Source organism: Alnus glutinosa, chromosome 7, assembly GCF_958979055.1.
Source record: "Alnus glutinosa chromosome 7, dhAlnGlut1.1, whole genome shotgun sequence".
NCBI lineage: Eukaryota > Viridiplantae > Streptophyta > Magnoliopsida > Fagales > Betulaceae > Alnus > Alnus glutinosa.
In genome coordinates, this window is record NC_084892.1 from 18,258,543 (window position 1) to 18,330,631 (window position 72,089).

General features: G+C 36.1%; 4 protein-coding genes and 1 pseudogene across 8 annotated transcripts; 2 read left to right on the plus strand and 3 right to left on the minus strand.

The window, feature by feature from the left end:
* The first annotated feature begins 3,890 nt into the window (after positions 1 to 3,890).
* Positions 3,891 to 4,772, plus strand: LOC133873287 (putative receptor-like protein kinase At3g47110). Its single transcript, XM_062311009.1, has one exon. It carries the CDS (start codon positions 3,891 to 3,893, stop codon positions 4,770 to 4,772), a length of 882 nt encoding a protein of 293 aa, XP_062166993.1.
* A 219-nt stretch (positions 4,773 to 4,991) lies between these two features.
* On the plus strand, positions 4,992 to 6,117 carry LOC133873288 (probable LRR receptor-like serine/threonine-protein kinase At3g47570; annotated as a pseudogene).
* Positions 6,118 to 9,454: 3,337 nt separating this feature from the next.
* On the minus strand, positions 9,455 to 21,879 carry LOC133872452 (cationic amino acid transporter 2, vacuolar). Its single transcript, XM_062309956.1, has 14 exons — positions 21,319 to 21,879; positions 20,366 to 20,567; positions 19,959 to 20,043; positions 18,938 to 19,078; positions 18,693 to 18,811; positions 18,459 to 18,555; positions 17,442 to 17,614; positions 17,264 to 17,330; positions 15,501 to 15,659; positions 14,176 to 14,449; positions 13,521 to 13,629; positions 12,851 to 12,963; positions 10,585 to 10,660; positions 9,455 to 9,997 (listed from the first exon to the last, which is right to left on the minus strand). The coding sequence occupies exons 1-14, from the start codon at positions 21,476 to 21,478 to the stop codon at positions 9,841 to 9,843; spliced, it is 1,932 nt and encodes a 643-aa protein (XP_062165940.1). The 5' UTR covers positions 21,479 to 21,879; the 3' UTR covers positions 9,455 to 9,840.
* A 15,962-nt stretch (positions 21,880 to 37,841) lies between these two features.
* Positions 37,842 to 42,267, minus strand: LOC133872441 (uncharacterized). Its single transcript, XM_062309946.1, has 2 exons — positions 41,989 to 42,267; positions 37,842 to 38,151 (listed from the first exon to the last, which is right to left on the minus strand). Exons 1-2 carry the CDS (start codon positions 42,155 to 42,157, stop codon positions 38,060 to 38,062), a joined length of 261 nt encoding a protein of 86 aa, XP_062165930.1. The 5' UTR covers positions 42,158 to 42,267; the 3' UTR covers positions 37,842 to 38,059.
* A 3,884-nt stretch (positions 42,268 to 46,151) lies between these two features.
* LOC133873499 (uncharacterized) lies at positions 46,152 to 55,718 on the minus strand. Of its 5 annotated transcripts, none has more exons than XM_062311204.1 (10): positions 55,558 to 55,718; positions 49,602 to 49,695; positions 49,422 to 49,487; positions 49,237 to 49,342; positions 48,973 to 49,015; positions 48,570 to 48,642; positions 48,055 to 48,142; positions 46,796 to 46,852; positions 46,637 to 46,715; positions 46,152 to 46,434 (listed from the first exon to the last, which is right to left on the minus strand). In XM_062311204.1, exons 2-10 carry the CDS (start codon positions 49,670 to 49,672, stop codon positions 46,421 to 46,423), a joined length of 597 nt encoding a protein of 198 aa, XP_062167188.1. In that variant the 5' UTR covers positions 49,673 to 49,695; positions 55,558 to 55,718; the 3' UTR covers positions 46,152 to 46,420. The 5 variants fall into 5 exon arrangements, with proteins under 5 accessions (XP_062167188.1, XP_062167187.1, XP_062167186.1 ...); XM_062311203.1 differs by having other exon boundaries at positions 55,554 to 55,718; XM_062311202.1 differs by having other exon boundaries at positions 49,602 to 49,717; positions 55,554 to 55,718.
* Between the last annotated feature and the right edge of the window lie 16,371 nt (positions 55,719 to 72,089).

The window sequence follows — 72,089 nt, forward strand, 5'->3', positions numbered from 1 at the left end:
GTGTCAACAGAAAAAAAAAAAATAAATAAATAATAAAAATAAATAAATGCAATCCTAATGCACAAAGACATAACACGTACAATTTTATTTTTTATTTTTTATTTTTTATTTATGAATCGCATCAACAAGCATGCATGGATCATTACATAATGTCCTATCCGGACAATTTTCTTGTAATTGGCCGAAATTTTTATTGTATTATTTGGTGAATTAAGTTGAGTTTAACAATTTTCTTTTATTACCTTGTAAAAAAAAAAAAAAAAACTAATCAAGCCTTAATCGGGCCAAGTTGTCCAAATAAGGCTCGAATGGGTTTTTTAACGGAGCTCGGGCTCGGATAAGACATTATAAAATTAAATAGTTTAGTTTGAGCTCAAGTCAAGCTGAGCCTGTCGAGTACTTGGCTCGACTTGAGTAATTGTTTTCAACGAGCTTGAGCTCGAGTTTGGCCAAGTGTCTAGTGAGCCAAGCTCGGACAAGCATTTGCTAGCTCGACTCGATTATGAGACTTCATAAACGAGCTAGTCTTATAATCCCAAATCTTGGCCCGACTCGGGTTGATTACTGCCCTATTGTAGACTGTAAAATAAGGTTTACATACGATTCGGATAGAAGGTATTTCAAAAAAAAAAAAAAGAACTTGAGTCAAAAGACAACTAATAGTGCATGACCACTGGTCCACTGTAAAGGGAATGAAATTATATAGGCCCTATTTGGTAAGCCTTGTAGAGAGAATTTTTATTTTTATTTTTTTTAATAGGAAATTTATGTGATATAAAGTATAAAGAAGTTTGAAATTTTTTTATGGAAAAGTGAAAAAGTTTTGTTTTGTAGTGAGTTTTTTTGATTAAATAGTAATAAAAAATAATTAATGTGATATAAAAAGTGAAAAAAAATAAATAAATTTGATGTTAATTTTTTATTTTTTTTTTAAAGAAGTTAAGAAAATAATAATAAATAAATAGAGGAAGGAAAGGGTGTTTATCAAACTGGGCTTTAATTTCTTCTATACTAGCCTTTTGTTGTTAGACCATCTTGACAGTAGTTAAGCTAAGAATCAGACGAGGGCACTTTCAATTGCAGACGTGGGCTATAAAGCTCGGCTACATCTAGATAGTTTGTTTTTCTTTTCATGGCATCAAACCATCAACTCCAACAGTACAGAGCGTTTTGCCATTTTAAAAATAATAATAATAATAAAAGCAAGCACCACAAGTTTAAATCAGCAACTCAAGTTCAATTTTTAAATGAAAAAGAGTGTTTTTGTCGTGTAATAAAAATAAAGGTATAATAAAGGCAAATAAATTTTAAAACATTTTTTTTACTCATTTTGTACACACTCATATTTATATATATATATATATATATATATATATATATATATATATATATATATATATATATATAGATCTCCCATTAAATATAAGTGTGTGTATAAAGTCTGTACAAATAACATATATCTATAATAAAAGTATGAGTTGTGTTATTTGCACACACATATTTTGTACACATACTCACAATAGATATGAAATTAATGCATGTAAAACCCATCATAGTACAAGGTACGGACAAATATCATTTTTTTTTTTTAAAAGCATAATGTAAACGGCACCGTTTGTATCTTAGTCTTTGTGAGTCTAAATTAACTTAATCTCTAAATCTCTAAAATATCTGAAACTAAAAGTTTTGAGTTTGAGAGTGTGAAACATCTATTGTCTATTGCCTTTGCTCATAATGTCAAGAAGTCAATACCCCTAATGGATGGTTGAGGGTGGGCATTCAGAACATGGAGATAAATTTATCAAGAGGTAAGAAATTTTTTTCAATATGGGCCTCTCCGGTCTCCACCCCCTAGTGTACAGTCAGGGGCGGAGCCAGCCTCCCCAAGTTGAAGGGGCCAAATTGAAAAAAAAAAAAAAAAAAATTGAGGGGATCAAAATTAGAAAAAATAACAAAATTTGAGGTAAAATTTTAATTTTTTTTTTTTTTTTTTTTTGGGGAGGAGAACCTTGGCCCCCCCCCTCTCCCCCCCCCCCCCCCCCCCCCCCAGCCCTTAGTGGCTTCGCCCTGTGTACAGTATAAAAGCACAACTTAGTCAAGCCCATTTTTTGTTCCTTGCGCAACTTGGTCTCCTTTTCCTTGGAATTCCGAGACATGCATGCGTGACTTTAGACTTCCAAGTCGTATTTATCAACATACGTGGCTTAACCAAGTCACTGTGTACAGTATAAAAGCACAACTTAGTCAAGCCCATTTTTTGTTCCTTCCACAACTTGGTCTCCTTTTCCTTGGAATTCCGAGACATGCATGCGTGACTTTAGACTTCCAAGTCGTATTTATCAACATACGTGGCTTAACCAAGTCACTCTTACCAATTATTCAAGAGAGAATACTTTTTTAAAATAAAAAATAAAAAATAAAATAAAATTATTTTTATTAGGCTCCATCGATAGTCAGGAAAAAGAAAGGGGACTAATTAACTGCTACCCTTTACACACGTCTTTACATCTAGAAATGGATCCGAAGACTCGGTTAGTTTATTTTAGAAATGTAAAATGCTCATTTTATTTTTTAAATTATTTTATTTCTCTTGAAATCACTAACCGGCTCTTTTCCGATATGGAAAGTCTAGCTAACAGTAACGTGGGACATATTCTTTTCATATGGGATTTGTGTCAACAGAAGAAGTAAAATATATATATATATATATAATATAAATGCAACCCTGATGCACAATTGATATAACACGTTTTTTAATTTCTTATTTTTATTTATGAATCGCATCAACAAGCATGCATGCCTTCATGGATCATTACATAAATGATAAATGTTCGTGAGGAATCATAATATTGTAAATATATCAAATGAGAAAGTACCATAGCTTACGGTGTGAAGTGACTGTGAACCACGTCCACCTTATCAAATGAAACCCTGCCTTCACGGCAAGACCAGGCTATAGGTTTCGGCCAACTAAATCCCAATTAATATTGTTAGTCAATTATGTATTTGGCCATTTTTTCCTTTTGTCTAGCGAGTCGTTTTCTTCCATTTATGTCGGCATGAGATGAGATAAAAAGATGCAATGCTTAACACCCATTTTTGCCTCCACAACTACAAGCCTTCTTCTCTTTTCTTTTCTTTTTTCATAAACCTCGCCCTCCTCTCATTATGCTAACAAAAAGGCCCACCATGCTCCTGCTATTGGGTTTCCTGTTAGTACTGCAGTCATGTATGTTTCAGTTTGCCCAATCTTCCACCAACTTTACCGACCAAGCTGCTCTCATTGCCTTCAATTCTAGCATCAGTTCCGGCCCAAACGCAACGGTCTTGGCTGGTAACTGGTCAACATTTACAAACATGTGCGGTTGGATCGGGGTCTCATGTAGCCGACGCAGGCAAAGAGTGACCGCTTTGAACCTTTCCTACATGGGCCTCCAAGGCGCCATTTCTCCGCATATTGGTAACCTCTCTTTCCTCGCCTCACTTGATCTTTCTAACAACTGATTCTTTGGTTTTCTGCCAAATGAGATCAGCCGTCTACATCACTTGAGAATACTCTGGTTGTCATACAACCAATTGGAAGGCAGTATTCCTCCAACTATAAATAATTGTTGGAAGCTTCGATCAATAGCTCTTAGTAGGAACCATCTTGTGGGTGCAGTTCCATCGTCCCTCGGCAATATGTCGTCATTAGAGTCCTTGGATTTGCAATTCAACAACCTCACTGGCCCATTTCCTTTGGTAATCTTTAACATATCCTCTCTAATCATAATTGGTCTTACAAAAAATCACATCTCAGGAACTCTTCCAATGGATCTCTGCAGCCACTGTCCTAATCTTCAAGAGCTTGGCATTTTGTACAACGAATTCAGCGGTCCACTCCCTTCACAATGAATTACTGTGGAGAGCTTCTACTCTTATCCCTATCATCCAATCAATTTGATGGGAGTGTTCCACAAAATTTTGGGAGGTTAGAAAATGTTGAAAAGGTATATCTTGGAGGTAACAATTTGATCGGTAGTATACCTCCGACCATAAGTAACTTGTCGAGGTTGATTTTGTTCGACATTAGCCACAACAACATTACAGGAAGCATTCCGAGTGATTTGTGGCGGCTTCCAAATCTGTCAATATTGAATTTTGAACACAATTATCTCACAGGGTCAATCCCCCAAAACCTTTTCAACATGTCCTCTCTACAAGTTGTTGCCTTGACAAATAATTCCCTATCTGGAAATCTTCCTTCAGATTCTGGATTTTCCTGCCCCACTCTTGAATCTCTATATTTTGGTAGCAACAAATTTAGTGGTCCTATCCCATCCTATCTTTCAAATTGTTCCAGGCTCGTCCTACTAGATTTTAGTTCAAACATACTATCTGGACCAATACCAAAAAGTCTTGGACACTTGAAGTACCTCCAAAATCTTAGTTTGAATAACAATAAGCTAACAGGAGAGCCTGGAGAGCTTAATTTCCTTTCATCTTTATCTAATTGCAGATTTTTGAAAACACTGTCCATAGTCAACAATCCCTTGGATATTACTCTTCCAGATTCTATTGAAAACTTTTCGACCACCCTTAACACCATTTATCTGCTCCAAAGCAAAATAAATGGTCATATTCCTATCAGTATTGGTTCCTTAAAAGGCTTGACCTTCCTTGTCCTGGCCGCTAATAATTTGTCTGGAAACATACCATCCACGATTGGGGGATTGGAGAGGTTACAAAGATTATTTCTTGGTGACAATAAACTTGAAGGGTTCATTCCATAAGACATATGTCAGCTAAAGAACTTAGGCGAGTTAGATCTCTCGAATAACCAAATCTCTGGATCTATCCCAAATTGCATTTCAAATCTTAGTTTTCTGCAAAAGCTATACCTAAGTTCTAATAGGTTGGAATCACCAATACCATTCAATTTATGGAGCATTGAGAATCTATTATTTTTGGATCTATCATCGAATTTCCTTGGTGGATATTTGTCTCCAAACATGCAAAAATTGGATGCTATTGAACGCATGGATTTATCTCAGAACCAAATTACTGGAAATATTCCAAAAATTATTGGAACTTTTCAAAGTCTAAATTATCTTAACTTGTCAGAGAACTCATTTCAAGGAGAAATCCCACAATCTTTTAGAGACTTGAAAGGATTGGATATCTTAGATCTCTCTTATAATGATCTATTTGGTGCAATTCCTCAGTCTCTTGAGGCACTTTCACATCTCAAGTATTTGAATGTGTCTTTCAACAAGCTACGGGGAGAGATTCCATCTAGTGGCCCTTTTACAAACTTCACAGCTAAATCATTTTTAGGAAACAAAGCACTATGTGGGAATCCGATTTTTGGAGTTCAACCTTGTCCAAGCCCAAGCTCCAAAGGATCAAATGTGAAACAGAGTCTGCTCAAATATTTTCTTCCTGCCATTGCTTCAATTATAATTTGTCTAGCATTGGTTTATATTCTGAGAAGACATCGAGAAATTAAAATGCGGGTTCCAAGTTTATTTAATACATTGCCTCTACTGGAGCATAGAATGATATCTTATCAAGAGCTTTGCCAAGGGACAAACAACTTTTGTGAAAGCAACTTGCTTGGAGCTGGAGGTTTTGGTTCTGTGTACAAAGGGATGCTGTTTGATGGGACAATTGTTGCTGTTAAAGTTCTAAATTTGCAATTGCCGAGTGCTTTCAAAATTTTTGATGCAGAATGCAAGGTGTTACGGACAGTCCGGCATAGAAATCTTGTGAAGGTCATAAGTACATGCTCCAACCCCGAGTTTAGAGCTTTAGTACTGCAATACATGTCGAAGGGTAGCCTTGAAAGGTGGTTATACTCATATAACTATTGCTTGAATCTTCTTGAAAGAGTAAACATTATGGTTGATGTTGCATCAGCGTTGGACTATCTCCACCACGGTCTATCAGAATCTGTGGTGGCATTGTGATTTGAAGCCAACCAATATCCTTGTAGATGAGGACATGGTTGCACACGTGAGTGACTTTGGCATTGCCAAGATTTTGATCGAAAACAAGGATTCTACACAAACCAAAACTCTTGGTACACTTGGCTACATCGCACCAGGTACATGAATTCACCTTTACTTATTTTATTGCTAAGAGGCTATCTACTAGTGGCTAATATCAAGAACAACAATAGTTGCTTTCCAAGAATACCAATGTATATGTAATTTTTCTATAATTCACTTTTATATAGGCCTTATATTCATATGATATGTATTAACAATAAATTACCTATTTATTCCTCTTATGCTTCAGTTGCTAATTATTCTAAAATATGTTATAAGAAATATTTGTATAAAAGACAATTACGTTCTATGCTTCTTGTTCACTCCACACCCATTTTATGGCCACTGAGAATACACAACGTACGTATTGGAACAATTGCTCTAAAATTGACAAGAAAAAGTTTGGTTTTGTTGATAAGTTTCGTAGGCCATACCAAATTAATTCAAAGTCAATCAAACACACAAATGTATATGCAAGTATGAAGATCTATTTAAGTTTGGGTTGAGACAACCTATTTTGACCATGCAAAGCCATATTTATTTGTGAAAATAATTACCAAAAAAAAAAAAAAAAAAAAACAATGAACATTGATCTTGTTATGTATTACGCGTAACAACTATTCCAAACAACAAAGGTCAGCAGATAAACTATATGGACTTATCAAATGTGGTTTCTAGCATAATTATATTTACTTTTTATGGAGTCTAGTACAAACATATATCATTAAATGGTAGAATATATGGATATAATGAATGCATGTATAGATATATATGTAATATATTTCTATATGTAAGTACGTACTTTTGACTTTTTTGACGAGAGATGTGAACAACTTAATTCCTTCTTATTATTATTATTATTTCTAAATTGAGTTACTAACTTAAGGCCTTTTTCACAATTGCGAGCATCGGATAGAGTATGGTTTTGAAGGAAAAGTGTCCATCAAAGGCGACATTTATAGCTACGGTATAATATTGTTGGAGATGATCACAAGGAAGAAACCTACTGACGACATGTTTGTAAGAGAATTAACTTTGAGGCAATGGATAAACGCATCACTTCCTGACAGAATGATGGAAGTTGTGGATGACGGTTTATTGAAAACAGAAAATGGAAGAGATGTCACTATCACACAAGGTGTTCTTTCATCCATCATGGAATTAGGCTTAAGGTGTTCTGAAGAGTTACCACATGATAGAGTCGATATCAAAGATGTGCTTACCAAGCTTAAAAAAATCAAATTGACAATTTTTGAAAACAAAAACAAGGGTGTATGATATCTTTGATATAGATTTTATATGATTTGTTCTTTTGATTTCTTAAAGTACTTACAAGTGGTACGTTTTTTGTTTGTATGACTTTTAATGTTTAAATAAATGGCTTGGGATTTTCTAACATCTTCCTCTTTGGCCTTTTATTGTCTTTTTTGAGATCAATGTATACATATACCATACCACATGGAACTAAGAAGCTTCATATTTAACATTATTTTGCTTTAGACATATTTGATTGGATATGATGACTTAAAGTCGGCCACCACGTGGACTTTTTAGGTCTTGATGTCCCCCATCCTTGCTTATTATTCCCTCTCACTCAATATATTTATGCACTTTGTCACACTCGAGAAATAACAATACCAAAGTTTTAGAATTATACGTAGGGATCAAATTAGAATAAGAAATGTTAAAGGTACAAAATCTTTTACCAAGAAATTAGTACAAAGATGATGTGAAACTTATTCATTGGAGATGATCAAAATAATTAATAAAAAGAAATGCTACGGATACTAATGAATAAGTTTTACATCATCTTGATACTCATTTCTAATGAGGCAAGTGAAAATGATATTTCATAATTTCATAGATAGCTTTAAATAGAGGCTAACAGGGAAGAGAATTAGAGCGTTTAAAAATCACATAGAAGACTATTGAAATTTTAAACGCAACATTTTACTATTGCACCTTTTAAGCACAACGTTTCATTATAGTACTGATATGCGTGCGTGTATTTTTATTTTTTTTTTTTTTTTTTTTGGGTTATTAGAGTGAGTCTTGAAATGTGAGAGTAGGGTAAGGTGACTTTTGTCTTTTTTCATTATATTTGTCAAGTAAATTAAATATAGTTTTTGTTACCTATTTTAAATATATTAAATATATAATTGTAGTTGGCTGAGATTAAAAAGAACAACAATAATTCCATTGAACTTCAATCAAATTCGAAACGAGCTCATTTCGAGATAAATTTAGCAAATTTGTTAGTAGATCTTTGCTTCAGAACAAAAAATTTTAATTACCATCCCGATGATAGAAACTAAATTCAAAAATCATATTTAGGAGTGAAATTAGCATTTGAAGTTTCGAGGATAACATTGAAAAAAAAAAAATAATAATTAAAAATTTGGGGGGGTAAAATGTAAATTTTAAGGATTATATGGGCATTTAAAAAAAGAAAATGGGAAAACATGGTGTTTTGGGCCCCAAGCCATCATGTTGTTATACTCTGATCATATCAACAAAATGACCTAATCACTAGTTAACCATAAATTTTTTTTTTTTTTAAAAAAAAAAAAACAAATTGAAAAGCATGGTGTGGTTTTAATCTAGAATGGTTATTGGATGTTTATTTATTTCGTTACTTTCATTTTTTTTTTTTTTTAATAAATTTTTGTTTACTTTTTTTTTTTTTTTTTTTTTATCATAACCCTCATAACTAAAAGTCTAAAACTCTAGCTTGGCCGCTGGTCGTATCAAAAACCGAAAAATAAAAAACCAACCTCAAACAAAAACATTTTGCATCCAAACAAACGGAGCAATGTCTGTTGTATGCAGTTTTCTCCTTCTTTCTAATCTCGTCCTTCGGTTTGCACTGCCCATATTGACACTTGTTTTAAAAAATGATCCTCTCCCGTCTAGGGTCTGCACAGCACTTTCTTCTCTCTTTTTTTTCTTTTTTTTTTTTCTTTTTTTTTTCTTTTTTTTTTTTTATTATTATTTTATTTTGTTTGTTCTTCTTGGTCTGCACAGGCCACAGCACACACAACCTTCCATTTCGGCAAGGCAAAACTACAAGGAAATTTGTTTTCAGGCAATGAGATTTTTGTCAAGCCCAGATTGTATTTTTCTTCTTTTAGAGTTATTATTGAAAAATTATCTATATTTATTTCTATTCTAAACATCGCTTAATCCCATTGTGATATTAAATTTATGAATTTTGTGTTTGTTAACAAGTATATATCTATAACCAAGTTAGACAGGATATACTTCTGTACACCCCCTTTAGTTTTAAGACAATATTAATATATAAAGAATCTTGCTTGAATATATATAGCGTTTAGGGTTTTATTATTTTATTATTTATTAGTCCGACCCTCCCAAGGACAAAACCCTAGCTTGGCCACTATTTAGAACTATAAAAAATTGTTCACTTCATACAAAGTAGAGCCCATAAATGTATTGACAATAATATCAAATTAGAAGTATTCATTATTCCATAAGAATTATTCTAACCACCCCACCCCCATCTCTTTTTACCCTTCCATCTTTTTCATCTTTTGGAGAGAGGGTGTTTTGGGGGGGTGGCTTTCCATGCAATGTAAATCCTATCAAGGGGGCTTCATTTGCAAACTATTTACAATGTTCGAACAAGCCTATTATACAAACCGAGGACTGATAATATTACAAACAATGAACAATGAGAAGGAAAAGAATAGAGGCCTAAGACTTTTAAAAGGATAGGACATATAACAAAGAGGTTTTTCTATAACATAAGATAAATGATACATGGGCAGAAGATGCATTCTCTTCACAGAGGTTAAACCAAAACGCTCACCGGGCCACGATAGATTTCATCAGCGTGAGCTGCTGGCACATAGATTGCATCCTTCAGCGAGCTGTGTTTTCGGCCGTAAAATGCATAAACAAGCACTCCAATTATCAACCACACAGAAACACGGGCCCAGGTCGCAGCTCTGACAAAAAATAATCATAATAAACATTAGAAAAACCAAACACAATACGATGGTTCAGTCATTAGACTATAAACAAAATGTGCAAACACAAATGAGCCTTTCATTTACTTCTTGCTCTTGTTTTCCTTATCGCTTTTCTTTATTTACTTATTTAGACCGACTCATATGCAATATAGCGTTTGAACTAACACTTTCCTCATAAAACTTAATCTAATGCTTTACTTGTAATGTTTCCACTCATTCTACACTAATCTGCTATAGGTCATAAAAAGATAAATCCTATCAACACATATGGCACATGGGGTTTCACTTGTTTCAATACAGAATTATATACTGCCAAAAAGAGAGAACATCGTTGCTGTTGTGAAGATCAGTTAGACTAAGAGAGCAATTTGTCCCTGGGAAGTGGCCTCCCAATCTGAAAAAGTGAATCAGCTTTCTTCAATTTGGTTGATTTTGCTACCAATAAAATCTTTAAAACAGTTTCAGGATGAATTCAACTTATTCTCAATAGGGTCAAAATAAATCCACAATAAAGAAAACCTACTACAAGAGAACTTGAAGGTGTAAGTTGACCAGCTACTCACCCAAGATTAAGCAGTAAGTAGACATTGATGAGAATGCAAGCAATAGGTAGCAGCGGCACAAATGGACAGAGAAAACCTGAAAAGAGATCATTATATCATCACCGAAGTAAAAGAGGAAAAATTGACTCTATATCAAGTTATATGCAATGTATAGGCAACTTATTTAAGCTAACAAATAATAAATAATTAAACGACATTTTACATTTGGTACAACTTATTGAATGACAATATATATAAAATTAAAAATTCTATGGGTGGCCAGCCACCCTCACAGAACACCGGTGGTGGCCGTGAAAACCCTCAATGCTATCGGGGGTGGCCGTACCACCAGCCACCCATATAATTCATTCATTTGGGTTTTAAAAAAAATGATAATACGGGTTTTTTTTTTTTTTTTTTTTTTGTGGAAAACACAATCTATTCTTTCAGGAATAACTATTCCTTTCATTTTTTAGAGGAATAACTATTCCTTTATTTAGGAGAATAACCATTTCAGGGGTCTATTCCACATATCAAACATGCCCTTAACGTAGATTACATTCTCCCACCCCCCCTTTTTCTTAAAAAAAAAAAAAAAAACCACCCCATTCTCAAGTTGAGCTCTAAACTGCACTCAATGCAACTCGGGTCTATAAACTACCACAACATTTCAAGTTACCTCGTGTCAAAATTCACCATTATTTGGAATAAAAGACGTTAACACGTGCTTTGCAAGTGCGTCTAAGTTACCAAATTGCCTTGACTTAGGACAAAACTCACACAACATTATTCAGAGGGGCGGCAGTGGCACGTTAGCACATGCTTTGCATATTTGCCTTCAATTCCAAAAAAAAAAATCTCTAACACAACATTTGTTCACAGGGGCAACCTCCCCTTTGAATAGACATGTTCGTATGAGTTACCAAATTGCCCTCACTTAAAAACAAGTGACACGTCTGTTCAGAGGAACAACCGCGATGTCACCCCACTTGTTATGAGGGGTGATTATGCAGCCTGTAACGACCCACACCCAATGACACAATATTGTCCGCTTTTGGATCCCCTGAACCAGACTTCCCAAGAGGTCACTCATCCCGGAACTACTCTCGCAGAAGCACGCTTAACTGCGGAATTCTGATAGGTTCATGGTCATCACGGCTTTAAAACACGTTGTATCAAGAAAGGTGCGTTTATACATATAAGCACATCCCCCATTCCCAGGCGATGTGGGACGTCACACGGCCAACCCTCTCCTACCTTTTTAGAAAGGTGGTTGCACGACCACCCCTCACCTATTCAAAGGGGGTGGTCACGCGGCCACAGTCATCTTTTCAAAGGGGTCGCCGAGCCATAATAGAGTAAGTGATCGTATAGTCACCATTATCTATTCAGAGGGGTGGCCGCACCATTACAGGGGGAATGGCCATGCAGTCACCTCCATCTGTTCAAAGGGGTGGCTACTTGTTCGGAGGGGGTGGTTGCATAGCCACCCCCAAACATAACAAATGGCCACCCTCACCTATTTAGATAGGGTGGTCGCCGGCCACCCTACTTGTTTAGAGGGGTGGCCACGCAACCACCCCTACCAATTCAGAGTGTTGGTCGTGTGGCCACCCCCATCTATTAAAAGGGATGGCCGCGCAGCCACCCCTATCTATTCAAAGGGGGTGCCGCACGGCCACCTTGTGTTATCTATGTCAATTTATTTTTAAGGACAATTTGGTGAAAGCGCATGTGCAAGGCACGTACTAACGATTTCCATCCCAAATAACGGCCAATTTTTACACAAGGGGCAAGTTTAGAGGTCATTTGAGAATGGGTTGTTTGGGGGTGGGGGGTGAGGGGAGAAATTGTAACTTACCCAAAAGCTTAACATATCAGTCCCACGTATATGCTTGGTAAATCAATAGTAAACCAAATCAAAGAATTAATTTCAAATAAAACTCGGCATCTCAGAGTAGGCGTTGCTTTAAAGCCTGAAGGGTGTATTCCAATGTGTATTAGTGTGTGTCTTTCCATGACATCCAACACAGGATCATAGCTAAAGTTCTTCAATTTGTCCCATTTCCTACTATATTGGGGATAAATGTCTAATAGACTAAGAGAAGTCATATTTGAGACATGTTATCTATAGATGGATACTATTTTAAGTCCCTAAGGGATAGCTCAATTGACTAGGAACCATGCCTCACAAAGTATACAAGAGAAGCCACATATCTAGTAGGAGCAAAAAGACAAGAAAATCATGATAGATAATCAACTGCACAAGTTATAGTGGTGAGCATACCTCCTGCATGCCCAAAGCTGTGCCTCGCATCATCCTGCTCTATACAGGTCAGCACAACCAGCCCAGATAGAAGAAGAGTACCACCAACTCCACATAATGTGAACCGAAGAAATCTGCTATTCAAATAAACAATGCTGTAAATGACTAAAAAAATAAAAATAAAACCCAGACCACATACAAGATGTTTATGAAGAAAAGTGGGGATGGAGATGGGGAAGTGAATCGTCATTGGCATAAATGCAAAACAATTCTTATCTTTTTTTATTTGTATGAGTCAGACTTAAACTTCATTGATCTCCCTCCCTCTCTCCCTCTCTCTCTCAAAATCATTGAGAAACATTAAAATTGATCAAATTTACCATTTCCTAGTAATTTAAGCTTTCTGGACACCTGCTATCTTATTATCATGAACCAGGAGATTAGGAGATCATGCATTAAAATCCAAAGACGTTCCCATGATTAAAAGCCTCATGTCTTTGGCCCATGAATGAAAGAAGTGCTGGAGCCCAATAGCTTAAACATCTAGTACAAATGGTATCAACCCGACAGAAAGTAAACCATTTTCTCTAGATTTCACATCTACAGGAAGCATTGGGAATTCGATACTGTACCCACAAAATTCCGTTGTCAGTGAAGCTAATGTACTAAGATAATATGCAGTTAAACCCACCTGGGAAGACCCAAATTTGAAGCTGCATATGTAAGAAGAAGAACCCCAACACACGTGAACATTATGGTCCAACCAGCAATTTTCCGCCTACTTTCATCGTTTAACATATCTGCAACAATTGATGCACAGGAGAAAAAAATAAGCACTAAAGCAGCTTGATGACAGAAAGTAACGCAATAACGTTATGTGGGTTCTACTACAGGTATGCCTCTACTAGTCAGGCTTCCCCAGTCCCCAGATATCAGTAGTAATTTAATTAACAGAAGTGTTTTCCTATTCATTTAATATGAATTGAGTTCATGAAGCCATATGGAATTTTTATCACATAAAAGTACTTGTGATAGAAAACAAGAGAGAAGAAATTTTGCTTCCAAATGCAAGAGAAGTGAATTCAAAATGTTAATTAGACACCAGGTGCATAAACTTTCATTAACCCAACAAAAAATGGTATTCTGATTGTTTAAATAAAAACAGATGCAGGAATATTCAAACTTGAAAAGATTAAAAATGTATTTTTCAGACTAAAGGATTTCAGGTTGACTCCAATAGATGCCAAAGATTGATACAGGGGATGACAGGGTGTCAACTTAATGAAAATATGCATTGCATATGACAAAAACCATGCTTAAGTAAGAACTGAGAGCAGGTAACGTACAGTTGCCTTGAAACAGCTGTTTTGCAATAAGCGGATATTCAGCAGACTTATCCTCTTTGCCAAGTAAAGGTTTAGCACTATCCTTAGAAGTGGCAACATTAACCTTAGAGTCTTCTCCATTAACATCCCGGGTACTCTTACCATATTGCAATGACACTGAATCAATTGAATCCCGAAGAGAGGAAGGCAATGGCACCTCATCTGGTGGGACATATCTGAGTATCAATACGGATATTGCTACCATGGTGAATGCAAGAAGTGTACCCACGCTGACCTGCATATCAAAGACAGCTATCAACAACTCAGCATAGAATGGAATCATTATTATCATGCTTTAGAATGGTAAGCATTTCCAGATTTTACATTCTTCGACTAATCACAGGAGCCCAGCAAGTCCAGTCAATGGGGCCAGCCTAGGAAAGGGTGCTCTAGATTATGCCTTTTTAAAATAGGCAAAGATTATTGGCTGCAAAACCCCAATTTGAATTAGGGCATTGTGCGGGCATGTACCAAGTCCCACATCATGAAGTTCTAGTTGTATTAGATTGATCTAGGCAGTATAAGTGATTTTTGGAAATTCTAATTGTCAATTGTCCTTTTAAAGTATTGAGCATATGTCGTTAGTACATCCAACTTGGTAAGGCCATGTAACTCAAGCACTGCGTCACAACAAGGTCATTGAAAAGAATTTAGGGATTTGAGTAGGGAGATTGTAATACTCTGACTTGTATAGATTGTATTGTGTGAGGGCATTGTAGGCATGTATTGAACCTCACATTAGGTATGTACTAGGTCAATCTAGGCGATCTAAACAATACAGGGGAGCATTAATTATGAATAGTCCTTTTAGGGTATCACACAAATGTGACTAATAAATACACCCCCCCAAAAAAAAAAAAAAAATTTTTTGTAAGCAATCAAGATATCATTAAAAGCGTAAGGCATCTCTAGACACACAAGAAATATACATGAGAGAACACCTAGCTAGAAGGAGAAAAGAGAACAAGAAAATCATGGTAACTAATCACCACACACACACAAGATGTTGTTTGGACCATCACCATTGGTTTGGCCCCTCCAAGAAATGTAATATTTGGTTTCAACAAGAAGATGATCCATATTCTAGAGATGGCCAGTAATATGTGTAATAAATGTCATGCACTTATGATCAGTGAGTGGTTCCACCCTGATGCACATAGAACCGATTGAGTAAACCACAAGGACAAAGCACTTATTAGACTTTCATCAATATTTTGAAGTTCATATTAGGATAAGAGGTCATCAGCCCCACCATGCAACAGCATTAGATCCTAGTTACTACTCACCATCCCTGCCAGCTGTGAAACATCCATCAAGAATGCCAAGATTGCAGAACCAATCCCAGTCACTATTGTCCCCTTCAGAGGAACTTGGGTGTGTTTGTTCACATCTGAGAAAAATTTCGGCAACAATCCATCTCTAGCCATAGCCATCAGAATCCGTGGCTGAAAACACAGAAAGATGAAAGACATATCTCAGCAGGCTGGAGGAAAAAGAAATCCTCATTTGTGAGAAGCACCAAAATGTATAGGAACATAAACCAGCAGAAAGGAGCAGAACCCTAGTAGGTGCGACTTAAGAGTAAAATACACAAGAAATACAAGAAATAAAAAGAAAGGGATGGGATAAAAGTAAATGCAACAATTACAATGACAATATTCCCTCACCTCAAGCCATCAATTAATCCATTATGGCCAGCCTTAAAACTCTTGATATGCTTTCAAGAAATTCCTACAACATTTCTTAACTATTCTTGAAATTTTTGCCTCCAAAATCCCATCAGATTCTAACCATATTCAGACTTAAAACCTATAACCCTTTCCTCTAAAATGCCATATCCTAAAGTCATAATTCTCCCTTAACACTTGCCACTTCTAAATAAACGAACCCAGACAGGTTCCTATATTGTCCTAAATCAATTGCTCATGTGCATAGCTTTTAAATCAAGCACACTGCACCTTGGCAATCCTAAATGGAAACAAAGACAACTGCCAAAGTCATAACACTATTCTTCTAAACATCAATAGCAAAGTGTGTCAGAGACATAATACAAACTTATAGTAAAAAAATTCGTTGATTTTGTGCCAATTGTTTCTACAAAATAGGAATATAAATATGAAGCGGCTTTATCAGGCTTATGCAGCTGCAATCACGATCACAATTAGAAATACTATGAAGAAATTTACTGATCCTGTAATAACCATAGGATATGATTCTGGAATTAATCAACCCTTCAGGACCACATCATCCAGAATAGGCGGAAGAAATAAATCATAGCAGGTAGTTTAGCCCCCTCACATTCTTGCTTATGATGTAAGAAAAAAAGATTATTTATTGCATGTAATACACGTGATTGCTTCATTGTCACCGAAGTTCCACACAACCATGCACCTATATATTGGTAACAATCTGTCAGTTGGCTACATAATGAGCTCCAACTCAAATGCACTCATATAGGTAGAGAATGAGGTTGTGGGCTCAAGTGAGTGCACGTGCAACTTACAAGTCAAAAAAAGAAAAAGAAGGAAACAAAATCTTGGTTACTTGATCGGCACTATGATTGATATCTTCGCACCTTTTGGTAACTAACGATTCATTGGTATCGGTGCACATCATTAATATCATAAAATTTCTTCCTAAATCAGGTTTAAATTTGTTGGCGTTTTTCTTCTTAAACCTCAAGTTGTAAGTGGAAGTGGAAACAATAAAACGTATGTCCGTCCTTTTTCAAGCGTGCAATATTGCTGATTTGACAGTAAGAATGTCTAACACATCCATAACCATGTTGTGTTACATATTCTGATCACAGAAACCATGTTTACAAGTTTTCAATTACTTGTACTAGGGATCTAGAATGTAAAGAATCCAGAACATGGATAAAAAGTACATTAAATACTTAACAATTCACCCAAAACAAGTTATAGATCTTAATTCCAACTATAATGTTGCCGCATTCAACCATGTCAATTATAAATGCATTCAATTATAAATACAGTCAATTGAAAATCTCTGATACTATATAGACACCAAGACGATCTCATTTACATACCTGAGGAAGAATGGAACCCATCAATGTTGAGCAGAGAGCAGTGACAGCTCCAATAGTTATTATGTAACTGCAATCACAAGCAAAAATAATGATTTTTCAAGCTGCAACAAACAATTTACTAGACAAACTTTATTATGAATTGAATGCACCAAGAAATTTAACAAAATTGTACACTTACACTGCCCATTGCATCCCATGACTAGCAAAAGCGGAGGAGATGGGGGTGTCAGGATTCATCGCATAATAAGGTACTAAACCAACAATTATGACAGAGACCATCATATATAACGTACAACAAAGAAACAATGCAGCACCTATCCCAAGTGGCAAATCTCGTTGAGGATTCTTCACCTGTTGAGTCAACGATGAGTTGATTGTAAAGCTCAAATTTTCCCTTAAGTTATTAAATCCCTATACAGATGACATTTCTATAATCACATAGACCTAAGCAGATTGACAGGGAACATCACAGACAGCCCCTGTAAAGACTTACAAGCAGCAAGGCAAAGCTGGTTCCAATGTTCAAGCCTTAATTTACAAATTCAGTTGTTGGAGAGCTCTCTTGGACCTTGCTTAGGTAGTCCTAGTTGAATCAAATCTTATTTTGTTGTTTGTCTAGGATATGTTGCTCCTAATTCAGTTTTATGTAAGTTTTACTAAAGTAGTAATGATCTAGTGATTCCTAGATTTCTGGAAAGGGCTGTAAAAGAGGCCCATAAGTCTTCTTTTATGCTTTGGAGTCATTTTCTATATTGCTTTAGTCGTTTCTTACTTGGTTTAATTGATCCTTCACTTTCATACTTAATAAACCCTGCCTCATTGTAAAAAATAAAAAAATAAATAAAGGGATTAGGAATAACCTATACTAAGGTTTTTATTTAATCTGTTAAAATTCAGAGATTGAAAATTCTAGCAATTTTCTTAAGCTGAGGATGTGATTGCCTTCTCCTTCCTATGTGTGATCTCCCAGGTTGTTGCTTCTCTTTTTATCCTTCAATTCATTGTTTTTATGCCAAATGGCCCTTAAATTCCTTCAAAATAGAATCTTTTTTGGTAACACAACAATCCCTAAATCCTTAAACATGAAATATAGTGCTGAATCTCTAGAGATCTGACATTAATTTGCTATCAAAGCATTCTATGTCTGCATCACAAATGGCACAACAAATAACAAAAAACAGCAACCCATGTCTACCTCCTCGGCAGTGCTGGCAACTGAATCAAAACCTATATATGCAAAGAAGACCGTCGCAGAACCAGCAAGCATCCCATCGACCCCAAAGGGAAAATACCTATCACAGCAATCAATTAGGTGAGAAAGAGGGGTTGGGGGGGGGGGGGGGGGGGGGGGGTGTGGAAGAGAGAAGTAAAACTCAATTTAAGAAATCAATCAAATCAGGGTGAATATACATGCAGGGAGAGGAAGTACCCTGTTGGAAGTTCATATCCAACCCATCCAGACTTGAATCCCAAATAAGCACCAGCTATTATGATAAAAGTCATGGCACATACATTTGCTGTAGTGACAATAACTTGTGCCCGTGTGCTCTGCAAAATTTAAGTGTTCAAATTAAAGATGACAAAGAAAATACTTATCAAATGAGAGGAAATATGTTTGGAGCATTTTAATCAATAGGAACAATAGAAAAGAATCAGAACAAGATAAATATTTACCTCCTTGATTCCAGCGCATAATAGTGCAGTAACAATAAATACTAGAACTGCTGCACATGGGTCAACCATAATATCAAGCCCAGGAATATATTGACGGGCTAAAAAGGCTGGCACATTATCCCCACCTCCAAAAAACAATGCCTAGAAAAAGAAACAAAACAATAAAATATTCATGGTCAACAATTAAGCAAACTAATCTTGTGTACTCTGTAACTAGAATTTAGAAAAGAAACAAAGGAACATCCTCCAATTCTTGCCATACATAATTGTCATACAAGCAAGTGAAATCCTTAAATTCAAGAAACAAGTGGGAAAAAAACAAAAGAAAAGGCTAAAGCATCATTACATGCATGTCTTGTCATAGTGGTATACTTGATCGACCATGTACTCCATGTGGGTTAGACCCGACCATAGAGAAAATGCAACGGCCAACTTCTCTTTCTAATGTAAATTTAAAATGATAAATCGAAACAACATTATATCCAGTGACTCTTGTAGGGGCTTATTCATTTTGAAAGTATTTCATTTCAAGCAATTTGCACATGCTTCAGAGTTTGGATTTTCAAGACTTCAGGAATCTCAACAACTAAGCTAATGATGCTAGAATGCACAATGAATGTTTGAGTGTATGTCTAATATTATAAATCTAGTCATATGAATAGATATCATAATACAAATAAGCTTCCTATTTTCAAGCTTTATTTTTTTTTATTTTTTTTTCCTTTGCAATAGAAAAGAACATCAATAGCATCACTTTCCACGTTTTATTTCGCTATTATTGAATTGATTTCATGTACGCATTGCCCACCACTATTGATTGCCTAGCCTCTCAGAAAAGTTCCCCACATGGCTACGGGAATCAATAACTGAGCTGGAAGTAAATCACTTAGAGAACAGATATTTACACTGAAGACTACTAGAATATAAATGCAAGACGAACCAATTTCAGCTTAGTAGAAATTAGAAAAAACAACCACAAGTTGAGAATGAAACACATTAAAGAGAGAGAAATATAATGCACCAGATTTGGGGATATGCCACGAGCAACAGCTGCGCCACCTATTGTATATTCCAGTATCATGGCCCAACCAATCAACCAAGCCACACTGTGCACAATGACAATCCAAAGTAAAAAATCACCAACTGAAGGCATGTCAAAATTTTCAAGTAGAGAACACTTATTTACACAAATCATGTAATAAATCCAGGAACCAACAACTCCAGATTTTTCTATTCTAAGAAACTAATTTTTAAAAAAATACAAGTTTAAAGACTGAAATTTTTTACCGAGGAAACTATCTGTAAAACATTTATCACAGTATAAAATGGAATAAATATATACACACATTCCTTTTCAAGAAAAGCAAGAGAGGAATCTTCGAAATGCTAACAAAACACCACTTAAATTATTCAAGCTGTAAGAAATACCATTCTCCAACACATATGTATGAATAGTGATAGGCACTCCCAGCAGATGGACAACGACTTGCAAGCTCTGCATAGCAAAAGGCTGAAAGAGCAGCTGCTATTCCAGCTATTAGAAAGGAAATTGTAAGGGCCGGTCCAGAATGCTCTCTAGCAACAGTTCCCACAAGAATATAGACTCCAGCTCCAATTGTTGAGCCAACTCCTAATAATATTGTATAAGAATTCAATAGTAAGCTATGAACAAAACCATGAAATGTTAAAGCAGATGAATTACAGTCTAAAAAGTGGATTAAGTAGGAGTTCACCAACTTAGTTGAAAATTTATGGTGCGAGACGCGCGCGCCACAGAGAGAGAGAGAGAGAGAGAGGACATAACTAGGAATTCAATTGCCCAAATATTTAGCAGCATACAACCTTATAAAGACAATAGAGAACATCAAAATTTCTGGTCTTCAGCATAATAGTGTCGCGCAAATACGGTTAAAGTACTGATCCACACAAGGCCATTACCATCAATTAAATAGACAAAGCAAAAATAAATCAGTTACAAAATTAATTAGAAAACCACATATAAAGCTGAGTTTTTAAGTAGAAGACTGCACTAATAAAGGATGAAAATTGAGCTTGCTGAAATACATATAATTTAAAAACTATAGACAAAAGGGACACTACATGTCCAAGAAACTAGATTAAGGAAATGAAAAAAATTAAGAAAAAAAAAAAAACTAGGGCAAAACTTTAACAAGAACTACAAATATACACATAAAACCATGACAGGATACAAGCAAAGGAATCAGACTCCATCAGCACACAAGCTTCAAATTATAAAGATGATAAAAATACGTAAGATATTCCAAACCCACGAACAGAGACGGCCCAAAGTGCAAACAAAACAAGTCAAAAAACACAAACCTCCGATCAAAAAAGATTAGAATAGAGAACAAAATCATTACCAATTGCAATTAGATGGAGAACAGACAACTCCTTGGCCAACTGTTGACCCCGTGGCTTGACACGAACAGAATCCACCTGCTTTCTTCTGATCAAACTTTTAACACCACCCCATGAACCTCCCTTTCCACAACCCTCTTGTGAATCAACCAAGAAACCCATCTCAGAAATCACAAACGTTGTCCAAGTAAGACAACGACAACAACAACAACTCCAGACAGATGCAAAGTGGGTCTTCTTTGTTCTTTCCTGATCCTAAAGATTTATATACAAGCAAAGAAAATGTAAGACGAACCTACCCGCATTCCCAGCAGAAAATCTTGCCCCAGATTCCCAAAATAATTGGGATATCAAAGGGAAGCGGGCAGACTCTGAAAGGAAGAGGAAAGAGAGAAGAGAGAAAAGAGAACGAAAGATTCTCTTCCCCTTTTTCCTCTCCTGGGCTTTTGGGTTTTTTTTGGTGAAGGCGAGGGTGATTGATTAAGTTTGATGAATGATTTTAAAAGGCTCTGAGAGGTGGGGGGGTATCTTTTGCAAGGATCGTGTTTTGTCGGAAAGCTCGTGTGCACCGTACGCATAGGAAAAGGTGGAAGCAACGAAGGGCATGGGATGAATGTGGAGGATTGACTGGATTTGTATTGTGGGCGGTGAGGTGAGGCCCACAACTATTCTCCATTTCTCAATTATTTGAAGTTTCCTGCATTATTATTTATTTACCAATTCAACCGGTTTATCTCACAGCGCCACTTTCGTAAATTAATAACATTTATAGAAGCCTCATCAAATTGTATAGACTAAAGTAGTTAAAAATTATTTTTTCTTATTATGGTGAGATATTCTTTTAAAATTCTCCCAGTAGTTTTACTATTTTAATTATTTATTATCACTATTTTATTTAAATAATATTTTTTAAAATTTCTTTAATTTTTTTTATTTAATTTTTTTTTTTATAACATCAAGCTACCGTGCAACTCCATCTTTAGCTAGAAAGATAACTGGCTTGCAACGACTAATTAGATTTTTCGTAGTTGATGAATCGGGTAAAAGAAGCTTCACCTTGGGATCGAGATGACGGTTTCAACTTTCAACCTAAAAGTAAAAGTGGACCTTTCGAAAGAAAGGCTCACAGTCACAGGTGTCGTGTCGGACAAAAAAACACCAAGTTGAATTTGTAGGGAGATTCTAGATCCAAAGGGCTGCTATAATTCTTTAAAAAACAAAAGTCATTAATTAACAAAAAAAATAATTGTTATTGCATGCACTCCTTTAATTTTAGAGAAATGATCCCTACACTCATTTCTCACAATAATTTTACAACAAACTGATGTGGTTAGTAATATTTTATTACTTTTTTTGTTTTGTTTTTTTTTTTTGTAAAAAAATAATAAAATACTACCACTACATCAGCTTGTTGTAGAACTGTTGTAAGAAATAAGTGTAAGGATCATTTCTCTTAATTTTATAACGCGAAGGGAATGATGTGTCATATGACTCATGTGTGGTGTGAAGGTTTCCAAATTCCTCCTCTCATGATATCCATTCTGAATTATTAAAAAAAAAAAAAAGTAGTACGGGTCAGTAGTGGATCATGGGTGGCGGTGCAAGTTGTGGTGACGTGGTCCCAACGTTTTGTTGTACGCATTCTAGAGTAATCTAGCATTCAATTATAGAAAAAGTCTCGTGCTTCAACTTTTCTTTCTCGCTCAATAACTCTACTAATGAATTTATTAATGTGTTAAACGACAAATTCATTATTACTTTTTCTTTTTTCTTTACCTTTTTGTCTCGTATTTATTTGATAATTAGTTTATGCACCCAAGGACATTTGGATTTATTACTTTTATTATTATTATTATTATTTATTCTAATTAGGATCCGCTATTTTACCTAACTCACAAACTTTTTCTTTTCCCATGCTCTTTCTCTATCTTTCTCATACATAAATTATTATAAAAAAAAAAAAATTAACTTACACCCTTCAAACTATACGATATTCTCCAACAAAATGAAAATTTTGGTATGTAAATAATAGTTTAATGCGTGAGGGTATCAGTTTATGAAAATATATTGACAATGGCTAGTAGTTTATAGAAAAAAAATATAATTACCTCAAAAAAATAAAGTGAAGATTCTAAAAATGCTGGTGACCACAGCTGGCGGGCGGGTGGGTGAGTCCAATGCATTTTTTTTTACTTAAAAAATAAAAAATACAATACGTGAGCATTTTAACCAAATTAAATGATGAAATTAAAAGAAATTGAAACAAGAAATATCGACATCGTAAAATTTTGTAACTTCAAGCTTGGAAAGTGTAAGTGAAGTTTTTCTTAATTTTTAATTACTGTTTTATTATGTCATTTGATTTCATCTCACTGTAATTAAAATTTGTGATTTTTTTTTTTTCTTCATAAAACTGTGAAAGAAAATTGACCAATTAAACTATTTAAAACAAGTTTAATTGAAAACTAAATTTGACCTAATTACCAAATTAAAATAAACTTCGTTTGTTCGTTTAATAGATAAGGGCAACCAATTGCTAATTTAATGGAAAGAAAATATTTAAAAAGTATGCATCCATTAAGATTAGAAAATTAGAAAGGAGAAAATGGGGTCCACTAAATAACTTAATAATAAGGGGTTTATTCTAAGTCGTTAAAAGTTGCGGAAATAAGTACAAAAATAAACGTGAGACCACTTTGAATGGTACAACACACGCAATCGGCAATTATGTAATGTGGGGTAGGGCTGTCAAACGTACAGAAAAGAAAACCATGACCAACGTATTCTAATCGCATACCCGAAATTGCATATTAAATTCTTGTGTGTTTACCTGTATGATGCATCTACTGCATAAGTCAAATAAGGCAACATTAAATTAATAATGCGTGTATGAATAGAAATAAACGTCAATATCTAGATTGGAGATCAAAACGCCTCGAAGTGAACTAGGTACTAGGTAGGCGGACACGACCCGCAAACTTAATATAAATACGATACGAAATTATAAGGTTTAAATTTAGGTTAAACAGGTTCGAGTCATAAACCCTCATGTATAAAGATGCATTACAACTCTAACACACGTTCTCCATCCAACCTCTAGAATTTAATCAATAAAAGTCGGACGTCAAGAGTTCACGTGAGAATGCGCTTAATGTAATTAAATTTGAACTCAATACTACATCAAATTTATATTTATTTTGATTAATGTGGTTACAGGAAATGTATTTAATGCAATTAAAAACTAGGAATTTAAGTTTAGGTTGTAATTTATGCAAATTTTATTTTATTTTTATAGAAATTAAGAATACTTTTTATATAAAAAGCTTTATTTTTCCTCTAATATTTATTTGAAATAATATTTAAATTACTTCTCTTTCCTTTCTCTTTTCCATAGTATTTAATTTAAGGGTTAAATACGTTTTTGGTCCCTGAATTTTGAAAACTTTATTTTTTAGTACCTGAGTTTCAATTCACATCACAAATGGTACCTCCGTTTTGGGAAAAGACCAAATTAGTACCTCAGTCAAGTTTTCCGTCAAAAAACTAACAGCCCGCTAGGTTGAGGGTTGACACGTGTTTTAGTATAAAAAAAAAATCTTTAAAAATTAATTAAAAAATTAAAAAAAACTTTAAAAAAAAAAATTGAAAAAAGAAAAAAGAAAAATAAGAGGGGTGGCTCAGCCACCCTCTTGACCGGTCTGGTGTGGCCGAACCACCGCCACCCCCATGGTGGCCGAGCCACTCCTTTTCTTTTTCTTTTTTCAATTTTTTTTAAGTTTTTAATATTTTTTTAAAATTTTTAATTAATTTTTAAAGATTTTTTATTTTTTTATACTAAAACACGTGTCAACCCTAACACCTAGTAGACCGTTAGTTTTTTGACGAAAAACTTGACTAAGGTACTAATTTGGTCTTTTCCCAAAACGGATGTACCATTTGTGATACAAATTGAAACTCAGGTACTAAAAGATAAAGTTTTCAAAACTCATGGACCAAAAACGTATTTAACCCTTAATTTAAATAATATTTAAATAGCATATGGAAATGTTAAGGGGGAGCTATTGTAAAGTTTATTTGAATAATGAAGCAAAAATTAGTTTGGTTCGCAACATTTAAGGAAAATCGTAGAAAAGATTGTGCCAATGCTCTTCTCTTCCCTATATATAGGAAAAATGTTTAAAAAAAAAATTACAAAAAAACCACCAACAGCAGATACCCTATTAGTTATCGAAACATTGGAAATGCTACAACTCTATTTAATGTGTAAGGAACAAAAAGTAGTTTCCCTATAGTTTTATTAGCTATTATTTTAGTACAAAATATTTATCTCTTATCTCTTTGCCTTTCACTAGAGATTGTGTTAGAATTTTGTAAAAAAATGTGAGGGGTAAGTAAAAACTAATATTTTGTAAAGAAGTAATATTTAATTGATATATGAAAAGCTTTATAAGGGAAGTTATTATGGGATTGTATTTGGACAGAAAGTAAAAAGTAGTTTTATTTCATAACTTTAGGAAAAATCAAATGGAAGCTGTTAGAAATGCTCTTAGAGCACTAGCAGCAACTTCGCCAAGATTGTCCTTAAATATAACAAACAAAATTACTTTTTGCTTATCTATTCAAATAAACTCTACAATAACTGCCCTTATCATTTCCATATACCATTTAAACATTATTTAAATTAAATGCTATGGGGAATAGAGAGAAAAAAATAAATCATTTAAATATTATTTCAAATAAATTCTAGAGGAAAGAGAAATAAAAGATAAAGCTTTTTATATTAAAATAATGTAAAGGGAATTGTTTTTGCTTCCCTAAATTTATGGTACAACTTTGGTTCTCTTGGTATTCTCTTATTTAGGGAACACCTAAATTTTAAGGTTAGGGCATTAAATTTCGAAAAATTATTCTTAATTTCTACCGAAAATCACATAAATTGAAAACCTACGCTTAAATTCCTATTCTTTAATTGCATTCCCCTATAATAGCATTAATCAAAATAAATAGAAATTTAATGTAGTATTGATTTCAATTTGAATGCATTAAACACATTAAATGTATTTAAACAAAAATTTAATTGTATTAAACGCATTCCCACGTGAATTCTCAACATCCGATTTGTATTGATTGAATTCTAGCTGTTGGAAGAAGAACGTATGTTACAACTATACTGCATCTTTATACATGAGGGTTATTTGGTGTTCCGTATGGCCATGAGCTCACTAATAATGATATGACTAACGAATTATATTAAATTATAAAATATGAAATTATAATCAACAGTCAGGATCACACATGGGGCCTATTGCATTTACACACACGTATATTGGAAAAAAATTTAAATCCCTACTTTCACACTATTTTTCAACGCACTTGGACCAAAATCTGACAACAAACATATTGAAAATACATTTTTTAGGAAACTTTTAGTCATCAGACTATTTTCATAAAATCTTAGCCGTCCATTTTGGAAGTGGTTAACAGTTGTAACGCATGTTTTACACCGAAATTTATACAGTGTTTCGCAAGCATGACCAATCATCTTATTCAACGACTATGATTGAATCAAGAAATATCAAATTTAAGTTTACGTTTAGAATTGCTGCATCAAGTGACTTCGAGCCAATCTCACCAATAGACTTGTGTGGAGGGAATATTTTTTCAAAATTTATCACACTGCCATGACATCCTAACACTCACGGTTATTGAGCAAAAAAAAAAAAAAAAAACTATTAAAATTTAATCTAGGCCATGCAATTATTTTACTATCAATCCTAGCCATTCATTTCTACATATTGGGATACAGTTGTAACACCTTCTTCAAATGAATTTATATTGTGTTTTAAATTTCCACGAGCGCACTCTTATAGATATTATCTAAGGATTTAGATTAAATCGTGAAACCAATGATTAAACTTAACTGTCATGATCACATGTAGCATTGATTTCATATATAGACGTGCATAGTAGATAAAATATCAAAAGGTTTTGTTTCACATATAACACATGTTTTACTTCTTCCGACTTCTTCCCTTCTACACACTTGTATCAACCTCTCGTAACCCTTCTTCTTATTTCTCTCATCTTCTCATGCACTTTCAAGTAAGCTTACACAAAAAACACCATATTTACCCATTCTCCAAACATAACCCACAGTTATGTATGATGCACTTACCAATAATCTTATCATCTTGCACTTTCCGATCATAGAGATGGAGCTCGTGATCAAGTTTCCTCACATCATCACGTGCAAATGACTCGACGACCCGAGAAAAGGGACTGTCTGGGCTGGGACATTCTTTCTCAAATCCTAAAGGCAAAATCGTTCCCCTACCATCCTAACAAACCCAGTTGTTTCAATTTTGACAATCTTATTGTGTATTGAAACAACTTCAGTCATCTTGGTATTTGTGTCTTATTTGGGAATAAGATTTTATTCCCCAAACTGTGCTTCCAGATATTTCAACATATCTAAGCAACCTTAAAGTCTTGCAACTTTACATAAAGCTCATGTGCTAATGATGTCAAGATCAAATCTTTTGCTACATCATTAATATGCAACCACTTATTGTAATTATTTAATTCACCATCAATGACTTTAATGCAAGATAGACATGATGAGTTTGCACAATATTGTGTCCTTCTGGTCTCAAATAATTATTATAATCTTGTTTCCAATCTTTATAGGTGGATTCAGAAATTATAATAATAGGACCAACAAGCATTACATAAAGATCAAATGTTGTAAAATAAAGAACAATATCAAGACATATATCAATTTAACAAATAAATATAATATGAAAGTCCAATGCAAAACATATAATATTTCACAATGCAACGACAACCTAATCCTGTAATTAAAAGAACATCTTCCGAAGGGAGCAGGGCTCACAGCTAGGGCGAGATGTCTTTAAGTACCCGATTAGGTGAGACAACTTACTCATTATCAATATCCATAAATTTCACATCTTGTCGTTCACCTTATTCTCTTACTTTAAGATAACATAACTCCAAAGGGAGATTAATATCCTAAATTAGTTAAATGTATACCATCAATTAGATTTGATATAATTGTCAAGTAATTCCACGAAAGCGTTAACTACATATCTTCTATCCCTAAAGGAAATCTAACATTGTAATCCACAAAGTAAAGACACCCTCCAAAGGAAATAGGGCCCATGGCCAAGGCAATGTGCCCTTACTTCCTCATTACATATAAAACTATGATGGAGACTATAAGAATCAACAATATTCATTATTTCTCCCACTTGATATTTTAAACTTATGGGCTTTCTTTAAAACAATTGTATTCATATTACATTTGCAACTTGCTTTTCTAATTGGATTACCTTCCCAATCTTATAAGTGATCCTAACTACATTAAGTTCCTTATCTTTTTAGGAAATATGCATTCTTATTTAATAGAATCTTTAATCTAATTATTTTTCAAAATAGAAGCCCTAATTTATATGACATGGTTGACCTAATCAAATTAGGAACCCTTCTTCCAAAAGGAACTTTGTCATCTCTTAAGTTCTTGGAGTTTTGTCTCCTACTCCCATTAAAAAATATATTGTCAATCCTAATGGTGCGTTTGGGTATTGAATTTTTGAAATTAAAATTCAATTCTTACTTGATGCACGAATTTTGAGGTTTGACTTTTTAGAAAAAGTTGAATAAAATATAATTTGTTTAGAAAAAGTTGAATAAAATATGATTTGTTTTTGAAAAAAGCAAAATCAGAATCATCTTCATTTTTTATAATTATGTTGCCAAACACACCATATCTTTCATTCAAACTAGACATGATAACCCTAATCTAATTAGGTTATATCATTCGAATCCTTGTTCATAATTTTCCTAAATAGTGAATCTTAAAACATCTCATTCAAACTAAGTTGGAATCCTTATGTTTTAAGTTTTGTGAAAAAATCACAACTTCTTCTTTAGGAAATTATCATAACCTGAAAAAACTTTAGAAAAATTAGATCCCAAAATTATTGGGTTAAAGATTTTTGGATCCATTCTTTTAGGATTTATGGATTGAGTTTAGGATGTGGGAAAGCCCTAAATAATCCATTGGCTTGCCGCCCCTTAAGTTGTGAAACTTTAAGTATTGCACTCCAAGAGTGGCTGCTGGCCAACACAACAAAGCGATGCCATAGTTATGGATAAGACCCATAGATCTCATCCTTTGCTTGATCACAAGTAAAACTGATGTCAATCCATACATGACGATCAAATCACTATGCATACAAAAACATTTATGAGTGCAAATCATGTTTCAATAATATGAAATTCCTTTCAAATTATTAATAACATGAATTCCATGCACTCATAAATCTGGACAAGATTGATTTCATTCCATGTGTTTTTATCTCAAGAACTTGAAATATAATTCCATGACCTTCTAAAAAACACATCCAAGCAAATTGTAACCTTATTTTCTTTTGATCAATAACATGTTATATACATTATATAACATATTTCATAATCAAATAAATTTATTTCCTTGATTATGTATGAACAAGAAAATACAGAAGTTCTTAACATATAATGGGAATTCAAAATTTCAGACTTGGTTCGCATCAGAAAACATCATGAAACGTGTTGAGAACAAATCCAAAACACCGTTTCAGCTTTTACAATGTGTTAACTAACCTTTTTTTACATGAAATCAGTTGTTACATTAATTTTTAAGTAATCACCATTCATGCTTAAAAATTCGAAATCAAATAGTTGTTGCTGGAATTCAGAAAATTCCAGATTCATTGACGAACGAAGAACGAATCATATCTCTTTCGACTGTTATCGAAACTTGAATCTGTTTGAACTATTACGTCAATCATGATTTTACACGGAGAAAACAATCCCAAAATAATTTTAGGACTCGTTTAAAAACATCCTCAAGAATAAAAAATTACAGCAGCGGCTGCTGGATTCAGAAAGTTCTAGATCTGTCGACAAATGAAGAACGGATCATATCTCTTTCGATTCTTATCGAAACTTAAATCCGTTTGAACCATTGCGTCGATCACAATTTTTCCATGCAATAAACAATCCAAAAATAATTTTAATATTTGTCTAAAGCATCCTTAAAAATTCGTAATTCCAAAAGCCCTTGTGCAAAATTACAGCAACATAGTTTGGTACAATAGAAGTAATAAACAAATACCAAAGTTACTCATATTGAGTTGAAACATTCCAAATTAGATCCTTATATGTTAAAAAACATATTTTAGGATCGAGAACACTCAATCAAAAATCATCGGAGCAGTTGAATCAAGATTCAACACAAACAATATATCAATAAAGCCAATAACCACAAAACATGTATAAAGTCTAAACCAAGGTTTCTTGAAGTTGGCTCTGATACCACTTGTTGGGGATCATACGCTAATCCAATTAGACGCAGCGGAATACTAATTTCAGAATTTTTCTTCAAGATAAATAAGGCTAGATAATTTAAACAAACATGTTTAGAGTACTTACTTGAACGTATTTAATAATAAACTGTCACTCCTTAGCTATATGAGTCGATTGACTTTGAAGCTTCCATGTTGAATGATGAAGAACTTGTTCTTCGTGTTCTTGACTCAACCTCTAGATCTTCTCGCTCATTACTGATGATAACCAAGAGAGTGGACTCTCAACTTCCTCTTCAAAATTTTAAACTTTATTCTCCAGAGTTAACTCAAGAATATTAATTCTTAGTAAAAACTAAAGAACTGTAGCAACATAGCTTACCTTTGAAGAGCTACAAACATATCTATTTATAGGCTCAAAATACTAGGAGACTGAGAGACTCAAGCAATGTGGGACAAGCTATAAAATGAAGTTCTAGATAGACTAGAACTGCAAGTGGTAGACGGATAGGGTTAGGATTCATCATAACCTTCCATCACTTCAATGTGATGCATGGGCTAGGGATAAGCTCACTAGCCCATGTGTCCCATACATGCTACTGAGCTTGGGTTTTATCCTAAAGCCCAATCTCCCATTGCATCAAATGCATATTTTATCTCTAGCCCATATTTTTAATTAAATAAAAACAACCAACCCATTTAATAAAAAGCCTAATCTGGTTAATTTAAATCAGCTTGATGAGGGACTTAAAGGAAAAAATACAATTAGCTTTAAATAGGTCTGCGAGTATTTTACACGACCCTATTTAATCACAATTGATTATTTGATTCTACTAAACAAATGTGATTGCATTCTAATATGTATTTTCAAATTAATGAATCAATTCTCATGACATACTTATTTATTATATATTACCCCTCCATGGAATCATTCTGTAGTTAAACCATAGTCAATACACTGTTACTTAGTTCACTACCTCTTTTTCTTGATACCCCTGATTTAATTACATGATATATATTTTTTGTACCTTGTGAGTTTTCCATCTCACCTTGCACAAATTAAGTTTAAGTAAATTCCACCGAAACACTCAAGCCCGAGTTTTAGGATAATCAACCTCATTAAATCTATATCAAGGGGAATATTCCTTATCGCTTTATTCTTTCTGACAAAGGATTTGGATTCCTTCTTGAAGAAAGTGTTCCCACAATGTTACATGCGATCACCCAAAGCACAGAAGCGTTAACCATTGATTTGATCGCATTCTTGTACATCAAAGCGACCTACACTTTACGTCTGAGTTCACAATCTTCTCAGGATTTAGAGTAACTGTTATAAGTTGTTGTGCATGTACATCATTCTTAATTACAGTGTTAAAAGAATGATGACTCACATGGTCACCGTTCGGTGCATGGCACTACCTTGCACTTACGCCAACATATCAACTCGAAGTCCTATCTGCTTCTCCTAATTAAGATAAATTGTTAAGGTTGACATATTATAGCCTAGATGGATTTTTCAGTTCCATTTACGACTACGAACATTTATTTATAAATTATGAGGACCTATGACTATGATCTTTCTGTGTGATAATCTCATTACTCATACCTTAGTCAAATACAATGTAGCTTAAGGTGCTTACATGTACATCATATGAAATACTCAAAATATATGTACATGTAAAGCAATAATATATATGTCTAATGTTCAATATTATATAATTTTAACAAAAGCAATTTAATGCAATTAGAGTTTTAAACACTAGTTTCAACAAGTTATGGCTTTGTTGGCCTTTAGAACACATATGGGCTTAGTTAGTCTTGGGCTTTGTTGGCCTCGAGGACTTATGTGAACTCATTTTAATAGGCGGGACCATCTGATTGGTCAATGCCTAACGGTTACCCTCAAATTTCCTTATTTGATGCGTCACTGGGGATAATGAGAATTTATTATTTATGGGATTTATATTTACACTTGGGATTCTACTATCTATGACTTTCTAATTGTAAAAACTGGACTTATTTTTGTCTCTTGAGATTTTTCTGCATGCATGGCATTAATGAACTGGTTGGGGTTATGCATTTTTTGAAGTCGTACTTTTCAAGCGTCATTTTTGCACAGCTTTTGATGCTGCGCCGCTTGCCCTGTCAAGTTTCTTGATTGGTTGCACGCCTTTTGAGTCATCGTCTTCAAGCTCTCATTTTTTTTGTCCACCATTATTGCTGTTCTTGCTTCACTGGCGGGCTTTCACCTACACAATTTTCCTCGGTTTTTCTTTTTTAGAGTTTTATTTTTTAGGGTTTCTGTGGAACAGATTCCTCCATTTTCAGTACTTTACTGGTTTAGATAATCTGGTGAACGACTACCTTTGTTTTGTTCTCCATTTGCTTGAACTTGCCGTACCTCACCTTCGCCTAAGCACTGCCTATTTGTTGGTCTGTGAAAGGTGTTCTCACTTCTCATATCTTGATTTCGAGACTTCTTTACATCATGAGTAGGGAAAATACTGGTTTTTCCTCGGATAACTCAAATAGTCATCCTACATCCCCAATAGCTGATGCTCCAAAGGGCCGTGCTTGATCCAACACATCTCACGAGAACTACCGGCGATCTATGCTTAAGCAAAGGATGAGGCCAAGCTAAGAGGGAATTTCACAATCCTTAGTTCCGTGTTTCTTCGTTTTGCTGACTACGATACAAGAGCCATAGTGAGCGAGAAGACTCGGGAGGTTTGTTTATACGAATCAATATTTAAAGCTGGTCTTAGGCTTCCGTTCCCGACTATAGCTTGGGAATTGTTGTGCTATCTTCATATAGATTCGAGTCAAATCAAGCCCAATGAATGAAGGTACCCTTTTGTCTTGTTGCATTCTCTGGCCTTTGGCATTGAGAGAGAACATTGGTTTGACAATCAAATAGTTTCTCATTGTCTATCGCCCTGTGAAATACGATTGGCTTTGAACATTCCAACTGCGATAAAAAGCAAGTTAACCTCACTGCATTCCAGCTATTCCAACAATAAGACATGGAAAACTTTTTTTCTTCTTTGTCTCGGGGAATTTGAAGTTTTCTTCTACTGAATTTCCTTCAACAAGGCAAAGAATCCCTTGTCGATGGAGTGTACCCAATAGTCATTTTAAGTTTCTAATTCTCCGTCTTTGCTTTTTTTTTTTTTTTTTTAATTATTTTTTTTTATTTTAAACTCTTACTTTGTTGTAGGACAAGAGGTTCCGGTCTTGACAAAGGCAGAGCAGAAAAGGGTGGATACAATCTTGGATTGGGCTAAGAGGAAGGAGAACTAGGGATTCTTGGACTCAAATTTCTTAACCTTCGACAAGTACTTGGAAAAATTCCTGAGATACCCCCTAACCAGAAGGAAAGCAAAATCAACATCTGCCAAAAAAAATGTTGTAATGGACAAAGGCAAAGGGAAGGTTGTCATGGACAAGGCCAAGTCTTTGATGAACTGCTTGAGAAATCTATGGCTTCTTTCCTATTCCTAATGTCGCGGCCCCATATGTCGGATTTGCTAAATACTGTTTCGATTATTGTTTTTCCCTCTGGGTCCAAGGATCTGATTCCTGAGAACCCCAATAATGATTCCTCGAGACTTTTGGAAGCTCTAGGAACTGAGGCTAGGATATTCTCAGGCCATGTTATTGCGAGGCCTGCAACGCCTATTGAAGCTTGGACTTTTGCTGCTCACTCTTTTCCTCCAAAAGTCATCGACTTAGAAGAGGCATGCAAGAAAGGGTTCTTCCATAAACACAATTTTTTTCAGCGGGCTGATGATGGTGGAGTCTCGGATGGGGATGGTGTGAAGTCTGTTTCAACGGATCGGAATATCGTGATGGCCATTGCTCAAATCCAACTTGTTCAATACAGATACCTGCTTCTTCTCGATGTGCATGTACTTGAAATCAAAAGAATTTTTTGAATTGCATACAACTTTAGTGTCTCCTTAAACTGAGAGGGTTCACTAAACTTCAACCCCACTACTAACTCAACCTTGTCTTTCACGTGTTGCAATTCTTTCCACTTTGGATACCTTCTTCTAACGCGTCTGGGTGACCCTTCATCTGGCTATTTTGATGCAGTCTTAGGAGGATGTCCTCACCCTTCCCTTTGCTAGAGGATGATGCTTCATCCCATGGCTGAAACCAGTTGGTTGTAGCCTGCCTAGCAGCCAGTAAAGCTTTTTCGCATTTACCAATGTAAATGTTCTCCTCATCACCATCTGTGACTTCAAAGTCACTCAAGGGAATCTCCTCTTCATCCTCAAACTCAACAGGCTGTTGCGCATGTACTTGAGACTGCTGATGTGCATGTTGCTGATGCAGCCTAACAGGCTGCTGTGGAGGCTGCTACTCTGCATGCTGTCAATGCTCTTGAGTAGGCTGTTGTGGAGGTTGCTGCTGTGCATGCTACCTCCTCTTCATCTCCATCATGAAGTTGTGTATTCTTCGATCACCTCATAATCATTAATTTCCACTTCAGCAGGCGATTGAGGTAAATACAACAATGGAGGCATTACTTGAATCGGGACATGTTCAACTATCTAATCGTCTACAAATATGTGCAATTTCTTTACCCCATACTTAACCAACTTGTTGAGCATATCTGTAATGTCCTTGTCTTTGGTAAGTCCATGAATTTTCTCATTACTCTGATTATAAACAGTGTAGTACAGAACAGGAAGATCTCTATAGTTGTACCTAACAGTGACCCATGATAGTGAATAATGAGATCAACTTCTGATCCTGGCATTTCTGCACCAACATTATATGAGTAGTTAAGACAAATGCACTCATAGTTGCATACAGCACATGCACAAAATGTGTACCGCAGAATGTAAAAAAGAAAAGGAAAAAAAAAGAGCCAATCAGCGCTAAAAAAAAAAAAAAGCAAAACAAAACAAAACAAAAGTTAATGAACTTTATACTTTTCCGAACAACCAGACATATAATAAACTATCCTATCTGAAAAAGTTAAGGAACCTTATACGTTGCCTAACAAACAACAACCGACAAGAGCACGTGCATTAGAGGCCAAAATACAAAATCATGCCCCTGATGCCAGCATAAGGGTGAAAGGAACATGTGAAACCCATGTGAAACACATACGCTAAAACTAGAAAAAAACAACCATTTGCTTGAAATCTGTAAATCCAACCAACTAAAAGTACCAACTTTTTGTTGTAGGAAAATAGGGCAAAATCAGCAAAGTGCTAAAAACATACCTTTAGTAATAGACAAATGTTCTCCGGCTACTACGACTTTCGGGACCTTCACAAGTTCCCACGCTGAAAATAAGGTTCCAACGAACTGAATCGGACTCTGACGGACACTGACCAGGCCGTAATGTTGGATTTTTTTTTTTCTTTGGACGAGTGGCAAAATCGCAGATTTGAGTTCTTTGGGGGGAAATTTTACGAGAAGACATACGATTTGGACGATTATGGCGGATTCTGAAAACTTAGGGCGAAATGTTTTCGAGGGAAAAGGGGGAAATCAAGGGATTTTTTTTTCTCACTTAAATTTTGTTGTTTAGCGTGGATAAAAAGAATGGCGTGGCCAAGTTTAATAAATTACACGTAGTACCAATAAATTAGTGGAGCATATTACATGGCACTTAGGACATGTGTGCCTTTTTTGAAGGAGTAGTGTGGCTGTGACGTGGATTTTTTTTTTTTTTTTTTTTTTTTTTTTGGGGGCAGATGGACGGAAGTACTATTTAGGTATATGTCCATAAGTGAGGTACTATCTGTGATCGAAAGTGAAACCGAGAAGAAAAAAAATGAAGTTGTTAAAACCCAAATAGCAAAAAGGATTTAATGCTTACAAATTACTCATTTCATTATTTTATTTTGGGTATTATTTGTTAACAAAATTTCTACTATATCAGTCAGTCGCCAACTCACCTATAACCACGTAATGAAGTAAACATGTTATATCCATAATCTATGTGGAATTGCAATTATATCTATCTACCCAAGAAAAAAAGAAAAAAAGAAAATGCATGATGAGGGTGTCTGGGTGTGTATAGGAAAACCGCCATTATATTATATTTTGTGACAACACCCAACACCAACAGTGAGTGCCACGAAAGTCTTTTTAATTGCAATTATCATTTGACAGCAGTAGACTTTCTAATCGCGCTTATCATTTGACGGCTAGGAGATTTCATATCTACAATGGCGGTCAAACAATAGGCGCGGTTAAGAAGACTTATGACGGCCATTGGATGTCACTTGTAGAGTTGTAGTGAAAGACACTAGAATGGCCACTATAGCTTTCATCTTTTGAGAAATGATTGTCGTAAAATCATTGACAGAATTCTCATCTAATTTTGCCTAAGTGACAATTTATTTTTATTTTTTTTTAAAAAACGATGAATTCATTGTAAAAAAAAAAAAATGCTAGGTAATTTTCTTGAAAGAGAAAATAAAAATAAACTGCTGCATAGGCAAAGTTGAACGAGATATGTGTCTACAATTATTTAGCAATCATTTCTCTTCGTCCTTTGAGAGTCATTTTACATGTAATGTTCTCATATAAGGGGAAAGGTGCATTAAGGGGATAGCTTTAGTGACCTCATTTTTTAAGTAGGCTCGCTTTAAGAGTGGTTGTGAACCACACCCTCTCTATTAGGGCTACAGGGTGGCTACCTCCCCCTCCCATCCTAGGTGGCGGTGGAGAAAGGAGACAGTTTCTCCGCCACCCAAATACACCCCTCTTTTTAAGTACAAGAAAAAATTCACATAAATTTTTCTCGTAATAATGTGAAATGGTTGTAGGATAAAAATATGATATATAACATTATTCCACAATAATAGATGAAAGAAAAACATGCAACAGAAGCCCAGATCACCCAACAGTCCGTTAAAAAATCAACCACTACGAAATCTGGAGAATAGGTCTCACTGCCCCACGAAGAACTAATGCTCCAATAACCACTGCATACAGAGATCTTTACTGGCTGAAAAAGGAAGTAACTTCTCATTGCCAAATCGGATGATCAAACTAGTCACATATTATCCCCTAGTATAGGCCATACAACTAGAAGGCCTTAACAAATCAAAACAAATCAACAGTAAGAAGATTTTGAATTTTTAACAGTAAAAAGGTACCTCTTCAGATAAATGGTCGTAACAGTTTTCAGCTTCTAAGTTACAGTTTCTTTTATTGACATTAGACATGAAACAAAAATTCATCCCTAATTGAGAGTTCTATAAGTAATCCTCACGGACAAACAGAAGCTATTCTTCATTTACAAGCTTGAAAGAGAAACAGATTGCCAAACACAAAAAGCTTATTATAATTTTGAACTGTCAAAATGCTCACTGGAAAACCACTCCCTTCACCAGAATGCTCTCAAAAATCATTTAGCAGAAGATGAACCTGAAGAGAGTCTTTGACTTCGTGCTTTATCAGCTCTTTCCAAGTAATCTTGATGGGACTGATGTTTTGTTCCTACAAGGAGGCAGCAATTTATTAGGTTGAGCAGAAAAATAACAGCAAAACCTCTCTCTCTCTCTCTCTCTCTCTCTCTCTCTCTCTATATATATATATATATATATATATACCCATAACCGAATAGTCCAACCCACAAGGATCACTATATACCAAAACAAGTCCAGTTCACCTTCGAAAAGATACTTTCAGAGTCGCGTAAGATAATTTAGGCAATTTTGTCAGTGGGTTATCAACTAAAAAAGAACACTAGAATAAAAAAACAGTAACATGCCAACAGTCCAATGAATTTTCCTGTAGCAGTGACAGTTTACAACACACGCACGACCTGCATTAATGAAACACAACAAAATATGCCAACATTACAGGTTTCCAATACCTCTCAACTGATTTGCAAACTGAAAATGGGTACTAGATATATTCTGAGCCCAACATTTATCATATCATTGTTAGGCATCATAGAAAAGGGCCTTCAATAATTAGCTAGATAATTAAGGTAAGATACTGCTTACAGATTAACTTCCTAGCAATCAGTGATGACGTAAAGGACAAAGTCACTACATAAAACGATTTCACACTGATCCATAGATTTGTTCAACACATAATAACAACAGTTTATGCAACCAAAGTACAAATAAGTTGTATAGATCAAAAAGAGGTTTAAGGCAATCTACAGTCGCTGCACCGAAATAATGCAAAGAGGCAATTTGGGAAATGACAAGTTGCAGCCATAGGTAAGGCTATGCCTTAGTTGCATAAACACAGTACTGCTATTACCAGCACAGTATACTAGTAGCATCTGTTATCACACTGGCATATTCTATGAAGAAAGCTATTCCACTTGTACTTACAAGACTGCCAGTATACTGATAGTGGGCTACTGCTATCTGTTAAATGAGCACATTAGCAACCCTCCTACCGTTTTTAATGTGTTAAAGGAAGGCCCATCCTTGTGTAAAGAATAAGAAATGCTCCATTGGACAGATGGAGATACTATTACTAGTGCATTGGATGGGCATCAAAACTGTTGAAGAGAGGGAAGCACCTTTGATGAACTATAACCAAAGATCCACCATAAGTTACACAGCAAGCAAAGTTTTTATCAAAAATCTTTTTGAGAAGGACGTATGGAACAATCAAGACATTGTGCTTATTGGAAATACGTCAAAGAGCTTTTGAGGAACTAAAGCAGGCTGTGATTGATGAACCTGTATTGGATTTGCCAGATCGCACTGAGCCATTTGAAGACAAGGATGCATCAGACTAAGTCATAGGCAGTATGCTAGTACAACAAGGTAACCAGCAGCATAAAAGACCTGAAAACTCAATGAGACCAAAGGCAGTAGAAAGAGATTTCATCTGGTTATGTTATTAATATTATCTCAATCTTAAAACCATATCATAGTTCAGGGGTTACCCAAAGGAGGATATTGTACCGTCTCATGCGGTATACCAAGAAAAGAACACCACTGGCTTGAAAAGAAGACTGGACAGTTCAATATTAAAGAAGTCTGTTTTATATCTTTTGTCACTATAACTTCTACTGAATACAATATGATATTTTTAGGTGAAGGAAAAGAAAATATATATATAACTTGTCGTTAGTTTAAGAAAGAGAATCATGCCAACATTTTCAAGAAGATTTTGAAGTAGGTGGTCAGAAAGCAACTTGTGGTGCATACAGCTATCAAATTTAATCAAAAGCAAAACAACTAACAAGATGGATAGAAAAGAGACTAATTTGATACAAATAAGCTGCCAGGGTCCAGGAAAACAAAGCCAGCAGGGGAATCCCTAGCTCTCTTAGCCAGGAACTTACTTAAAAGTAAATCTAAGAATCCACTTGAATCTACAAAATAAGTAAGACGGTTTTTGATTCTTCTTCTTCTTTTTTTTTTTTTTTTTTTTTTTCAAATTGGATGCAAATTTTTATAGGTTCAGATTACTATTTCATTTTCTTTTCTTTACATTTCTTTTTTTTTTTTCTTCTAAGATTCACTTAACTTTAGCCTTTTATTATCATAAATCATTCCTGCCAGACAGTTACAAATTATCATATCGAATGCTAGATAAATATAGTTTTTAGCATATTAATAATTACCTTTACGTCAGATTAACATCATTTGTCCTAGATAATGCCACTGATATATAACTTGGATATCAATAGGAATCATACCGTACTTTATCTTTCAATAGTTATCGTGCATTTTAGAATTACTCACATTTTTACCATTTTTATACTGGTGTGTAATGTACACATATGTATCCATATGTATCCCTTTCAATATATATAGAAAAAGACCAATCAGTCAAATGTCTAGGGTTACAAAGAATCCCTAATAAACCAAATCAGATGCACTATGGGTAGAGTTTCCTCCACACCAGGCAAGTCAGACTCAGACCATATTAGACCATAGCTGCCAAAAAACAACCTAGACAACAGAAAGATGCCTCTACGGCGTATAAAACCCTACTTGTTTTAGGAAAACACACATTCTAAGCTATAAAATAGCTTTTACAGACCAGATTTTGATCTTAAACAAACAGAGCAGGCTGCATAAGAAAACAACTACAACACACAACAGACAAAAAAACAGGCTTCAACCGCACTGGCTGATAGAACACATGGACAGGGCCATAACCATTTCCTCCACGTCCCCTTATTCTCGTTAGTTTGTGTCCCCTTTTTTCTCTTCGGTTTTTTCCTTTTGCTTTCCCTATTTTCTCGGCCGGAGCCCCTTTTGCAGGAGGGTGGTTACCCTAGAACGTAACCGCTCTTTGCCCAAAAACCATCCCTGCAGAGAATCGTCTGACGTTGTCAAAGCACTTCTGGGTTTTGGAGTGGGTGAAACCCTCATCTTGATTTCTTCGTCCCCATCAAAACAGTTCTTTAACAGAAGAAACAAGAAGCTCTGGAATAGGGGATTAAGAATCCTTCGTCGCGGCAAAACCGAATCGCATCAAAGCATCCTCTTGATGCCCCTAAAGGAGACCCATACACCGACTAACAGATTGTAGCTTTGAAGGGAGACCCATTATGGTACACAATCGGACCCAGTTTTCACGCATCAGGACCGAAAAACCCATGAATAAACCAGATGCTTGGGAAAGGGAAAAAGCCTATGCCAATACGCCCCAATCGAACCAAGAGAAGAAGCCACCACAAAAAATTGAAAACGACCTCTCCATCCCAAACCAGGACGAGATAAACCACCTTCTCCTCTAAGGATCCAACTACATCCAAAGAGAGAAGAACACTTATTCAAAACCTAAAGACAAAACAAAAAAAAACACTCCAGGAGGAGAGAAGCATGGTGCTTCCCTCCTCCTCTACAACCAAAAACTATCCTTTTCGCTCTCCTTCTGCAAATAACAACTACAGAGCGTTTTTTTAAGTTCAATTTTCACATCAGTTTTAATTAGCACGGACCCGTAATGTATCCATATCCTAGCTAAGTGCAATGACACTCCAAAACAGAATTTGCTTCCTTGCATATTCACCAACCGCAAATAATTAGGGAGTTCCAAGATAATTAGTCAATTCTAAGCTTTATTATAAAGAAATTTATAACTTTGATAACATTCATATATTCAATATCAAAATTAACCATTGGGTATTGCCTCCAAAACCTAATTAGATCCTTTCACAAAAATGGGTCCTGTTTTCTACTTTTTACTTACAAAGTACTGAAATTCTAAATTACAAGAAGTGCTAAGCGGAAAGTTATTCTTTTGCTTTCATTTGCCAGTAATCCCTATCCAGCAATTTTCTCACCAACCAAACAACATTTTTGTTCAAATCGAAATGCTGGAGTAGTAAAAGAAAAGCGAAAGAACCTCTGCTCAAGAGGAACCAAGGGACGCCGAATACGACGCTGATAATGGCGATGCCGGCCATGACATGCTTCTTGTCCCCACTGTAGAGGTAGCGCTCCATTCTCGACCTGAAACCCCCTCCTCCTCCTCCTCCTCCGTTTCCGCCATTGGTTTTTGCGTCGCTGCTCATTTTCTTTGTTCTTTCCAAATTTTCTTCACTTTCTCGCCCTTTCTCGCTAGGTTTCCCCCGCTGGCCGCTGTTAACTGTGCCTTGTTTACGGTTGTAGACTTAAGTCGTCGTAATAACCTATTTTACTAACCATTTGCAATTTTGCATTTACATTTGCCTACTACATGATCAATATTTTTTTTGTTTTTTTTTTTTGTGAGTGTGATGGTGAGCATTATTTACTCACTAAATAAAGAAAAAAAAAAAAAATTATATGGAGAGTATGATATGATTGTTAAAATAAAAAAAAAATAAATTTTTAAAAAAGAATATTAAAATGGAATAGTAAATGTGGATATTTAAAAATGGATAACTAAAATTGAAAAATATGATTTTTAAAATAAAGAGTAAGTTTGATGAGCATGATGTGAATGGTAGAGTAAGTTTTGCATTTTTATTCTGTTTTGACGGAAAATGTTTTTTGTTCCGCGAAATTGTTTTTCAAAAAATATTTTTAAGCTAAAAACATTTTTTAGGAAAATTATCGATGTTGAAAACACTTTTTGGCGCTTGACTCGTATGGAAAACAGCGACATTAAAAAATGACCGGTAAGTTTCGACCAACTCTGGCCTGAATGCGGCAACCTCTTACGACAAAGAATAAATGGTGAGAGTAAATGTGTACAAGAAAAGAAGTTTAAACTCAAACAATAATTTATAATATTAAAAAACGAAAAACATTTTTTGAAGATTAAAAAAGCTTTTCTACTTTAACAAAAAAAAATATTTTCGATTTAATAATCATTTTTTCGGTTGCATTAAATACCAAAAAATTTGTTTTCTTCTAAACAAACCGAGGCTAAAACTCATAATTAGCTCATAATGGTGATCTCAATTGCTAATTAGCTCACAAAACTTCTGTAATCACGGAAACACCAAATGAAGTTTTGGAATAATTGCACCATCGATTTATGAAATTGACCTAAATTACAAACCATTCCTTATGGTACAAAAAGTTAATGGAGAGTTCTTGTGGTAAACTATAATTACAAATCAGTCCTTAAACACGTTTTTCGTCTACCAAGTTAACAAAGTCTGTTAGTCAGCCCTAAGGACCAATAAGGTATGACGTGGCTGACTAGCGGACTTTAGAATAGTGACTATATATCGTCAAGCTTTAGAATTTTCCTCCGACTCGAAGTAGAATCTTAAGAATTTTTAAGAGCAAAAAACTCTCAACTCTGAATCAAGTTAACATGAACGCAAGCAATCCAAAGAGAATCCAATCTAGATAATATATGCCTTAAAATGACCCCTGTATTCCAATAAACCCACAATTCCCTCAATCTTAGGAACGCAAATATATATGGTCCAAAGCAACTTTGGACTTAGCAGAGGGACAGTTCACTGCCATTCCATAAGAAACGATTAAACTTTCTCTCAATGAGTTTAATCACTTTTATTAAAACTCTTTCACTGCTTACGAATTCTATAATATTTTTCTGCTCCACTCTATGTGCTTGGAATTTTAAGCTCATGAACTACTCACCAGTGACTAATTATTTCTTACTACTTTCTGAAGACAAATACTTTTCTGCTCCACTGTATATTATGTTTCATGTTGATTTTTATATATATAGCATATATAAATACAAATAAAATTAAAATATCACAATACCTCGTTTAAGAAAATAAATGTACCAAAACAGTTTGCAATCACAATATATATATATATATATATATATATATATATTAAAGATCAAATAATATTTTTATTTTATTTATAAGAATAAATCAAATATTCTCTTCTTTCAAAAGGGGAAAAAAGCTATAAAAGGTAGATCAATTAATCCATTCTTTCTTCCCTTTTAATCTTTAGATGACAGCAGGTGTTTATTCTTTGAACTTGGATCACTAGATTTAGCATACCAGAATGCTTTGGATCACTGGAACAGAGATGTATTTATTGAGTTAATCCTGTGGTATATGCACGGAACAAATTCTTGTCTCTTTTCATTTATCTTATTTTTCTCTCTGGTTGCAGTATCCGGATTTGAAGCCTCCAACATCTCCTACACCATCGCAGCCCATTGTATTTCTATAACAGAGCTGTTTGGCGAGGGATTTGCAGGTGATTTTTGCAAATTATGGTGGTCTTGTATAAAACCTTTCATCCTAGATGACATCTTGGACTGAATACAAACTCATGCTGTTATGCCTTATAAAATAGAAGCCTGCCACGACTTCTTTGTGTTTCTTTTGCTATTTTATGTAATCATTGGGTCTCTTTTTGTATGGGATTTATGAGTTACCTCTATTTTTTATTTTTATTTTTATCTTTCTAATTGAATAAGGGAAAGGGTTACAAGGAAGGATCCGACCCACTTCTGATCCGAATGGAAGAGAAAGTGGGCAATCCTATTATGAAAAAGGGGTGAGCTTCCCAATATTATACCCAAACTAAACAGAAACAGCGAAGTAATATAAACAAAAAGTAGGAAATTGGACAAATAAATGGCTCGGTCCTTTCAAAGGGCCACACAAGGCGGTTTCAAAAGTGAAAGGAAAATAGATCAGAACAAGTCCAATTGCATCCCCACTTGAGGCTTGCAATAGCCACCAAAAGATAGCAGGAACAGTAAGAACGCTGTTAAAGTCTAGAAAAGGGACTGCAGACAAGAGAAAACCTTACACAATACCAAATAAAGAAGTTTTCCATAAAGAAAAACAAATTCCCAAGTAACATAAAAAAACAACAAATAAAACAACAGTAAACCGGCGGAGAGATGAGGAGTGGGAGCCACGTGCAATGGTGCGTGAGAGCCACGTGCCATCGCAGGATGACCCTCGACAGCAGGGAAAGCCGAATCTGCCGTGAACCACCGAAAGCCGCTGCAAGGGAAAGCGGGAGGGGAAAACGTGGCTGACACGCACTGAAAGGAAACATACTCCCGGGCGCGTGCAGGCCACGCTCCGATGAGGAGGCGGTGGTTGAAGACCTGGCGGCCATCGGTGGATTCAGAGGACGCCGACGAACCCATTGGTGAGGCGCGTGTTGTGCAATAATAGATAGAAAAGCATAGATCTAAATTCAAAAAATTTGACCCTACAATATATCTAAAAATCACATAAAACACTGATGGAGGAGATGATGAAAACTGATGATCTCTGTGTTGGAGAATATTGAAAGCATAAAAAACATAAGATACGCCGAAAAAACCAGCAAGATAGACACCTCGTAAGAGGTGGAAGGTTCAGCAAAGGATGGAAAAGGGAGTTTGATGCTTCCCTTCTATGGCCTTTGATGCAAAGGTCGAGAGAAAACTCTGGAAGGATTAGCATAATAATGTTTCTTTCAGAATTTGAGTAAGCAATGGAAGATGTTATGTATGTCCATGTGTGCTTAGGTTTGTGAATCAAAGATGGGAGGAGGTAGAAACACTGGATTCTATCACTAAAAAAAAAAAAAAGCATTTTGCTACTTGCAGGTCGCCACGTATACGGAGCCCATACACGTGGCAAACAGGTTGCCACGTGTAAATGGCCATGTGTGCGAGGCGTGGTAGATCCAGTTGGTGCTTATTTTGTAGTGTGCGCTCCTGAATATGCAGTCTTGACTTTGAAAATATTCTCTTGTTAGAATGGCTATTTTTAATTTTAAGTTGAAATTTCAAAATGTGATGCTCATAATTGCGACAACTTATTCCAGTTTTCCTTAAAGTGGCTTATCAGTGGAAAACTTGTAGTTTTAGATTAGGTTTTGATCTACAGGATTTCTGGCAGGTTAATATTTGCATAAAAATGGAGCATCGGCAGATTCGGCACAGTGCATGTGAGGCGTGATATTTGTACCCTACTTCCTGATATGTTAAGAAAAATGATTTTCCTAGTATTTCAAGTAGGGATTTAACATACTGCATGTTGATTCTGAAAGGAAGATTTTTTTTTTTTGAAAGTAATCAGACAGCTTTTTGAAGGTAAGGCTTAGGGTCTAACTATGAAATTATTACCAAAAGAAACAAAAGAAAGTTGAATCTTAGAATTATGGATATCTTTTTCTTTCTTAAGCATTTACATGAATCCCGTTGCAGACGAAGACTGCATAAAAGTATATATGGAACAAATTCCCAGAGGACAGCAAAAAGTGGCATCTGAATGTTCCAAATCTCGGAGAAGATGGTCTCCTCTTTGAAACAACCACCACCACAACCTACAAACCCCAATATGAGAGGAGAGGATCACCCCCAAAACTGTCCTATTGTTGAATGATCATACCCTCCATCATCAGTATCTCGGAGCTGCACCAGACACACCACACAACTGTTTCAGAAAATTTTCAACAGGAAAAAAGGGGAGAAAAATAACACCAAGAATTATTTACAAATTGCAAAATCCACACCTCAAACCCAGCAAAAAAAAATGAATATGTGAGTCAAAATATCAAAACTGCAATCTCCAACTCATAAAGCAATTTACAACAGTAGGTTAATGGAAGCCTACCTCCGCCAATTGTTGCTTCAGGCAACCGCTCAATTGAGTACTTGTGCTTGGTAATGTACATGATTGGTACACCAGGGATCTGTAAGTGAACAAGCAACCCTATAAATCAAAATCCAATTCCATGTAATAAAGTGCAAAGCCATTATTAATTGATCATACCTTCCGGATCCTACGCTTCAAATCTCGATCACAAGTAGCAACAATGTAGCATTTATGCTGTTTCCAAAAAAAAAAATAGGTTGTCTATGTTACAAGAAAGAAATAGTACTAAATGCAACAAGCGTACTGGTAATTTACAATTACATTCACCTTGAAAGAGCAGAACAACTTGGTTCATACTTTAACATAATTTACAAAAATAACTAATGATACCAGCAACAACACTGATGTGCACATTCATATCGTGAAATAGATAAACTTTGAGATGCCAGTTGATGTTTTGTGCACCAGATCTACGTCCATACTTGATAAAAGCCCCTTCGTCTTGGGGTTCGGAATCACTTGTTCAGTGTACATTTAAGTAAGAACATTGGGGACTGACCTTTTATTACATTTATTCAACATCTTTACTGTAATTTTCTTTGGATGTACCGTGCTTCGAAAAATAGTGGAGCAACTTGTGTTTCAAATTACAATGCATGCATGAGGTACATTATTAGTATTCTGGGAATTGGCAACATTGACAAAAAGAGGAAGAAAGGGCGGTAGGAATAAACTTTTTTAGGTGCAGCTATACTAAAGTAAGGAGTCGGCCTTCGGTTCCCATAACCAAGTTTTTCTTTCTCACTACTTTGTACTTCTTACTTAATCCATACTTCTTTTACTTTTTCTGAAGTTTGGAGCAAAGCAACGGGCACCCTCTAATTCTATTTATAACTAAAGGCGAACAGCCGGCATTGCAAGCAAATAGAGAGCCCCACTCATTTGAGTCGTTGCAAGCCAGAAAGCGTACCAGCAGTTTGAGTCGCGAAAGTCCCTAATGTCTAATAAACCCTTCCAAGAAGCAGTTAATGATAGTTAAAATACAATGTTCTGTTCACACTATTGCCATCAGTAAAGGCTTTGATAATTCACTCTTCTTTTTTTGTTATTTCTTTTGGATAGACATTACAAACATTCACAGTGAAGGTTCTTTAGTTTACAAGAAAATTATCGTTCAAGAAGTTTTGATCTTGTATGCTACTTCTGAATCGTATACAACCCAATAGAAAGACAAATAAATACATCAAGTTTCACTATTAAAGATAATGGATAACATTATCATGCATTTTATCATATGGGTAACATATATTTGGAGAATTCAAAAAATTCCAAGGAAATGATTAAGTTTTTGGGAAAAATGGGAAAATTTGAACTAATACTACTAAATATGGGTAACACACACAAGAACCTTCGCATCAAATTAATCCAGGACATACCTCAGTAACTCTATCAACAATACAGTCATCAGCATAGGTCCCTTTATGAGTACAAATTAGTCTTTCAAAACGAGGATCCTTAGCAATCCTGTCAGAGAGGGGAGGGGGTAATATTCATTAGCTGAAACATCATTGATCATGAGCATGTACAAGGATATCCTAAATGCTAATAGAACAGTATTGAACTAGTAGGCCCATATGATGCATGACAATGGCAGCAGAAAAAGGCAATGTTGAAAAATTTGATTGCAAAAACAATAGGATTGAAAACTAAGTTAATTTGCACTCTTTCCTTTTGATTGAATAAATTTCATTGTCCAAACAAAAGAAAAAAAATCATTACTATAATGACAATAAGATAAGATCACAATTGATCTGATTCCTACAAACCACACTAACACATGCATCCAACAATCTCAAACCTTTCAAACTAATATAGAAGAGAGAGGAGTGTGAGCAACAATCACAAAACTTCTTGGGAAATTTGGCAGAGTAAGTACAACACGGGAGGATACCTCAAAGCAACTCGATATTTCTGACCTAGCTTCTCAAGCTCCGCCATCACACAATCAGTGATGCAAGGAGTACCTTCAATCCAAAAGGTAAATGGAATCAGTAAAAACAGATTAAATAAAGAATGTTTCTCATATCATTACCTAAGAATTCATATAGACATCCAAACGATCATGAGTAATATTTTGAGAGATTATTCGAAGAAACTAACAGAGCACCAACTGTTTGCCAATAAGACATGGGACTTGACGCCTGTTACAAATCCGCATTCACAACTGTGTTGAACTTAGGATAATAAACAACACACAAACATTCTTAAATCAATGGCCAGAACCAAGGGAATGACAAACAAGCAGCAGTGCATGATTCATGCAAATTCGAATAAACCAGTAATTCCAAACTCACATTTTGCGTATAAGCAGTCCATCATTCCCTTCTCCAGGTCCAACTACATAACGACGGACGAAATTCCATAAGCTCAGATTAAAACACAAAAATTACTAAGTCTAAGTAGGCAGAGAATGAGCTCTAAAATTGAAAAGTACTTGATATCATTCTAAGAATTTTCTAATCTAACAGTAAGATTTTGTGAAACTTTGCATTTTTCAACCAAACCCATTTATAATCAAATATAACAAAATCAAAACAAGAACACTACAAATCACTCACTTTATTTTGTATAGAGAAATTGATGAAGTTGGTATCTATTAGAACCCGATATGGCGGTCCCAACGAGGTGTTGTAATTGAAGAAAAGCGCCGATGAAACCTTTGGCCTAAATCACACAAAATAAAAAAGGTAATAAAATAATAAATAGGACAAATCACATTCACAAATAATACAATAAGGCTTACACGTTTCTTGGGAGCTTTGTTTCGTTACTGTCTTTCTTCTTTGGGTCCAGAACCTGTTGTTTGTAACTGAATCCAGTACATGAAACAAGAATTTTTTAGAAACTACGGCAAATCATAAACTTCATAAAGAAATAGATGAAGAGTAAATAATTTTTTTTCGTAAAATAAAAAATGACTTACTTTTTAATGGCTTTTTGGGTGACGAGCTTTTTCATGACTGCAAATTTACGACCTTTCTTCGCTTTCCCCATCTTTGACTGAATAGCAAAACAAGCTAAGACAAGGTTATTCCTGCTCTGAGGAAGAGAGACCCAGAACCCGTTCAGTGATTCAGACTGATTGGCGCAATAGAAAGGAATGAAAACCTATTCTCTTGTTAGCAATTCAGCTTAGTTAGTTAGTTAATGTATAAAGCACGTTGGTCAATGTATAAGAGCACGTGTTAAACGCTGGTCAATGTATGTTAGCCTTCTGTTATTTTTCTCCTCTTATATAAAAGCAGAACTCCTACGTAATCACTCATTCATTCAGTTTTCAATATAGAATTTACAGAGAAAGCTTCTCATTCACAAACTCTTGGTCTTCCTGTTTTTTGTTTTTCTTCTCTTCCGCATACACAAATTCTCATTGTGAACATACCTTTAATTCAACAAATATATAATAATAACAACAATAATACCCATTGATAACTGGAAAAAAAAACTCACTAATTTGGGTATTCCAATGTGAGCTAAACCTTCTATTTTTGCTTGGTATTCCAATGTTCATAAAGGCTATAGGTTATTTGATTCACATACACAATCCTACTTCGTCTCCCATGATGTTGTTTCTTATAAGCATATTTTCCCTTTTTCTCATTTACTTGATTCTTTTGTTTACCCTATTTCTAGCAATTCAGATGTTTCTTCTTTTCCTGTTTCTGATGGTCAGTTTGTTTTTCCTTTAGTTTTTCCTGATTCTGCTCCATCTGATGCTATACATACTTCTCCAAATAATTCCTCTTCTTCTGATTCAGTAGACATTAGTTCTTCTACTCTTCCTTCTTCTGTTCCAGCAGACATTACACCTTCTCTTCCTCCTCTTCGAAAATCCACTAGACAGAAATGCATACCTGGTTATTTGCAACAGTATCACTGCCAGCTTGTTAGTCACTTAGTTCAGTCTAATCCCAAGGTTATTTCTGATACACCCTTTCCTTTATCTTCTTCTCCTGAATATGATAAAGTGTCCCCTGCACATAAACTGTTTTGTTTATCTGTATCTACTAATCCTGAACCCCAATTCTTTCACCAAGCTGTTCAACATCAGCATTGGCGTGAGGCAATGAGTACTGAAATCCAGGCTCTTGAAAACAATAACACTTGGGTTCTCATTGATCTTCCTTCTGGCAAGAAAGCTATAGGCTGTAAGTGGGTGTATAAGGTCAAATTCAAGGCTGATGGGACTGTAGAGAGGTATAAGGTCCGGTTGGTTGCAAAGGGCTATACCCAATGTTTTTTTTTTTTTTTTTTTTGATAAGTAAGAGAAAATTCATTGAAACGCAGAAAGCGATCAAGTACACAGGTAGTATACAAGAACGGCCACTAAGCAGAAGAAGAAAACAATACAAGAAAATCATTAAAACTAATCACTAAGGGGGCAAGGAACGCAGCCGTCCAAGAGTACAAAAAATAAAAGAAAAAAGAAATGAGCTCCTCAATGTTTCTTTCTTTGTCCTCGAACTGTCTATCGTTGTGTTCCCTCCACAAGCACCATATAAGGCAACAAGGAACCATCTTCCACAACCGCATTCCGTGTGCGACCACCTATCCACCAGCAAGCGAAAAGATCAACCACTCGACGAGGTATAACCCAAGAAAGACTGAAGTGGCTAAAAATAGCATTCCAAAGAACGCCAACGGCATCACAATGAAGAAGAAGATGATCCACAGACTCCCCATTCTTTTTGCACATACAACATCTATCAATCACAATGATCCGCCTCTTTCTAAGATTGTTTATAGTAAGGATCTTCCCTAACGCTGCCGCCCAAGCGAAAAATGCCACTTTCAAAGGAACCTTGGTACGCCAAATACTTTTCCAGGGGAAATGACTTGTCTCCTTAAAGGCAAGAGCCTTATAGAAAGATCTAACATCAAACTTACCTTTACGGAAAGGAGACCACCAAATCTTATCTTCCCCATCACGATCAAGACTGATGGAATACAATAAGGTAAAGAAAGAAGTCAAGACGTCCACCTCCCAATCGTGTGCCGCTTGAATAAATCTGACATCCCACTGAAAAGATCCGCTCTCCAGAATCAAATGAGCTGCCACAAACGAATTCTTGTCGCAAGCTATGTCATACAAACCTGGGAAAGCTTCTTTGAGGGGCATCTCTCTGCACCACACATCATCCTAGAATTTGATTCTGGATCCATTGCCCAAAAAAAATCTGGTATGGCTACTAAACAAGCTCCACCCCTTCCTAATGTTCTTCCATAATCCCACCTCGTGAGAACCATGGGGGTCTAAGGAACACCAACCAGCCCATGTAGAACCATACTTTGCATCCACAACTGATCTCCACAGAGTCTTTCTCTCATGCGCAAAACGCCACAACCACTTCCCTAACAAAGCCTGATTGAAGATCCTCAAATTCCTGATGCCCAAACCACCTTCTGAAATAGGGGAATAAACTGTGGACCAGCTAACCAGGTGATATTTGCATTCTTCACCTATACCTCCCCTCAAAAAATCTCGATGTAACTTCTCTATGCGAATGGCAACACTGGATGGAATGGGGAACAAAGAAAGAAAGTACATGGGTAGGTTAGATAAAGTACTCTTTATAAGGATAACTCTGCCACCCTTATACAGATACATTCGCTTCCAACTAGCCAGCCATCTTTCAATCTTTCCAACTACATCATCCCAAATGGATTTAGCCTTAAAAGGGGCCCTCAACGGAAGACCGAGATACTTTAAAGGTAGAGAGGAAACACCGCAACCCATGATGCTAGCCAATTCATCCATATTATCCACATCACCCACAGGAACCAGTACAGACTTGGCCAGATTGATCTTTAAACCTGAAACAGCTTCAAAAAGACAAAAATAAAACCCGAAGAAAATGGAGATGATCAGGATTAGCCTCGCAAAAGACTAAAGTATCGTCTGCAAAGAACATTTGGGAAATATTAAACACCCCGTTGCTACTAGAACCCACTGAGAACCCTGATAGAAAGCCCCTGCGAATAGAAAAATCGAACATCTTGCTAAGGGCTTCCATCACAATGACAAATAAGAGAGGCGACAAAGGATCACCCTGTCTAAGTCCGCGCGAACTGATGAAGAAACCCGAAGGGATGCCATTCACCAAAACAGAGAAACGTGCCGAGGAAATGCAATGCGCTATCCACGAGCACCATCTATCTCCAAAACCACATATTTTCATCATATACAATAAGAAGTTCCAGTTAACATGATCATAAGCCTTCTCAATATCCAGCTTGCAAATCAACCCTGGTTCACCTAATTTAATACGACTATCCAAACACTCATTAGCGATAAGAACAGAATCAAGAATTTGTCTACCTTTCACAAAAGCATTTTGAGATTTCAAGATTATCTTTTCCACAACCTTTCTTAGTCTATTAGTAAGAACTTTTGCAATGATCTTGTAAATCCCACTCACAAGACTAATAGGCCGGCTATACCCAATGTTAAGGGCTGGACTATTACAAGACTTTTTCACCTGTTGCTAAGCTCACCATGAGATGTCTCTTGGCTTTGGCTGCATCACAGAATTGGCATCTCCACCAACTTGATGTTAACAATGCATTCATGCATGGTGATCATCATGAAGAGGTGTATATGAGTCTTCCTCTTGGATTTCCTAGTAAGGGGGAACAAAGAGTGTGCAAGCTTGTAAAATCACTATATGGTTTAAAGCAGGCCTCTCATCAATGGTTTGCAAAGTTTTCTACAACCTTGCTGAGTCATGGTTTTGTTCAATCCCGAGCTGATTACTCTTTGTTTACTCGATTACAGAGTTATGTTTTTATTGCTATTTTGGTTTATGTTGATGACATAATAATACCTAACAATGATCCTGTTTCTATTCCTCATTTGACTCAGTTCCTTGATAATCAATTCAAACTCAAGAACCTTGGACCACTTAAGTTCTTTCTTGGTATGGAAATTGCCCATACCTCTAAGGATATTTCTCTTTGTCAAAGGAAGTATGCCTCGGAGATTATTGAAGATGCTGGTTTGCTTGCTGCCAAACCAGTTACATTTCCTATGGAGTCCAATCTTAAGCTTTCCCTTACCAAAGGGGAGTTATTGGCAAATCCTACTTCTTATAGGAGATTAGTGGGTAGATTGTTATATCTAACTATTACACGGCCAAATATCTCATATTCAGTTCAACTTTTAAGCCAGTTCATGGATAGTCCTCGGCAACCTCATTTTGATGCAACAATTCAAGTTTTGAGATACATTAAATCGGCTCCCACTCAAGGTTTGTTCTTCCCTGCTACTTCCACTACTCATCTCAAAGCCTTAATTTTGTGATTCTTATTGGGCTAGTTGCCCGGATACTAGAAGATCAGTCATTGGTTTTTGCATTTTTTTGGTAGACTCATTGATTTCATGGAAATCCAAGAAGCAAACTACCATATCTCTCGGTTTTTAGCAGAAGCTAAGTATCGCTCAATGGCTTCCACTGCTTGTGAAATTGTTTGATTACTTAGTTTGCTTAAGGACCTTCACATTTCTCATACTTTTGCTTTGCTTTTCTGTGATAGCCAAGCTGCTCTTCATATTGCAGCAAATCCAGTGTATCATGAACGTACTAAACACATCGAGGTCGATTGTCATCTTATCTGTGACAAAATTTAGGATGGTATTATCCGGAATATCAACATGAATCAGGCCAGCTAAAGTAGCCAAACCATCTCATGGGCATTTTTTTTTTTTTTTTTTGTCATTTGAGGGCGGACTGGCCGAACCACTCGAAACGACTATGGGCTGGTTTACCCCATAGCTTTTTCTTTCGGTATAGACAAAATTAATTCTTTTTTTTTTCTTTTTTTTTTTTTTCTTTTTATTGTTTATCACAAAAGCTTTTTAAAACTCAGTGAGCAATTTCTCAAAACTCAAAGCGGCCGAAGCTAAAAATGCATTTATCTCTTAATTTATTTATATTTTAGAAGAAGGCAAAATTGTAAATATGCTGTAAATAATCAGGTAAAAGTGTCAATGGCATGATTCCTCCCCTCACCAGCCTCAATAGGGCTTCTTAAGAAAGTTGGGTTGAAATTTCTCAGTCATGTCTGCCGTGGTCGAGCCCGCACAAGCTGTGGTCGAACCAGAAACGTTTGTATGCGTCACTTGTGCAAGTACACGTCCCACGCCGACAACGCGGTACGAGAAAGGTTGGTCTTCGTATGATTTTATTTAGTTCGATGTGTTTTTTGCCCCAATGATTTTAATTTTACTATTGGTAAAAGAAAAAGGACTTGCTTTTAGGACTCCTATGTAAGCTTTGCCTTGGGGCTGCTGTGTATCACTTGTGGCAACAAAGAAATGCTCTGCTTCATGGGAAAACTCTTAGAACTGAGGAACAGATTGTTTCTAGAATTAAATGGAAGTGAAGGCTAGGATTATGGCTAAATTTCCTCCTAAGATGGCTCCACTGTTATAGATTGGGTGCTCCTGAAATGGAGTTTGTCTAGTTCAGTAGTTGAGGTTTTGTGTTTGATCCTTGGTGTTGTGGAGTGCTGTGCTCCCCTTTGGAATATCTGATTGTAATGTGTGGTTTGTGTTGTTGTTGGTTGGTTTGCTCTGTAGTTGAGTTGTGGGTTTTCTTCTGTTGCTTGCTTTGTAGCAGGTTTTACAGTGTGTTGTTTCCTGTTGGAACTCTTGAATCCAGTTTTGACTGGAGTGTTTGGTTTATTAAAAAAAAAATAAAACCCATTTCCCAAATCACATTGTTTCCAAACAATTCGTGGATAAATGAATTTTTTTTATCACATGATAAACAATACTAAACCGAAAAAAAAAAATAAAAAAAAAAATCCAAACAAATAAGCATCGGGTATAAAGAAAGAAAGCGAGAGAAAGAGTGGAGATTCTGGAGAAGCTTACAGACTTGAGACTACAGAGCAGCAGGCTTGCAGAGGCGGAGACGTGCGGCGGCGGAGGAAACGAGACGAGCTGGCGGAGAGGAACAGCGCTAGAGAGGCTAGAGGCAGAGGGGCTAGACCGGCGAGCGGCGGCAAGGTGATCGAGGAAACCCCAAAAATTAAAAGAAACTTATGTTTATAAACAATCCAGATGGCGTCGTTTTGGGCTTCAGCAGCAATGCCCAAAACGACGCCCTCTCCTAGGTTTTTAAGGGTTTTTATTTATTTATTTATTTTTATTTTATATATATATATATATATATAAAAGTGATTAGCGGTTATTAACTGTTTTTCCCAAACCCTATAACCGCTAACAGCATCCCCTAGGCGGTTAGTGGTTATTTATAACCGTTTTTGAAAGCGGTTAGTAGTTATAAGTGATTATAAGCGCTTTGTTTGTACATGCTGGTGAGAGAAGAAATCATGTCATTGACGCTTTTACCTGATTATTTACCGCATATTTACAATTTTGCATTCTTCTAAAATATAAATAAATTAAGAGATAAAAGAATTTTTAGCTCTGGTTCCTTTGAGTTTTGAGAAATAGCTCACTGAGTTTTAAAAAGTTTTTGTGATAAAAATTAAAAAAATAATAATAACAAAATTAGTCTATACCAAAAGAAAAGGCTATGGGGTGAACCGGCCCATAGTTGTTTGGAGTGGTTCGGCCAGTTTGCCATCAAATGATAAAAAAAAAAAAAAAAAAAAAAAATTGCCCATGAGAGGTTACTCCTTTAGCCGGCCTGATTCATGTTGATATGGCATATTAACGGATTCCATCAATTTTTCTACTGGCATATACTCTTTTTTTTTTTTTTTGCTTGCATTAATGATTTATTATTTTTAAACTTAATGAACTATTTGTCATAACCTCAAAACTTCACCCATAGAGTGATTTATTATTTGTAGTATACAAATAATTTAAATGTTATCAAGATAAGTCAAAATAACAATTTAGTTTCTGTAGTCAAAATACTTGACAAATTCTGTTAATGTCCATGTTAGCACCAATAAAATGATGACATGTGTTACTCTTAGAAAAAAAAAATGCAAAATTAATTTCTATGATTTACCTGATTTACAATTAGGGATAATTGCATTGTTGGTCCCTGTGGTATGCCATAATTATTTCTCACTCCCTATGGTTTAAAAAGTTCATGGAAGGTCCCTGTGGTATGCAATAGTTACGTTTTACTCCCTGTGTCGATTTTCCATCCATCATTTTGACGGAATCTGTTAACCCTACACGTCAGCGCCACGTGTCCCCATCTTATTGGCGACACGTGTCCATCTTAATAAAAAAATATAAATTTATTAAAAAATAAATAAATAAACTTATTTAATTATTTTTTAAAAAACAAAAAACAAAAAATAAAAAAGATAGGCCAAGGGGTGGCCCAGCCACCCCTAGCCAATGGGGGTGGCCGCGCACCACCCCAAATGGCTTGGGGGTGGGTGGCCTTCGGGCCACCCCCTGCCATTGGGCCACCCCCAGAGGTGGCCGGGGGTGGCCGCGCGCCACCCACGAGGCCACTGGGGGTGGCGCGTGGTCACCCCTTGGCCTGCCTTTTTTTTTTTTTTTTTTTTTTTTTTTTTTTTTTATAATTTTTTTAAAAAAATAAGTTTATTTATTTATTTTTTAATAAATTTATATTTTTTTATTAAGATGGACACGTGTCGCCATCTTATTGGCGACACGTGGCACTGACGTGTAGGGTTAACAGATTCCGTCAAAATGGTGGACGGAAAATCGAGGCAGGGAGTAAAACATAATTATTGCATACCACAGGGACCTCCCATGAACTTTTTAAACCATAGGGAGTAAAAAATAATTATGGCATACCATAGGGACCAACGGTGCAATTATCCCTTACAATTAACTCTAGGGAAATGCGTCCTTGTACACTTCTATCCCACTCTGTCTATGTGGCTTTACTTTTTTATACTTATTTTTTTTGTTTGTTTTTTATTTAAGAAATAAAATAAGTGAAAAAGTGTTGCCCACATAGGAGAGGTGAGATGAGAGTGTACAATGAAGCATTTCTTTTAAATTTATGTGGTAGCGTATGTGATTGCGATTTTGTAGACAATAAGTGTGATTTTAAACCAAATTGCATAACACAAATCGTTTGGAAATTGCGTTTTTAAAAATTGCAATTTGAAAACGCAGAAAATCTGCATTTTCAAATCGCATGTAAGAGGGAGGGTGTTTTTTTGAAAATGTGAAATTTTAAAGGTTAATTTGTGATTTTTTAAAGGCTAGATCGCAATTTTGCAAAAATCACTTTTTCAAATCACACATTTTAAAATCGTTATTTTAAGGGATAATTGCATCATTGGTCCTTAAGGTTGGCCTAAATTACAAATAACTCTCTGTGGTATAAAAAGTTCATGGAAGGTCCCTGTGATAAACTATAATTACGAATCACTCCCTGAATTTGTTTTCCGTCCACCAAATTAAAAGATTTTGTTAGTTTGTTACGTCATACCTAATAGGAAATCGACATGTGGCTATCCCAAGCATAGGGGAGGTCGTGCGCCACCCCCAGACGTGGCCGGGTCACCCCCGGCAACCACCGCTTTGCTATTTTCTATTTTTTTTTTAAAAATAAAATAAAATAATTTTTAAGTTTTATTTATTTATTTATTTTATTGTAATTGACACGTGTCGATTTCTTATTGGGTATGACATGGCAAATTAACGGAATTTATTAATTTGGTAGACGAAAAACGAGTTCAGGGAATGATTCGTAATTATAGTTTACCACAGGGACCCTTCATGAACTTTTTGTACTACAGTGAGTAATTTGTAATTTAGGCCAACCTTAGAGACCAATGGTATAATTATCCCTTATTTTAAATCGTATTTTTTGAAATCATAAACTTAAACGGACCCTAAATGTGCTAAAGTAACCAATCAAACCTTTGGTTGTTGTGTACCGCATAAAAACAAAATTTCCTTGGAATTTATTGGGACTCCAAATGCTACATATTTTTAGTTATTTTTCTGCAAATAATTGTTCTTTTGGCTTGGCAAGACTGGTTATAGTGCATCTAATGTTTTTCAAAAAGTTTTGCAAAACTTTTCTACGTCAAATCAAATCAAATATTCATCCGAAACCATTATGTATGCTTATGGAAACTAGAAGGAAATGGATGAAAATTGGGGAGTATTCAGGCCACGATGCTCGCTGTTGATGTTCTCATGCATATGGACTTGTTGGGGGACTATCCGTCCATTAAAGCTAATGCCCATTATCCAACATGTCATCATGCATGTAATCCAAATATGATTTGTTCGCATGCATCAAAGTTTCAGTCAGTCTTAATTTCTAGCATTCAAAATATTTATATAACTGTTTCATTTGCTTTTGCTTAATTGCAGATTTGCAGTGAAAAAGGAGTAAGTACGTACTTTGAGTTAGCAAGTCGGCTAGTAACCAATGTAACCAGAATCATCGATCGTAACTGATTGCATTTTTACTTTGATGGAAGTTAGTAATTAATTAAGTTACCTTGTTTTAGTTTGAGTATAGTACTTAGTAGTGAGATCAATTTAGGAAGTAGCTTAGCTAGCTAGGAAGCATTCTCGATCACTTTCTTTGACAGCTAGGATCGATGCATTATGTATCATATCATCAAGTACGTACTGCATGTGGTTGTTTGATCACTAATTAAGCATATGATCATATTGGGATGCATGCTGGCCTGCCTCTAAGATTCATTCCGATCCAGTAAACTTAGAAGGGGGGGGGGGGGGGGATATGTCGGCATACAGATTATGTCTTACGCCATTCATTTGATCAATTTTTAGTTTTTCGATCAGCACAACTTGATTCTCCATTGCTAAAAATGCTAATTTTGCTTATATATATAAAAGGGGTTACGTGAAATTAATTCCCCTTTATTGAAGCCAGGTACCGACGTACAATATTATATTTTATTTTTATTTTGTTCATGACCACAATTTAGGATTGGGTGCGGTGGTCTTTGGTGCTTTGCCATGGAGAATACCTCTCCATGTCAGTTTTTTTTTTTTTTTTTTTAAAAATACTTTTCTTTTAAATTTTATATATTATTATTTTTTTTTTCCAATTTTTTATTAATTTTTAAAGTTCTTTATTTTCTGTTTTTAAAGTTTTTTTTTTTGCATTATAACATGTGGCAAGTTGTTAGGGTTTGGACGGAAAAACTAACAGAGGTACTAATTCTGCTTTTTTCTAAAACTCAAGTACTATCTGTGATTCGAATTGAAGCACAAGGGACAAAAAACAAAGTTTTAACCTTAATGAAAAAGATTAAAAAAAAAAAAAAACTTTGAAAACAAGAAAGAAATGAAATCATTAGAACACCATCTTTGGTAAAGTGGTCCCATGATGGCATTGCACATAAAATGGGTTATATTCGATCCGTTTCCAAAATTCCTTAATTGTTGCACAAATTGCCGCCTTGATCTACGTTTTGTTGTTTGTTAAACTTGATTATAAAGTTGTGATTGCGCAAAAACAGTAACATTAATTAATTGGTAAAACCAATACTTTATACTTTGAAGTTTGATATTGAAATTGGAAAAGCATTGAAAAAAAACAGGAATAGAATCCATTTCATTTCATTTAATAAAATTGATATTATTCATTTGAAATGAAATGTCGAGATTTAAAATTATAGATTTAATAGTGTATATGAAATCAATATTGACACATCTTTTACAAATTTAAATAATGTGAAATTATGTACACCATTAGATACATCAACTTTAAATCCTAACTATAAAATGAATAGTATCAATTTCATTTGAAACAGGAAGGATAGTATTTCCTACAACCTACATATATAAAGGACACGTGTCCTTTAAATATGTTAGAATCAGATGTTTTTTTATTAATGCTATTAAAAAAGCATGTAATAAGCACATGCCATTTAAATAACATGTGCTTCTCACATGCGAAGGGACACATGTCAATCTTATATGTAGGTTGTAGGAAATTTCTGTCCTTAATTATAATTACAAGCAACCGTGCAAAAAAAAAAAAAAAAAAAAAAAAGAAAGGAAATAGATAGGATGGGAAAGGCCCAAAAGAAATATTAAAAAAAAGTTGCATTTATGAATAATATAACTCCACATGTGAGTTATACTATTTACAAATTCAAGACAAATTTATTTTACATTTAGAACACATAATTAGAAGAAGGAAGTTTTTTAACTTTTACTTAGCTATTCTAGCATAAAATTGCATAGAGTCCAAACTTTCATATAAATATGGATGATGAATGGCTTGTACGAAAAGGCTATCCGGTGAGCCTTTTGATGTGGTCAATGGCGGGGTGCTTCTAATGATATGCTATGATTGTTCACTTAATCTACTCCTTCAACCGTAGGCTGCATCTCAAGTGTACCTTAAACCCAAAAAGCCCCTTTGTAAACCTCTAAACCCATAAACACTACCACTAACCAAAAGAAGAAAAAAAAGAAGAAAAAACCAATGTCTACCATATTCTCCATGCTGCTGCTCATGATCTTCTTCTTGTTTTCTTCATTACACACCAATGTTATGGGCGCTCGATACATGCCATCCAGCGCTCCCAACACGATTGTGAGGCCGTTAGCTTCTGAAGCTCAAGATTATGCGGCCATGAAGCCTCAGTTTCATCACAAGCATCGAGTTTTTCAAGGAAGAGAAGTGAATGATTGCTTGCCTAAAGGTTCTATCTTCCATTGCCCAGCTCCAAGTCCAATCATCAATTAGGAGTCTACAAACAAAACGGTTATAACTGCTTCGCAATCGCTAACAACTAACCGTCTAGGCGGAGGTGGTTAGCTGTTTTAGATGTTAGCGGTTACTGTAACCGCTAACCGCCTATATATATATATTGAAAAAAAATTGGATTTGTAATGTTTTGGTTTTGGATTTGTTTGGATTTGGTTATTTGGATTTGTAATGTTTTTTATTTGTATTTTGATTTGTAATGTTTGGATTTGAATTTAGATTTGCAATGTTTTGGTTTTGGATTTGTTTGTATTTGGTTCTTTGGATTTGTAGTGTTTTGAATTTGTATTTTTTTTTAATAGATATTTTGGATTGGAATTTGGATTTGTATTTAGATTTGTTTATTTTTTACCAAAAGGTTTAAAAATTATTCTTATTATTTTTTTTTTGAAAAAATTAAAACTTGCCCAAAAACAGGGCCAAAGCCCATTTTTATTTTTTGATGAAAAAAAAAGTTGGGCTTTGGGCAGGTTTTAATTTTTTCAAAAAAAATAAAATAATAATTTTTGAACCTTTTGGTAAAAAATTAACAAATCCAAATACAAATCCAAATTCTAAAACATAATAATGGCTAACCAACGGTTATAAAATAATTGCTAACCGCCTAGGATGAGGTTGTTGCGGTTGTTAAAATTCAATAATCGCCTTAGGCGATTGCGGTTAGCGGTTTTAGCCAATAACTACTAATCGTAACCGCTTATAAAACCCTACTGTTAACTACCACACACTGGGCTCGCCGAGCTATTCTTCCACCACCCGTTCTACAAAACCTTGATTATATTATACATTGGGATTTCAGAAAATTGGAGGTAATTTTGGTAATATGCATGGTTTTGGCTTTAATGGGCGGCTGAGTAAGGAGGTTTTATGTTTTTCATCATATTATATTTAGTAATGTTTCTTGTACAACTTTTGCACAATTTTTACACAAGTCTAACAACTTTTTTTGAAGATTAATCATTGAATATTTATGGCCCACATATAAAAAAACAAATTTAATGGTTGATCATAAAAAGAAAAAAGAAAAAAGAAAAAAGAAAAAGAGTAGTTAGAGTTATATAAAAGTTGTGTAAGAAACATTACTCTATTATATTAGAGAGAATTGTAAGAGTTTGCTCATAAGTATACTTATAGTTTTGGATTATAATTATAACGGGGTACTCCTCTCTTTATTTTTTTTATTTTTTTATTTTTTTATTTTTTAATTATTATTATTATTATTATTATTAATCTCTCTGTTTCTATTGACTAAATGTTAGAAGATTAAGCATGCACATTAATCTTGAATGGATTCTAAAACTTGTTTTGGCAGAAGCAATCATTCTCTTAATTATATCCGGATGACAAGCATGAACTACTATGCCAGAAGGGCGAAATTTGCCTCTTGGCAGCATGAACTGTGTAGCTAAGATGATAAATTATGCCGAAAATAGATTAAAGGTACATGAATAATGCGATATACTCAATTTTTTATTTTTTTTGGATGAATTAAAGCTTTATAACCCAAACACAAAGTTTTACAACTCTCCAGTAAACACTAGATTCAACATCCTAAAAGGGACAAACCCCCAAGAAGGATAACATGCACAGTTACTCTCAAAACAACAAACAACTAAACCTCCATCACCCGAATAAACCCCACAAGAATAGAAACAAACGAAAAGACCCCCCAACATAAAGGGCAGACTTTACAGAAAAGACCACTCCACACCAAGCTAGCAAGCCAGAAAAACTACAGCACCAAGCTCGGCCATCAATGAGGAGAGAATTTAGCAAGAACCTCACCCTAACTTCCCATCTGATTCTAGAGAGAATCTCTTCCTCAGTCTTGGGAGTCCTTCCATGTAGCAGGGAATTGTGTTGCATCCACAGGTTGTAGACCGTAGTAGCAAGACACAATTTCCGGGCTGTAGAGTGCAACCCTTTTCCCCTCATAGTCATAGAACTCCATCTCATAATCAGCTCCCAATCGATTGGAGGATCCACCACCTTACAATCAGCCATGATAGATCTCCAAACCCTCAAACTAAAACTACACTCAAAAAAGAGATGAGCCTAACTTTCTTGTTTGAACCGACAAAAAAGACAGAGACTATCCCCATTATATCCCCAGCTACACACCTTTTCTCTAGTAGTAATAGAGTCTTGAAAAGCTAGCAAAAGGAAAAAAACATGTTTAGGAATAGCTGCTGTAAACCAAATGACTTCATGCCATTCCACAATCGGTTTTTTCACCCGTAACTCCTCCAAGATTTCTGCACAAGAAAAAACTCCATCTTTAGTACCCTAAACCGGTTGATCCACCTCTCCTAGAATCACCTCAGGTAACCTGCTTTGAATCTCCACAAGAACCTCAGATCTTGTAGTTGGCCAAAACCAGGAACCATCTCTAATAAAAGAGGACAGTTTTAGGCCAATGGAATGCCCTGCATCATACATAGGTCTATGCCCGAATTGGTCAAACAAACAACCAAGAGGGTTCCAGTTATCATACCAAAGAAAAATGTTCTGGCCATCACCTATTTCAAACTTAATAAATTGCTTAGCAAGATCCCTTAGTTGTAGGATTTTTTTCCAGCTCCAAGAGCAGTGTTGGGGGATGGAAACCTACCAAAAACTCTAACCTTTCAACCAGTTTTCTTGGATCCAAGCAACCCACAAGGAACCTAACCGAGAGAAAAAATTCCATATATGGTTGAGCATGGAAACCTGATTCCAAATAGCCAATCTTTTAATCCCTAATCCTCCATCTTTCTTAGGCAAACAAATAGTTTCCCAAGCCAACTTAGCTCTAGCCCTCTCATCCTTCACATTCCACAAAAATTTGTTGAAATTTTGTTCAATCAATCGAACTATCTCTTTAGGAATAATAAAGATTCGAGATCAGAAAATTTGAAGACTAAACAAAACAGAGGACAGGAGTTGCAATCTGCTAGCAAAAGAGAGATGCTTATTTAGCCAAGCATCCATTCTAGAAGTAATCCGATTCACAAGACACTCACAGTCCACTGCTGAAAGCCTTTTAGTGATTAAGGGCACTCCCAAATATCTAACCGGGAGGGACCCCTCTTGCATCTGAATTAAATTCAGTATATCACCCTTTTTTGTAAGAGTAAGGTAAGCACAAAACACTGAACTTTTAGCAGGATTGGCTCTAAGACCTGAGAGGTCTTCAAATTCCTCAAGAACAGCCTTAACAACTTGGATAGAGCTAATCTTGGCAGCAGAGAAGATGAAAAGGTCATCAGCAAAACAAAGATGATTAAGCTTGAGCTTTAGGCATTTCGAGTGAAAAAGAAAGCCTTTCTCAGGCTGGCTAGCTTCTGCCAACAACAGGGAAAGAATTTCCATGACAATAACAAACAAATAAGGAGAAAAGGAATCTCCTTGCCTCAACCCTTTCCTACCATGAAAATGCCCTACAAGAGAACCATTAAGAACGATGGAATAGCTCGGGGAGGAAATACATTCTTTCACCCAAGTGATAAACTTGTAAGGAGCACCAAAGCAATGCAAAAAATGTATAATTAAATCCCCAACTAACAAAATCATAAGCCTTCATAATATCTACTTTCAACAAGCATCTAGGCTTACCTTGATTCTTATGATAATCCCACACCAATTCCTGAGCCAGCAGAATATTTTCTACAATACTGCGCTTAGGAATGAAAGCCCCTTGAGTAGGACTGATAATATCATCTAGGCCAGGCATCAATCGGTTGGCTAGAACCTTGGTTATGCATTTATAGACCAGGTTGCAACATGAGATTGGGCGGTAATCTCTCATAATCTCAGGATTACTCTTCTTAGGCACTAGAGTAATGATCGTTGCATTAACCTCTTTAAGAAGCTTACCGGTAGAAAAGAATTCTAGAATAGCATCTGTAACATCTTCCCCAATAATAGGCCATGCCTTATGGTAGAATCCAGCTAAGAACCCATCCGGACCCGGAGCTTTCCCTTTGTTCATAGAAAAAAATCGTTCTACGAATTTCTTCTCTAGAAACATCAGCTGCCATACTAGATACACAAAGAGGAGAAAATTTCTTTTGAACCAATTGAGAGATACGGCTGGCTTTAGCATCAGTAAAGGAATGGTCCGAAGAACCCAAAAGCCTCATATAAAAGCCTATAGCAACATCTTTAATGCTATGCATATCAGCTACCTTATTTCCATTATCATCCTTGAAAAATTAAAATGACTTCTAAAAAACAAAGTAAGTGTGTGTGTGCACAAAGTATTAACAAAATAATAATGCAGAAATTAAACAACACAAGATTTTTGTTAACGAAGTTGAAACTTAATGTGAGAAAAACCACTCCGTGGCAGCCAAACCCAGGATATCCACTATGCAGAAGACAAGACTAGTTACAAAGTAGTAGCACTTACATACCCTTGATGCAATGGTCGTACCTTGAACTCTAACGTGTAACTTAACACGAACGCCTCCCAACCAGGTCTCTTACCTGAAGGGGTCTTCAATGGAATCCTTTTTACCTTAGGGCCAACCCCTAAGATAGACTTCAGATTAAGCACAGCAACAACACACACAACAACGACTTTAGAGAGATCAACTCAGCTCAATAATCTCACAATATAGTTCTCTAAGCACTAATGGAATTAAATACTGAATTATTGCTGTTCTCAAGCTTAGGGACCTCTATTTATAGGCTCAGGGTTCAAATGAGCGTCTGGCTTGACAAAAACTAGGCGTTGTCTAGACGGTAGTCAAGGGCCGTCCGGATGGACAATTGTGCGATTGATTTCTCGAGAATTTCGCTGAAATTCTTTCCTATTTTTAAACCGTGTCCGGACGGTGGTGCCCTGTCGTCCGGATGTTTGCACTTCCGCTGCAAGCAATTTCCTTATAAAAGACTTCGCGCGTCCGGACGGGAGGAATGGTCGTCCGGACAATTGATTTGATGCACGCAATTTCCATATCTGATGTACGCGCGTCCGGACCATGCTGACTGGCGTCTAGACGTCTGGATTTTGAATGCGATACTTGCCTTATGGATGAGCGCGTTCGGACGGGAATCCACATCGTCCGGACGGTTGCAGTGATCTTCCCATATCTGTGTTTTGGAAAGAAATCTTGAAGCTTGGTCGAACACTGAGAGTCGTCCGGATGTGCTGCTGAAACGTCCGGACAGATGCAAGTTGGAGCAGTTTGAAACTTCTTGACACAGGGGAAGGTTCGGACGGGAAGTTCTCGTTGTCCGGATGGATGATGCTTTAGACAGATGGGTGTTCATATGGTATGACACGTCGTCCAGACGGCTGGCAGGGAACTGAATTTTTTGCCTTGCAAACTGTGCAGAATCTTCTGGAAGCACTTCTGAATAGCGGAATCTCTGTTAAAAAGCATCTTTACAAAGAAGTGATTTTGTCCAACAGAATGTGGCCAATTACAAACTAACAATCCTTGATCACCTTAATCAAGTTAGAAGAATTTCTAACCTTGATTGTTTTGTGGAAATAAGCAGAATTCCCATCCCCCAGGTTCAACCAATTAATCCTCGACTTTTGTTTCAAAAAATTCTCCTTAGCCGAGGAGATGGAGATATAATAGTGTCTACACTCTTTAACCTTCCTTTGAATTGCCTCATCTCCATGAGAAGCCATATAAGAAGCTTGAGCCTTAACCAACTCATCCCGAGCCTGGATAACCCTTTGACCGAGCCCTCTAAAAACTACTTTGCTCTTTTCTTTAAGGATCCTTTTAACCATCTTCAGTTTAGTATACAGCTTAAACATTGAATATCCCTCAGTAGTACAGCGCCACCCCTCAGTAATCCAATCCAAAAACAGTTTATGCTCAGCCCAAAAGTTGAGAAACTTAAAAGGCTTAGGCCCAAAACTAATGAATTATTCAATACTAATAACCGCAGGGGAGTGATATGAAATTCTTGCAGCAAGAAAATCAACTGTAGTATTCACAAACCTCTGCATCCAACTCAGATTAGCCATAACCCGATCTAACTTTTTGGCTACAAAACAGTCCCCAGCTTGGTTATTAGTCCAGGTATAAAAGCAACCTGTAAATGGCAAATCATCAACTTCAATTTTCCTAATACACTCAACAAAGTCTTTCTCATAACAATTGAGAAGACCATGACCCCGACGATCTTGTTGCCGACAGATAACTTTAAAATCCCCAGCCAGCATCCAAGGAAAAGAACCAACAAACCCTTTGACAAGCTCCAATTGATTCAACATTCTTTTCCTGTCAAGACCCTGATTAGCCCCATAGATAGCTGAAAGTATCCACGGAGCTTGTCTTGACACACTTTGCAAGTGAGAACTTGCACATGTACATCCATAAGCTGAATATCTACTATACCCGGGTCCCAACATATCCAAATTCTCCCATAACAGTGAGCTCCATAATTATGAAGAACCTCCTAGCCAGGCACCAAACCAGAAACAATTCTGTCCATATGCTCCTGCCTTAATTTAGTTTCGACTAAACACAAGATGGAAATATTTAAAGTCCTAACCATCTTATGGATTTCCCTCTGTTTAAAGGCCTTATTGAGACCTCTAATATTCTAAGATAGGATCTTCATATCAAGGGAGTAGGAGAGAAACCTCTCTCATGGCTAGACACCCCACAATCACCTACCTTAGCTTTCCCCTTATCCTTTGAAGCTAAGGCATTCTCAAAAATATCCAAAAAAGTAGGAAGCCTAACCTTCTCCACATCCACATCCTCATCTTCATCCTTATCCCTTTTCCTGAGAGCTAAGAAAGAATTAGATAATCTAACTCCTCTAGAGCTAGCTTTAGAGGGCTGACCATTCTCAACCTTCTTCTTCCTATCAAACCCATTTGGCTTCCTAACAGCTTTATCAAAGCCTTTAGATTTCTACCCAACCTTGAAATCCAGCTTCTTCTCCACCCCCTTAACCTGACCCTTAGGAATCCACAACTGTTTTTCCTTCTTAGAATAGGCAAAGGCAGCATGTCCGAAGCCCTTACAAACAGAGCACTTAGGTGGCAGCCAAGGATATACAACTCCAACAGTAACAAAGTCTCCATTACTCCTTTGAATTTCAATTTCTTTCGGGCAATCCGAATTCATATCAATTTCAACCAACACTCGAGCAAAACCCAAACGCTTTTGATCCTCAGTCACCTTGTCAGCATATAAGGGCTTGCCAACCCTACTAGCCACATAGCATAAGCATTTAGGGGACCAGAACTCCAATGGCAAGTGAAAAAAATTCACCCACACTGGAATTGAAGTCAATGTAAGCTTCAAAACTTGCATACCCGGTCTCCACTTCCTTAGGATTAGGGGTTTGTTAGCAATATGCCACAACTTGGATTCTAACACCTCATCACACACACTTTCATCAAGAAAGCGGAAGATAAACATACCATTTTCTAGAGAAAACATCTCAACTTCTCCAAAATCCTTCCACATAATGGCAACCGACTTCTTTACAAGAAAGAAAGGAAGTGGTTTATCCAGGAATTGACCAACAAGACTAGATTTCCACCTACTAATCCCTTCTTCAACAACAACATCTGGGGGACAAACAATAGTTTTCTCACCATACTTCTGCGGAGCAAAATATTGCATTCTTTCTGAAGAGCATTCAGATTTAAACAGATTACTCCAAACAGTAGCATCCTTATCAATAGGAGCTCCCTGATTATCCATGTTGGGGAATTATTATCCCCCACTTGGGTTATTCGGTGTTTGGACTATATACAGTACTCGGGGTATACATGGGTCGTACAGTGCTTGGATTATATGCTTAGTTGAGAATGACCAAGATCTCGGGATTATATGTTTAGTTGGGAAATGGTTGGTTGGGAATGACCACGATCCTTAGCATTTATTAGGATCTTGGCACTTGTTAAATCAAGTCAGAAATTAGTATGGGGCACCATGCCTGATATCTACACACCTTACCGGTCACTGTTCACACTGTACAATAATAAGACTTTACTATGCATCAATAGTAAAATGGAGCCTATATGTTTACCCATCGTCTAAGAGGTATGGATCTATCTAAGATATGAGCATCACTTTCTCTCTCTCACTCTCCCAACTGACATGGGCGTCGGAGGAGGCTCCACCGGCCAACCCCCGGTGGACCTTCGCTTTGTTACAGGTTACAGGCCAAGAGACGAATCAGAGGCTGCCACGTCATCAGGCTAAAAATCGCATCAACAATCTAGATCATCTCCAAGAGCCTGAGAGCCCTCAAGAGAATCCAAACTAAGACAATCAACTTCAATCACCTGGTGCCCTACCACAGAACAAACCTCATCGGTTTGAGCAGTCTCAAAATTGAGAGGCTTTGTCATAGGATGACTCTGCTCAGCCACATGTTGTTCAACAGCAATCTCATTTGGCATTGAAGCAATGACGGGAAAAATGTTGGCCACAACATCCAACGAACCAACAACAAAATCGTCACTATCAACAGGAGAATCAATAACTGGATTCTCAACTGAATCTGATTTCCCAAAACTTCCCTTCTGAACACCTCTCACCTTCCCATGACCTCTACTTCCTCTCCCTCTCTTAGTCGTACCCATACCACAACCCTAACAATCACGAATTCCATAACAAAATCATAACAAACAATCTCAGCAACAAGAAAGAGATCACCTGAAAATGGAATCCTCAGAACTTTGGCTGCAATTCCGGCACCCACGCGTCGATCAAAAATCGAATCAGTCTTTCCCCCGCAAGGAAACCCAGAGCTCTCAAGAAAGGTGATGTGGCATTACTACGTAGTATTCCAGTCTCTAAAATAACAATATCACTAAAGTTAGCTCATTACGAAACCAAGGCAGTGCTACATCTCATTTCTAACCATCTTCATTTATAATCATGTCAATAGTCGTTCCAACCTTAAACCTTTGAGAATTATGCTCCACCACTCTCAAACCATGTACCGAAGCAGCTGGAAGCTCTGTTGCCTTCTTTTACAGCAACAAAAGCCTTCATATCACTCACCGTTTTTGTTGTTGATTCTCTGGAGAACTTGTCAAGATATGAAGAGCTTGGTCCAGGTTCCATCTTTATCCTAGCCCATCTGAAATGTTAGGAGAAATCTCAACTAAGTTTGAATTCCATTGTTAAATGTTAATCACTTGGGGAATGCTTTTTCAACAGAACATTTGGCTGCATCAACGCCAAATGCACAAAGAGGATAAAAACGTCTCTAATATCTTCCACAAATCCCACAAGATAGGCCAACCATGCTTGTGAAGATAGCAAACTCGATTGATGTCTTTTGATTGACGAGTCATTATTGATTCAATTAGTTGCTATACTGATACTCTACTTGCTAATTCAATGATAAACATAGGTGTGCGCGTGCACACACACAAAATAAGAAATGCTACATGTACTTTCAAATGTTTATTCTCTATTGCAGTAAAAATCATCATTGTTGATTTAACCTTTCCAAAATCTAATAGTGATGATTTTTACTGTCATGTCAAGGAGTAAACACTTGGAAGTACATGTAGCATTTTTCATTGTTAAAAATACCTGACACACCACTATAACACTTTTTGAACGGCGAAGGTGAGAGTTAAGTAATACTATACTAAAACACTGCCTTTTTTTTTTTTTTCTAAGCTATAACTGTACCGAATTGAAAACACAAATCACATGTAGTGACGTTATATGTTATGGCATAATTTTTAGCTTTATTAATTGTTGAGAGTTTATATATATATAAATATATAGGTTAAATACAATTAACCCCCCCAAAATTTGTTCATTTTTTCAATCTTACCTTAAATCTTTAAAATTTTGCAATGTGTCCCAGCGAAGTTTCCAAAATTTTCAATGTGGCAAATCTGTTAGTGGTTTCCGTCTGCTTTGACGGAAAGGGCCTCACATACTCCGCACATAATTTTTTTTCATGTGAACTCCATTTTACTCATAGTCAATTACCAAATTCCTTGGACTTCTCCAAGTGCTACAACAGTCCGTAGCGGGGCGAGACATCTCGGTCTTGGCCAAGTTTGCTGTGGAGGAGATCGTGGCCGCTCCGGCATCCGTCGTGTCCAAGAAGCTCGCCTTCTACCTCATCCACTCCACGCGCCTCACCGCCGATCTCTGGGCTGCATCGGCGTCCGTAACGATCTCCACTTCCTGGACCTCGAAGTCATTGTCGCTGCTGTCTCCATCCTTGTTGCCCTCCCCTCCCACCGCCTCGGAAAGCTCATCGCCGATTCAAGCAAGGAGATCGAGGCCTATTTCGGCTCGCAGAGCGACAATCTCTGATTCTCCACCATCGAAACCCTAGGTGCCTCATGGCTCGTGACGACGTCGTCATGCTCTGCAAGAAAAATGTGAACCTTCTGGATAGAGTTTTTCAACTGGTGGATACGTATCGGCCAAAGCATGCTCGACAAATTTGACTCTGTTTCGAAGGTTGCATTCGAGTCCGTGTGCATGCTGTTCCAGGGGTTAGATTCGAAGTGAATGAGTAGACTCGCGGGCGATAAGCTCATCGATAGCGAGAACTCGCTCGCGATTCAATCAAATTGGGTTTCGTAGATGGTGGACTTCGTGTGGAAGAGGCGCAACGCATTGATGGCGAGGTTGTTGGTCTTGCTAGTCGAGAGCTTTAGGAATCAGGGCCACGGTGTTTCGGATCGTCTACGCCGTGAAGGCAGTGGCTTTTGAGGCCGTTGAGGTGATTCGGAAGCTATCAAAATCTTCTTCTGCCAATGGGGGAAGTGTTTT

Coding starts and splice junctions, on each gene's coding strand:
- LOC133873499 (XM_062311204.1), bottom strand. CDS start 49,672: ATGGGGAAAGCGAAGAAAGGTCGTAAATTTGCAGTCATGAAAAAGCTC. Junction 49,488..49,601: donor ACCCAAAAAGCCATTAAAAA/GTAAGTCATTTT, acceptor TACTGGATTCAG/TTACAAACAACAGGTTCTGG. Junction 46,716..46,795: donor TGAAGCGTAGGATCCGGAAG/GTATGATCAATT, acceptor GTTCACTTACAG/ATCCCTGGTGTACCAATCAT.
- LOC133873287 (XM_062311009.1), top strand. CDS start 3,891: ATGAATTACTGTGGAGAGCTTCTACTCTTATCCCTATCATCCAATCAA.
- LOC133872452 (XM_062309956.1), bottom strand. CDS start 21,478: ATGGGTTTCTTGGTTGATTCACAAGAGGGTTGTGGAAAGGGAGGTTCA. Junction 17,615..18,458: donor TTGCCAGCACTGCCGAGGAG/GTAGACATGGGT, acceptor TTGACTCAACAG/GTGAAGAATCCTCAACGAGA. Junction 9,998..10,584: donor TACTTACTGCTTAATCTTGG/GTGAGTAGCTGG, acceptor ATTTTTTGTCAG/AGCTGCGACCTGGGCCCGTG.
- LOC133872441 (XM_062309946.1), bottom strand. CDS start 42,157: ATGAGCAGCGACGCAAAAACCAATGGCGGAAACGGAGGAGGAGGAGGA. Junction 38,152..41,988: donor TTGGTTCCTCTTGAGCAGAG/GTTCTTTCGCTT, acceptor GCCTCCTTGTAG/GAACAAAACATCAGTCCCAT.